Here is a 72,089-nt window from a genome sequence, read left to right as displayed (position 1 = left end):
CGTCACTGCCTCCAGGTAATGTTCTTAGTAAACTGCGATGGTATCATGAATAAGGGATTTGTGACTATGAAGTTAATTATGGCAGTCTTCCCAAATGCGTATTACTTAAATATTGTAACTGTATATGTGGAGACAAATGGTCCAGCTAGAAGGGACCAAACGCTTAGATTAGAATCTGGTCAGTTTGTTTATAGTTTTTGGTTCAGGGATCAAAGGACCTCTTTATAGGCTGTTTAGTAACAGAGACTACAGGTAGTGGCAGAGACATATACTTCCCCCCCCAAATAACAAGAGGCTAAGGATGGATAACACCAGGGTCAGTCTCCAGAGAAGAGATCTGTTTACATGAAGGTGTGAAATCCCTCACATACACAAGCTTCAAAGCCAGATGAACGGAGTGAGTTAATCAGCCAATGGATAGGTATTAGGAGACCCTGTTACATTCATGCAACTGCACCCAGCATAGGAAGGGTTAAGAATTCCTGAGGGAGGGGGAGAGGGGTGCTTTTGGGATGTAAGTGGGTGTTTGGAGGGAGAGAAGGGAGAGAAGTGACTGAGCGTCAGCGCTGGAAGTTGTGGACTTGCGGGTCCTGTCCATCTGAAGCTAACCTGAGTGGTGTCGTGGTAAGGTTCTGATAACGTGACTAATACTGATGGCCTTTATGTATATATTGTATATAGACTGTAATTGCTGATTTTACATGTATAACCCGTGTGTAAAATAAAGGTAATACTTTTGTACCTTTGCTATTGTGTATTCCTGTGCGATCTTTGGAACTCGGAGTGACCCTGGGGGCTCTGCGTGAGGCATAAGTCGCGCTGCGCTGCTGCAAGATCCCGGGATCCTCACACTACCCATGTGCATGTAATGAAGGTTATATAACTAGCATGTAGGATCTAATGCTTGTGGCATGTATAGGAGACTTTGGCATTAGGCTGCCCGGCTGACGATGTACATAAAGTAATGATTCCACCAGTAAGTTACATTGGCATAAGTCTTAGATTAAGCCTTGACAAAGCGAAATGCGCATTGGCATATCGCTGTAAACTGTTGTTTAAATACCTGTGTGTGTTCTAAATGTTATATATAAGCTGCGGAGAGGAGGGTGTATAGCGGAGGCATAGGCGCATGTGGAGAGAAGCGTGATAGACATGCCGGCACACGCAGCAACTGAAGGGAGCAGATCCCGAGGCTGCGAGTGCACAGAAATAAGGAGACCTGAAACAGGCTCCGGTACTCATATGCGCATATACGCACCGCTACCCCACTTCATACTGCAGCCCACATCTGTGTTTATATGTGTTATATGCGGCATGCTGCAGCGTGTAGACTGGTATATTTAACCATAATTAATCATTGAACTGTTCCTCTCATATATTCGGGATATGCTCAGACGGCATACTAATCAAGGTCTGAGCTGTCCTAGTATAGAAACCTGTATAGAACTGGGGCACATAAAGGTGTAATTCAAGCTTTATTACAGTGTGTACTATTTACCACAACATTACCAAAGACCCTTTGTGAATAAATATATACCAATACACAATAGCCTGGACTGTACAAAATACTCAGAGAGTACATGATTAAATCCAGACTCAAGCTTCTGTATTTCGATACAAAAATTGTGACCTCAGGCAGGATTCTAAATACTTTTTTGCAACAGTATGAGTAAAAACAGAAGATTGCAACAGTAGCTCATCAAGCCATACCAGCTGTAAAAAGAAGTGATTAACACAGTGGTTCCCGAACTGTGCGCCGTGGCTCCCTGTGGTGCCTCGGGACACTTGCAGGGGTGCCTCGGGTAGGTCGTCCATGACCAATTCAAATTATTTATGATCAATTATTTCTGGACAAAACCAGTGCTGGTGGCTGGCAATCATAAAATGTGTACAATCAGAACCATATCCTGCCCTTTACCACATAACTGAACCTAAGAAGCACATATAAATACAATCTACTTAATTTTATATATATTTTTTGGGGCCTAGGGGTGCCGTGGAAAAATTCTGATACTCTAGGGTGCCGTGATTAGAAAAAGATTGGGAACCCCTGGATTAACACATTAAAACATGGTGGTCTCAATACGGTTTATTACAAAAGACACACATTGGCTCAATACCACTGGTTCCTATCAAAAAGGCACCAGAATGAACAACAGTTTACAGATTTTAATCTTCTAATTTTCCTTTCTATTCTTTATTCATTACTTTGTTTTTAAATATTTCGCCATCGATATCCCTGGCACAGGGACCCTACACATCAGGTCATATACAATTAATACAATTGACCAAGATGAGCAACAAATGATGGTCTTTTTACCTTTTAATTGTCCACTCATTTTATATTATCTTTTGTTATTTTTAAGTCCTGTGGGACTATGTGGATGAGGAGTGCATCCTAGCTAAACTGATTTCTGTTTTTTCTTCTTTTGTAATCTAAAAATCTAAATCGGTTGAGAGCACCCTCGAACAGAGAGGATTAGTATATATAAAAATTCCCTCTGCTTGGAACCCATTTTTCCATCCACTACTGATTATACTTTCAGTATCACATATGGTGCGGGTCAAATCCTTCTCTGTACATTTAGAACTCATTGCATGTTGTAAATTCTGCTCCAGCCAATCAGCTCCTAACAGCCATGTGGTTTAAAAAGGACAGTTGAGAAATGATTGGCTTGAGCACCATTTAGCATAAACAGCAAGCTTTAAATAGCCAAAAAAGAAGGTGTGGCCATGTCATGCTTAAGGTGTCACACTCCCAAGGGGAGAACCTAGTGTTTTAGAAGTGGTGTGCAACCCCACCCTTATTGGTCTTGTTAGGACTCTGGAGGGTACCACCATCCCTGACCCCTAACTTCTGTTGCCTCTACCTGCGGTCGGTGGATACGAGCGGTGCTAAGCTTCACCTCTAACAGCCGCGTTTGAAGGAGCTGGTTATGTCGGCTCCAACCCACGATGCCGCCAGGCCTTGCGTGGGACAACGTGTCCACCGTGGCGGAGAGAGCAAAAGAGGGAAGCTAACTAACGAGACAAACAGGATGGGGTACCCCCAGAGTCTACCAAAATACGGGGAATATTCCCCATAGGTGCAACAATGCACTAAGGTGATTCCATCAGTAAGTTACATTGGCACAGTCATCTGGCGCCCCCCCCCCCTACATTGCACTAAGGTGGTAAATAAGTAAAACAACTCCAGACTACTGCACAGGGAAGGAATGACCCCTAGAAGGCAAACCTGACCCTCAGTGCGAGCTGCTGCAACAATGCAGAGATGGTACCATACAATATAATAATAAAATAAGCAGCTGCAGGGAGAAGCCCCTGACTTATCTGGAATGATGGTAATACTGCAGACACATCTGAGGAAACTGCAGCAAAGGCAGACAGGACTGCTGACTGTGACTGGGAACACAGACACCGTAGTACAAGCCAGGCTTGGGGCTCAGGACCCTTGATAGGAGTGCTTGCTGGAGTACACAGGACTATGACAGGATTCAAACAAGGCTCACACAAAGCTAGAGAGAACTCCACTAGGAACTATAAATGGCAGGGTAGTCCTGGGCAGAATGCCTTATGAAGGGCTCAGGTGATCAACACACCTTTGACAGATCCAACCCAACTCCCAGGCTGGGATAACCAGGTCAGACTTGTGCATTAATTAGTGTACAATGGTGAATTGATCCTTCAACCAGCGCACATAGAATAATAAGGAAATTACTTCCCTTTTCTCTTTCCCCTGAAGCACTTCTTAGTTTTCACAATGATGCTGACAATTCACTCCTCAGCAATCAAGATAGATGGCGCATAAAAAATGAAAGTGGGGAAATATCATCGCATAACATGTATCTAATCCACACTCAATATACTAAAACACAAGAAAACATTAAAACATCTTTCCAAAATGATGTAAACAAGCACACAATAAAGTGACAATGTGCATAGGTTCAAGGAAGGGTCGTTACCAGATGGTATTGAACTGTCAGAATATGAAACAGTTCAAAACAGGCATGAAGCAAATATGGATCCCGGGTCACATACAGCATACAGCTCTGTTGGTACGATAACTGTCCTTCCCGGTCCGTCTGCACACCGTCCTCACCGACGCGTTTCGGATCCCAACTGGATCCTTTTTCAAGGTGTATATGTGTGCCTCTCCATCCCCACTATTTAAACCCTATATGCCAGAGGGATTAGGACTAGGGGTTTTCAAAGCCTGTATTAACATCAAAGGAGAGAAAGAGGTGGAAACTGTATCTATTAATGGTATGGATCATAAAATCCAGGAGTTCATTACATGTAATGTGAAAAATTTAATTTATGCCATCGGTTGTACCTGCAATATGTACTACATCGGGAGAACATCACGTCCACTTAAAACTCGCTTGGCAGAGCATACAAGAAATATTGAGAAGGGAGTGGAAACACATTCTCTATCTCTCCATTTCAAAATGCACCATGCGAGTTCAATTAAGCATATTAAATCATTTGTAGGACTTAAATTCATAGAGGTTAATAATCGCAGGCGGGAATTTAGCACTCAGTTAGCAAAAACTGAGATGCAGATGATTTATAATTTTAATACATTAAAACCGAATGGCATAAATGCTGATTTTGAACTCAAGTGGTTTTTATGATTTTTTTTATTGGTATGTTTTTATTCCTGTTGTGTTATATATGGTAGGAAAAGGAAAAAGTACTCTCTTTTTCTGGGTGCACTGCTTTTGAAAAAAGTTTTAAAACTTAGCTTTTAATTTATTAAACAATTTTATAAGAATAAAATGGACACACGTTGATACTAACATAACATACAAAAAACATTGAACATATATTAGAAGTGTGTAACACTATGCCTCACAATCTATCCAGTAAGCATTCTGCGCTGGGAGACTAAACAGGGTTCTGTCCAACAGATTAAGGACAGCAGTTGTACCTTTCCTTTCACCCTAACACACTGAGACCCTATAGGACTCGCTCACCTGTAGGTGCAAAGCTCCGATTTCGCCTCAGGAAGCAGCGGTCCTGGAATCAGAGGGTATTTCTTTCACTGCTTTATCACTATAAACTTTACTGCATCTGTTTAGAAACTGACCCATGAGTAAATGATAGCAAGTCCTAGTGAGTAATATTAGAGGAATATTCGAATCCCTCCACACGAGCCTGCAGTACCATATGTAACATTTTGTTCATGATGAACTATTACAGAAATTTGGTTTAGTGGTGCGAATTTAAAGAGCACCCTATTTCATATGAAAGTTACCCTGGCACATGGTATATTTATACTGTCACCTATTTGAAATGCTTGTCTACTGAATATTCAAGTAATCCTGTCACACTGTATCTCCATACTGTCACTTATTTGCAATGTCTATAACAGTTGCACAAATTTGATTGGACAGTTTCCTATCCTGTCCCTTTGAATGTGATAATAATAATCTTACAGTATCTTTGTGAAAAGTCAAACTGAGCAGTTATCTGCCAGACGGTCTTTATTTGCAACATAAAGATACAATGTTCATTTCTTGACTTTATATCACCAGGTAATATAGAACTGTTGGAGAGTGATACACAGTGTTATCTAAGGCAGGGAATCTATTAGACAGTATTTACAATCACTGGTCAAATGCCGTTTTGAACAGTAATAAACAGCATCTATTTTCTATAGAGTGAGATACCAGATAGTGTCAGCAGATTTTCTTATTGTGACAACTTCAATATTTCGCAGCGTTCTGCTTATAGGGTTTTTGTAAATATCCATCAAATTATTTGTGCCATTTCTCTGTTACAGAAGCATTCAGTGTGCACATTGAATTTTTGTACACACTATACAACTTATTGACACAGAATGCTTACTGGATAGATTGTGAGGCATAGTGTTACACACTTCTAATATATGTTCAATGTTTTTGTATGTTATGTTAGTATCAACGTGTGTCCATTTTATTCTTATAAAATTGTGTAATAAATTAAAAGCTAAGTTTTAAAACTTTTTTCAAAAGCAGTGCCCCCAGCAAAAGAGAGTACTTTTTCCTTTTCCTACCTATATGTTCATCTACTCTCAGGGGAGCACCTCCACCTGCCATTGAAGTATAAACACCGAGGCACCCCATCACAATATTGTGGATTCAGAATCATTTGCAAATATTTAATAATTTTGATTCGTGTTTTTTGCTTGTGCACCGGCATTTCCCAAAAATCCCCCTTCCCTCAAAAATAATGTGTTATATATGGTATTGACATTTGATTTATTTATCTATCAGCACATCTCAGTTGGACTTTGATATATATGTATGGACTGAAATGGACCACTATGGGCAAAATCGGGACAGTGAGGGCAAAAAGAAAATGTCTCTTTCTCCCGATCATGTGACCGGGAACCCAGGTAAAGTGAAGTGAAGGAGCTGCGAGACCGGAAGTACGGGTGACGCGGGTACACCCGGAAGTCCCCCACATACACCCAGCAGCATCCATCATGGACGCGACTACAAGGAGGATTTAATACAAGCTGGGGAGTGCTTATATCATAGCCGCGTCACCGGAAATGACGCGGAACAGGAAACGGACTTACACCCAATATGTTGACTTCAAGTACACCCGGAAGTAGGGTGCTGTTTTTTCGCGGGACTACGCAGCGCGCTGATTGGCGCATATAGGGTTTAAATAGTGGGAATGGAGAGGCACACATATATACACCTTGAAAAAGGATCCAGTTGGGATCCGAAACGCGTCGGTAAGGACAGTTATCGTACCAACAGAGCTGTATGTGACCCGGGATCCATATTTGCTTCATGCCTGTTTTGAACTGTTTCATATTCTGGCAGTTCATTACCATCTAGTAACCACCCTTCCTTGAACCTATGCACAGTGTCACTTTATTGTGTGCTTGTTTACATCATTTTGGAAAGATGTTTTTAAAAATTATGTTTTCTTGTGTTCGAGTATGTTGATTGTGGATTAAATACAAATACATGTTATGCGATGATATTTCCCCACTTTCATTTTTTATGCACCATCTATCTTGATTGCTGAGGAGTGAATTGTCAGCATCATTGTGAAAACTAAGAAGTGCTTTAGGGGAAAGAGAAAAGGGAAGTAATTTCCTTATTATTCTATGAGCGCTGGTTGAAGGATCAATTCACCATTGTACACTATTGTTTATTGTTTGGGGCCTAGAAGAAAACCCCTAGAATTAGCCCTACCTAGCAGCTCATATTTGTGCACTGTGGTGAATACTATACTATTTGTGCATTAATTAGTTCACAGGAGACTGGGCTGTAATGGCACAGACTCACCACTGGAGGCCACCAGAGAGTCAACTACCAAACAGACAAACAACACAGAACTGACATGACAGAACTGAGCCATTAATTAATGGCTCCTAACAGGTCTTTACTAAAATAACCCCATAAAAGCAGCATACACCAGAGGGGACAATTTAATTGCTTGGCGCCCATTGCCCCAATTCAAATGTTTCAGGTGATGGGTGCGCACACATCTTTTCAGCTCGCTACCCCCACGGATAGCGAGCTAAAGACAAAATGAGACTTTTCTTGTCGCGCTGATCAGTTTGGTCGGATTTAGGGGCTTTGCGCGCCTAAACCCGACCTTAATGGGCGTCATTGCCATGATCACTTACACCCTTGGGTTATCGCCCCGTGATCTTGCCTCTCTCATTGGCAAATTCTATAGACCTCAACAGGCCAACGCTGAGATTCACATGTTGACAGACAATGCTTAAGTTGACAGGCAAAGGGTTGACACCCTAAATCGACATGACAATGGTCGACATGAATTTTTCATGATTTTTTAAATTTGGGGGGATTTTTTAGGCTTTATCGTTTACGGTGACTTCGCTCGGTAACCGAAACGGTAGAGCGAGGCGTCCGTTCCGAAGCGTGGCGAGCAAAGCCAGTCATGCGAGGCTACGCGCTACACTAATTGGGGGTCATCTGCTCAGGGATCCGCATAGACACCAAAAGAACACTCATGTTGACCTTTTTCTTGTGTCAACCTTTACAGTCGACCTGTTGGCTGTCTACTTAGACCTTGTCTGTGAGCTAATCCACCCCCTGTTGACTGGAACTGGCCTGTGTGGAAAGGGTTAATCATTACAAGGCACACCGAGGCGTTTGTGTGCTGGGTGTGACCGCGGCGGCTCAGAGGAATTAGTTTCACTTTCACGTTGATGCCGTTTCCTGTATGATCGCACGGAATGAGTGTGACCGTGTTCTGCAATAGTGCTAACACCCAGGGTTCCATGGTAACCAGAGCAAACGCAGATCCCATAATACCGTATGCAGTCGGCGGGTAGCCAATGTCTAGGTCAACACCTAAAAAAGGTTGACATACCTTCGGTTGACAGAAGCTTATGGTCGACATAGGCAATGTCTACAGTCAAAAGGTCGAGATGAGTTTTTAATTTTTTTTTTTATAATTTACATGTGACATTGCCTATGTCAACCCTTTTTCGGTGTCGACCTAGTCACTGCGACCATTAGTGGTCATTGTCGATCATCTGTGCCGTAACCCTATAATATACCTTGCTGTCGACGTAGGTATGTCATGGACTGAAAAGCCAACTGGGAGACTGTCATTACATGAAAGCACACATGGAGGGGTGTACTTACCTGACCCCGGAAGGCAGGGGTGGCCAAACCGGTCCTCGAGATCTACCAACGGTCCACGTTTTCCTGATCACCTAGCTGGTGCACAGCTGTAGTCATTACTAACTGTCACATTTTAAAACCTGCTGCATTCATTCCTACTATAGATCCACAGGTTGCCTGGAAAACATGCACTGTTGGTAGATCTTGAGGACAGGTTTGGCCACCCCTGCCGTAAGGGTTCCCTCCATCGTGATGCTGGCGTCGGTATTCTGAACCCCGTCATACCTACCTCCGATCAGCCATGTTTCCCAGTATTTACAAATTATGTTTTTTTTTTTAAATAATCCAGCATATTTTTGACCACCTGATGGGTAATAAATATCCCGATAACAACTGACACTTAACCCACCTTTACCTGAGATCCCCAACTACGATTAAAGGGATGTGTCCATCTGGAAGTGGCGCTTTGTATCGGATGCAATATATTACTCCCTGACCCACATGAAACTACAGGGATGTGCATCGGCCACTGTTCACGTTTTGGGTTCTAATAGGTTTTGCCAAAACACCCCCTCAGGTTTTTGGGTTCTGATATTTTTTTTTTTTTAAAAGCATAAAAACTGCTAAAATCACATAATTTGGGTTGGTTTTTTTTGCTCCTACGATATTATTAACCTCAATAACACTCATTTCCAGGCTATTCTGAACACCTCACACCTCACAATATTGTTTTTAGGCCAAAAGGTTTCACCAAGGTAGCTGGATAACTATGATAAGCCACACAAGTGTGCGGCACAAACACTGGACTGATAATGCACACTTAGCATCACCCCTGGACTGATACGGCACACTTAGCATCACCCCTGGACTGATACGGCACACTTAGCATCACCCCTGGACTGATACGGCACACTTAGCATCACCCCTGGACTGATACGGCACACTTAGCATCACCCCTGGACTGATACGGCACACTTAGCATCACCCCTGGACTGATACGGCACACTTAGCATCACCCCTGGACTGATACGGCACACTTAGCATCACCCCTGGACTGATACGGCACACTTAGCATCACCCCTGGACTGATACGGCACACTTAGCATCACCCCTGGACTGATATGGCACACTTAGCATCACCGCAGGACTGACATAGCACACTTAGCATCACCCCTGGACTGATATACACACTTAGCATCACCCCTGGACTGATATACACACTTAGCATCACCCCTGGACTGATATACACACTTAGCATCACCCCTGGACTGATATACACACTTAGCATCACCCCTGGACTGATACGGCACACTTAGCATCACCCCTGGACTGATACGGCACACTTAGCATCACCCCTGGACTGATACGGCACACTTAGCATCACCCCTGGACTGATACGGCACACTTAGCATCACCCCTGGACTGATACGGCACACTTAGCATCACCCCTGGACTGATACGGCACACTTAGCATCACCCCTGGACTGATACGGCACACTTAGCATCACCCCTGGACTGATATGGCACACTTAGCATCACCGCAGGACTGACATAGCACACTTAGCATCACCCCTGGACTGATACAGCACACTTAGCATCACCCCTGGACTAATACGGCACACAGCATCACCCCTGGACTGATACGGCACACTTAGCATCACCCCTGGACTAATACGGCACACCTAGCATCACCCCTGGATTAATACGGCACACTTAGCATCACCCCTGGACTGATATAGCACACTTAGCATCACCCCTGGACTGATACAGCACACTTAGCATCACCCCTGGACTAATACGGCACACTTAGCATCACCCCTGGACTGACATAGCACACTTAGCATCACCCCTGGACTGATACGGCACACAGCATCACCCCTGGACTGATATAGCACACTTAGCATCACCCCTGGACTGATACGGCACACAGCATCACCCCTGGACTGATACAGCACACTTAGCATCACCCCTGGACTGATACAGCACACTTACCATCACCGCTGGACTGATATGGCACACTTAGCATCACCCCTGGACTGATATGGCACACTTAGCATCACCGCAGGACTGACATAGCACACTTAGCATCACCCCTGGACTGATACAGCACACTTAGCATCACCCCTGGACTAATACGGCACACAGCATCACCCCTGGACTGATACGGCACACTTAGCATCACCCCTGGACTAATACGGCACACCTAGCATCACCCCTGGATTAATACGGCACACTTAGCATCACCCCTGGACTGATATAGCACACTTAGCATCACCCCTGGACTGATACAGCACACTTAGCATCACCCCTGGACTAATACGGCACACTTAGCATCACCCCTGGACTGACATAGCACACTTAGCATCACCCCTGGACTGATACGGCACACAGCATCACCCCTGGACTGATATAGCACACTTAGCATCACCCCTGGACTGATACGGCACACAGCATCACCCCTGGACTGATACAGCACACTTAGCATCACCCCTGGACTGATAAGGCACATTTAGCATCACCGCTGGACTGATATGGCACACTTAGCATCACCCCTGGACTAATACGGCACACTTAGCATCACCCCTGGACTGACATAGCACACTTAGCATCACCCCTGGACTGATACAGCACACTTAGCATCACCCCTGGACTAATACGGCACACAGCATCACCCCTGGACTGATACGGCACACTTAGCATCACCCCTGGACTAATACGGCACACCTAGCATCACCCCTGGATTAATACGGCACACTTAGCATCACCCCTGGACTGATATAGCACACTTAGCATCACCCCTGGACTGATATAGCACACTTAGCATCACCCCTGGACTGATACAGCACACTTAGCATCACCCCTGGACTGATATAGCACACTTAGCATCACCCCTGGACTGATACGGCACACAGCATCACCCCTGGACTGATACAGCACACTTAGCATCACCCCTGGACTGATAAGGCACATTTAGCATCACCCCTGGATTAATACGGCACACTTAGCATCACCCCTGGACTGATATAGCACACTTAGCATCACCCCTGGACTGATACAGCACACTTAGCATCACCCCTGGACTGATATAGCACACTTAGCATCACCACTGGACTGATACGGCACACAGCATCACCCCTGGACTGATACAGCACACTTAGCATCACCGCTGGACTGATATAGCACACTTAGCATCACCCCTGGACTGATATGGCACACTTAGCATCACCCCTGGACTAATACGGCACACTTAGCATCACCCCTGGACTGACATAGCACACTTAGCATCACCCCTGGACTGATACAGCACACTTAGCATCACCCCTGGACTAATACGGCACACAGCATCACCCCTGGACTGATACGGCACACTTAGCATCACCCCTGGACTAATACGGCACACCTAGCATCACCCCTGGATTAATACGGCACACTTAGCATCACCCCTGGACTGATATAGCACACTTAGCATCACCCCTGGACTGATACAGCACACTTAGCATCACCCCTGGACTAATACGGCACACTTAGCATCACCCCTGGACTGACATAGCACACTTAGCATCACCCCTGGACTGATACGGCACACAGCATCACCCCTGGACTGATATAGCACACTTAGCATCACCCCTGGACTGATACGGCACACAGCATCACCCCTGGACTGATACAGCACACTTAGCATCACCCCTGGACTGATAAGGCACATTTAGCATCACCGCTGGACTGATATGGCACACTTAGCATCACCCCTGGACTAATACGGCACACTTAGCATCACCCCTGGACTGACATAGCACACTTAGCATCACCCCTGGACTGATACAGCACACTTAGCATCACCCCTGGACTAATACGGCACACAGCATCACCCCTGGACTGATACGGCACACTTAGCATCACCCCTGGACTAATACGGCACACCTAGCATCACCCCTGGATTAATACGGCACACTTAGCATCACCCCTGGACTGATATAGCACACTTAGCATCACCCCTGGACTGATATAGCACACTTAGCATCACCCCTGGACTGATACAGCACACTTAGCATCACCCCTGGACTGATATAGCACACTTAGCATCACCCCTGGACTGATACGGCACACAGCATCACCCCTGGACTGATACAGCACACTTAGCATCACCCCTGGACTGATAAGGCACATTTAGCATCACCCCTGGATTAATACGGCACACTTAGCATCACCCCTGGACTGATATAGCACACTTAGCATCACCCCTGGACTGATACAGCACACTTAGCATCACCCCTGGACTGATATAGCACACTTAGCATCACCCCTGGACTGATACGGCACACAGCATCACCCCTGGACTGATACAGCACACTTAGCATCACCGCTGGACTGATATAGCACACTTAGCATCACCCCTGGACTGATATGGCACACTTAGCATCACCCCTGGACTAATACGGCACACTTAGCATCACCCCTGGACTGACATAGCACACTTAGCATCACCCCTGGACTGATACAGCACACTTAGCATCACCCCTGGACTAATACGGCACACAGCATCACCCCTGGACTGATACGGCACACTTAGCATCACCCCTGGACTAATACGGCACACCTAGCATCACCCCTGGATTAATACGGCACACTTAGCATCACCCCTGGACTGATATAGCACACTTAGCATCACCCCTGGACTGATACAGCACACTTGGCATCACCCCTGGACTGATATAGCACACTTAGCATCACCCCTGGACTGATATGGCACACAGCATCACCCCTGGACTGATACAGCACACTTAGCATCACCCCTGGACTAATACAGCACACCTAGCATCACCCCTGGATTAATACGGCACACAGCATCACCCCTGGACTGATATAGCACACTTAGCATCATCCCTGGACTGATATGGCACACTTAGCATCACCCCATGACTGATATAGCACACTTAGCATCACCCCTGGACTAATACGGCACACCTAGCATCACCCCTGGATTAATACGGCACACAGCATCACCCCTGGACTAATATAGCACACTTAGCATCACCCCTGGACTGATACGGCACACTTAGCATCACCCCTGGACTGATATAGCACACTTAGCATCACCCCTGGACTGATACGGCACACTTAGCATCACCCCTGGACTGATATAGCACACTTAGCATCACCCCTGGACTAATACGGCACACTTAGCATCACCCCTGGACTAATACGGCACACTAAGCATCACCCCTGGACTGATATAGCACACTTAGCATCACCCCTGGACTGATACGGCACACTTAGCATCACCCCTGGACTGATATAGCACACTTAGCATCACCCCTGGACTGATACGGCACACTTAGCATCACCCCTGGACTGATATAGCACACTTAGCATCACCCCTGGACTGATACGGCACACTAAGCATCACCCCTGGACTGATATAGCACACTTAGCATCACCCCTGGACTGATACGGCACACTTAGCATCACCCCTGGACTGATATAGCACACTTAGCATCACCCCTGGACTGATATAGCACACTTAGCATCACCCCTGGACTGATATAGCACACTTAGCATCACCCCTGGACTGATATAGCACACTTAGCATCACCCCTGGACTAATACGGCACACTTAGCATCACCCCTGGACTGATATAGCACACTTAGCATCACCCCTGGACTGATACAGCACACTTAGCATCACCCCTGGACTAATACGGCACACAGCATCACCCCTGGACTGATACGGCACACTTAGCATCACCCCTAGACTAATACGGCACACCTAGCATCACCCCTGGATTAATACGGCACACTTAGCATCACCCCTGGACTGATATAGCACACTTAGCATCACCCCTGGACTGATACAGCACACTTAGCATCACCCCTGGACTGATATAGCACACTTAGCATCACCCCTGGACTGATACGGCACACTTAGCATCACCCCTGGACTGATATGGCACACAGCATCACCCCTGGACTGATACAGCACACTTAGCATCACCCCTGGACTAATACGGCACACCTAGCATCACCCATGGATTAACACGGCACACAGCATCACCCCTGGACTGATATAGCACACTTAGCATCATCCCTGGACTGATACGGCACACTTAGCATCACCCCATGACTGATATAGCACACTTAGCATCACCCCTGGACTAATACGGCACACCTAGCATCACCCCTGGATTAATACGGCACACAGCATCACCCCTGGACTGATATAGCACACTTAGCATCACCCCTGGACTGATACGGCACACTTAGCATCACCCCTGGACTGATATAGCACACTTAGCATCACCCCTGGACTGATACGGCACACTTAGCATCACCCCTGGACTGATATAGCACACTTAGCATCACCCCTGGACTAATACGGCACACTTAGCATCACCCCTGGACTAATACGGCACACTAAGCATCACCCCTGGACTGATATAGCACACTTAGCATCACCCCTGGACTGATACGGCACACTTAGCATCACCCCTGGACTAATACGGCACACTAAGCATCACCCCTGGATTAATATACAGGGGTGCAAGTGTGGCGGTACGGGGTGGTACGGCATACAGCTAAAACATTGCGGTCATCTATTAGACCTCACTTAGGTCGACAGTCACTAGGTCGACCACATTGGGTCGACATGGGCCAAGGTCGACAGGGTTATAGGTCGACATGGGTCAAGGTCTGACTGATCCGTGCAGGCTTCTGCCAAATACGACAGGAAAATAAAGTGTATTTTCCTGCCGTATATTCGTGGCAGTTTCACACCAATTAGCAGCCGTATTTTCAATACGGCCGCTTAGTAAATCAGGAACCATCATTCTTTTGAATGGTGATTCCTGTCGTATTCTATCGATGGTGTAGACATCATTAAGAATACGAAAATACGTTTTCTTGGCATAGTAAATGGCAAAAATACGTATACACCAAAAAAATTGTATTTTCATATTAAAATACGATTTTTTTTCCACAAATTTTTTTTTTTTTAAATTTCCTATTACTATAAATGTGTTTCTCATGTAGTACCGTATAGTCCACCAATGCTCTCCAGCCCTCAAAATCCGGGGCTGTTTTTGCCATCCTTGTTCTGCTATCATTTCTTTTGATAACGCACATATATTGATAATAAGTGCGCTATCATCCCAATTCGTTGTTCCAACCTTAATTATGTTTAGCAGACAACATTTAGGCGTAAGGATAGTCTCATTTATGCCCAGGTTCACTAAAGTCGATTTAACCTTCTCCCAAAATCCTTGTACAGCTTGACACTTCCATAACAAATGGTAAAACGAGCCGGGTACAATATTGCATTTTGGACATTTGTCCGATGTTTTCCCTCCAAATTTCATCAATTTGATCTATGCAGTATATATAGTTGTATCTGTTGTACTCTGATGGAATTTGTACTTTTATAAACTGATGAGACTGCATTATTCCATTCTCCTATGTCTATAGGCCCCAGATCATTTTTCACCCGCAGTAAATGGTTAAAATAATTTGACACCTTTTTAACTGTATTGCCCTCTGTCAACATCCTTTTCACTGGTGATATTGCGATTTCTGGGGATTTCCCCTTAAATTGTACATGCAATGCCTTTCCCAGGTGTACAGATCGAAAAAGTAAGATGACGGTATGGAGTGTTCCTCCTGTAGCTGACTAAAGGATTTTAACTCTTTATCTACATACAATTGACTCATTAACGTAATGTTATATGGACCCCACACCTTAGCTACCTGAAGATCTTTTAATTCCTTTAAATTGTTAGGGTCACATAGTGGTTGATCCACTTCCATTGCTTGGAACTTCATAATTTTGTTAGCTTCTTTCCACATTTTTACTGCTTGCGTGACCAAGGGAGGATCTCGTTTACATATTTGCCCCTTTATTAACCGTTTTAAGGGTATAGTATCATCCCCGTTTTGTGTTATCATTTCCTTTATCCCTTCATTATCCACTGCGCCATCTATCCACCCCACCAGTGAGCCCCGAAAGATAGCACATTTTAAGGTCTGGTAGAGACTTTCCCCCGTCTTCCCTTTTTCTCATTAGTGTCTGTAACTTGATTCTAGGGCGAGCATTATTCCAAATGAAGGATGAGAACATGCTATTTATGTTGCACGCCACCGCCCAGGCTGCAATACACCCGGACGGACGGCGGATGCGGCACAGAGTGACGTGGCCGGGGACGTTGCCAGGCAGCATCCCAAGCCTCACTCTGACACGGAGCGTCGGGACCTTGCCAGGCAACGTCCCCGAGCTTCCGCCCGGCGGCCGCAGACGCGCCGTCAGGCGGCGCGAAGATCAAATAAATAGCCGGCGTCTGCTGGGCACAGACGCCGGTTATAGCTTAGCTTCTCATAGCTCTCAGCTTTCTGCCCAGCTTGTGGTTAGCACGCTTCTCCGGTCCCCGGGGCTTCCCAGTCCTCGGTCCTTGTGTCCTGCTTCAGCCAGGGTCCTGCTTCAGCCAGTGTCCTGCTTCAGCCTGAGCCTGCGCTTGGCCCATACTCTCCATCTACTTGTGGGTCACGTAAGTGCTCCAGTGGAGCCTTGGTCTTTATCTCTGTATCCAGTGGCCCGCCGTGGCCGTGCCCCTCCCTGGGCTCTTTATTCTCTGTACTTCCATATCCAGTGGCCCGCCGTGGCCTCGCCCCTCCATGGGCTCATTATTATCATCACCAAGTAATTCTATCACTCTTTATCTCTGTTTTTTTTCCCTTTAGTCATCTGTAGTATCTTTCAGGCAGGGAGTGTCCCCTTTCGTTATCCGTGCTTTGGGGAGTCGCCGTCCCTGTGGCGTATCCTGCTGGGGACTCCTCTTCTGGTCCACTTGTGTCTGCGACTTGGTCGCATCCCGGTTTGGCCAGGTGCCGGCAGTCAGGGGTCAACTCTCAGCTAGGCCCTGTAGTTAGTGGTCCTCTTGGGTACCCTGTGGCGATCGTCTACCCCTTGTCTATTCCTAAGACCTAGCTGCATCGGGGTCGGAGCAGGCCTAACTCGCTCCTTCGGACGCGGCGGCCACAAGTGAAGCCTAGCTCTGCAGGGGTTTACCATCTGCCTCAGGGACTCAACAGAGTTAGTGTAGCATCCGCTGTGGCCGTCCTAACCGGCGGTTCCGGCTACGGGCTCACGCCTGACTTCCTGCCTTCATCAGCCAGCAGTCACTCCCTGAGCCCCAGTGGGCATCGTAACAATTTATTTTCCTAAAAAAAGAGTCTACAATAAGGCACGGTGATTGTTGCAGCACGTACAGAAATTTCGGTAGAATTATCATTTTTAAGAGGTTTACTCTACCAATTGTAGTTAATGGTAGTTTACCCCACTGTTTTATTTTTGCACTCAAGTATGTTATTAACGGCTCCAAATTAGATTTTACATATTCTTTAGGATCCCGGGAGATCCATATACCCAGGTATTTAAAAATTTCAACATACTTAAGGGGTATATCTATCGGCAGATCTACCATAGTTCCAACTTTAACTGGGAGGATACTTAATTTCCCCCAGTTCACCCTGAATCCAGAGTAATCACCAAATTTCTCTATTTCTTTCAGAACCACCGGAACCGATCCAGCGCCGTCAGCCAGGTATATTAAAAGGTAATCGGCATATAATGCCACCACATCTGTCCTTGTACCTTTTCTAAGGCCATTTATTCCTGGATGACTACGCAGGATGCAGGCCACTGGCTCGATCTCTAACGGCAACAGACTAGAGGACAGGGGGCACCCCTGTCTCGTCCCTCTAAATAGAGAGAAGGGTTGAGAGGTGTCTCCATTTATTGCCATTCTGGCATATGGGGCAGAATATAGAAATTGCACCCACTTAATAAATCCAGGACCTATTCCAAATGATCTCATTACTGCCCAGAGGTAGTGCCACTCGACAGCGTCAAACGCTTTTACCGCATCGAGTGACATCACCTCCGGACATGGGTCCTCTCCTCGCGGTATTTGAAAATGCATATGTAATTTGCATAGATTTAATGAGGTGAGTTCTATATTTATGATATCACGATTTTCAGAGATTATTTCCCCTGTTGTGTCTGTAATCTTAGTAATAATAGTGGAAGGGCTATCTGCTTGTGCGATATATGCCAGGAGGCTTCCAGATTTATCTGAGCTTGCATATACAATGAAGGAGTTATGCCGTATCATTCTGATGTTTTCTTCCTTTACGCACTCCAACCAATCCCTCCGCGCTGTTCCATTCGTTTTTTTTTGTCCTCTGTGCTGTTCCCTACATACGCTCTTTCTAGCTCTTCACATTTTTTTTCTAAATTTGTTACTTTGCTCCTGCTTTTCTTTTTTATGTTACTAACCTCCTTCTTCAATACTCCTCTTAAATATGCTTTAAAAGCATCCCAGACTGTATTCGTAGGTGCCGATCCCCCATTTATTAACCAAAATTCCTCCCATTTTTCTTTCAACCCCTCTGCGTCTTCTATTTTCTTTATCCACCTAGGGTCAAATTTCCAGAATGAGTTTGCCCTGCCTTTATCGTTGTTTAAATCCAGTATTACTGGGGAATGATCAGATATCCCTCTGGTCTCATATTCTATATTACTAACTCTAGGCATTAGTTTCTTTGATATCAACATCAAATCAATCCTTGAGAAGGAATGGTATGAGGACAAGAAGCATGAGAATTGTTTTTCTGTTGGATTTCTCTCCCTCCATTCATCTACCCATCCCAAATTCTGCACAAAGCAGTCAAATCCACCATTCCCCCTCTTCACCCCGGCCGGTGATCTGCTCCATCTATCCAATTGGATATCCAAAATGTTATTGAAATCACCGGTGCAGATCACCGGCAGGTCCGACGAGTTAGCTATAAATTCGACAGCCTCCTCCAAGACATCGAATGAAAAGGGGGGTGGTATATACAGCACCAATAAATACATCTGTATTGAAGATACAACACATTCCAAAAATACATATCGGCCCAATGCGTCAATTTTTACTTTATTCGTGACAAAAGAAAGAGATTTTTTGATCAGGATAGATACTCCCCTTGATTCTGCAGTAAAGGGGGCATGGTAAGTCTAGCCCACCCATGACTTTTTAACTGATCTTAATTTGTTACCCACCAAATGAGTTTCGACCAGACACGTGATGTCGGCCTTGTATTGTTTCACTGGATTCATGATCAAATCTCTTTATTTTGTCATTTATGCCTCTTATAATATTTTCACCATTCTGGATACTGTTTTATCATTTTCAACCCCTTAAAAAATTTGAGCAGCACTGGCAACAAACACATCACACATATAACACAAAACACCCCCCCTTCCCCCCCTCCCAGCATTCCCCCTCCCTGTATACCAATTCCCCCCGTGGCATACCTATCTCCCTTTCCCTTTACCCTATTCTATTCTTGGGGCTCTAGTCTCAAGACCACCAACGTGTGGTGAGCCCCCTGGTGTTTACTATATTCAATTTTCCGCCTCATTGCCTGCAAGTTGATGCAGCCCTGGAACCCATCTATCTATCCATCTCGCTGCTTCTTTTGGGTTTAGAAAAAATTCCTCTCCCGCCACCACCCTCAACTTGGCCGGATATATCATAGAATACTTATGTCTAGATATTTAGCTCTCTCCTTTCGTATCTCGATGGCGAAGTCCGGGAAGATTGAGATCCTGGCCCCATTATGATCTATTGGGATTTTTAATCGGGCTAACCGAATCAGTGTGTCCTGATCAAAAAAATGTAACATTTTAATTATCATTGTCCGTGGGGGGGCTCCTGGGGGCAGTGATTTAGAAGGTACTCTATGAGCCCTTTCAATAGAGAAGAATTTAGAGAAGGATTCACTTCCGAATTTCTCTGTGATCCAATTTTCCATAAATTTTATAGGATCTGCTGCTTCCTCCCACTCCGGTAGCCCTACATTTCCTTAGTTGATTTTTAGTGCACCCCTGCCTGCGGATCGCATCACATGCCATCTGCAGTGCGATGCGATGCGATTTTTCATTGTATAAGCACCCATGCGATGAGATATGATTGTACTTCATTTTAAAAGCACCCATGCACACCCCCACTATTCACGTCACCCCAAAGCGTGGCGAGCGGACGTGGTTATGCGTCCTCCCAACCTTTTCATACCCCCACTATCCACGTTGGTGTGGAGTTGATTTTATAAGGTGTGGCGAGCCACTGAGCCCGAAGCTTGGCGAGCGGACGCGGAATACATGTAAAGTTATCCGCGCCCCCTCACGGGGCTCGCTGCACTCGCCACAATTTATGACATGAGCTCCACGCTGACGTGGATAGTGGGGGTATGAAAAGGTGGGGAGGACGCCTTCCGTGGGGAGGAAGGTGGGGCTCGCTGCGCTCGCCACGCTTTGGGGTGACGTGGATAGTGGGGGTGTGCTAAATCCCATTGCATCACATAGACATGTACACTGGGGGTGTTCTGCTAAATCGCATCTCACGCAAAATTGCGATTTTGCATGTGATGCGATCGGCGATCAGAGTGCAGTGAAAAAATTAACTAGTGAGATCACATCACATCACAGGGCACAAAAAAACGCGCCATGCGATGCGATTTCACTACTCAGAATAGCCAATTAAGCAAATAGCTTAGTGGGCGCCCTGCAAATACACAAGTACCGACCAAACTTATTATATTTCACATTTAATATAACGTAGGGATTTGGATATAATAACAAATGACACACAACACAAGTATTATTACTGTAATGAACAAAGAGTAAGTAAATGTACAGGGAAATTACACGTATGTAGTATAATTTGTATGCCTGGAACTATAGACGTGCACATGGGGGTGCCTGGTGCGCCCTAATGCCCAGCGCCCGCCACACACACATTCGCCCACTGCAGTAATCACCCCCTTTCTTCCAAAGCGGCAGTCAGGACTTCATTAGGGATGGCCATCGATGATTCAAAATCATTGATAGTTCATGACCAATTTATAATAATTGATGGGAGAGAACCAGATGGTTTCCCTCCAATGATGGCAAAGTATAGCTCCGCCCCACCCCCAGGTTCTGATTGGCACACAGGCCAATCAGTCAAATAAAAGGGATGGCCATCGATAGATAAAACATACCTCCCGATGTTTGAGTTGTCCAAGTCTGGACTTCTGCGGGTGAAATTTGGGGCCTCACTACCATTATCGCTGCTACGGGGCATGCCAGTGACTGTGAGCTGCTGGACTTGCCCCCAGCCCCTCTGTCTCCAAGAATAGATGCTGTGCGCTATGCGTACATCGTCTATTCATCGCTGTTCTGCTCAGCAGAGCAGGGGGTAGCAGGGGGGACTGCAATCTCCCCCACCGCAGGACACTGCCGGGGCGGGATACAGGGCTGTCCCAAAAACCTGTCCAGGATAGGTGGGAGCATAGGCGAATCTAGGGGGTGGTCCGGGGGTGCACGGGATGGGGCTTTCCAACGAGCCCAGCCCCGTATCTCTAGCCCCCTGGGAACCGGAGATACTGTCAGGCAAAGCTGGAATGTTTTCCCTATAGGATAACATGGGACCCGCTAATTCCGACCCCCACCCAGTTCAACGGCTGCCAGTTCCCCCTTCGGCATCAATGAAGCTCGAGGTTGATCTCAGTCGAACCCAAATCTCTGGGCCTTCAATTTGATACCAGGCTGGATCCATATGGGTTAATTGGTTCCAGGGATATTGAGGTTAAACCGTTTTTTTTTTTTCTTTCATTTCTTAAATGTAATTTCATGACTGTTTATGTTCTTTGAGGGCAGATTTCTCTGGAACCAAACAGCCCAGTTTCATGGGACCAAAATCATTCGAAGTCAACGCAAAAGTTCTTCAATATGATACTGGTCTCATGTAAATGGGTCAGTTGGTTCCGAAGATATAGCTGGTTGGTTAAAGGGGGGTAGGGAGAGGGGAGTGGTTGTCTCTCCCCCTAACACCAGAAAATGCAGGGACTAGGCTGGTGTATAAGGGGTCAGCCTGGGAATGTCCCTGCATGATCCTGGGACCATATTCCTGGGTAAATCCCTGCATTTTCTGTTGTGAAAGGGGTATTATTTCAAACAGCCGTGACCTGCAGTGCTCTGAATACAGTCGGGCAGCCCCCTGCTCTCTGCCCAGCTGTCAATGACTGTCACCCCTGCAGCTTCCGCTCCAATTCTTCTCCCCGCTTTCACCTCAGCCCGCCCCCACTTTACTCATGTGGTGCCGGCGCCCAGCATGCTCCCCCGACGTCACGCACAACAACAGCGCGCACAATATTTTACATGTCCACTCGGCTAGAGGGGACACCAGGAGGGGAGTGGGAGCGTGCTCTGCGCTGCGCTCTGCTCCTCTCCCCATAGAAGCAGCTGCCCCGCTCTCCATCTCTCCCTGCAGCGAAGGCTCATATAAAAATTTACAGAAAGTGGCACTTTTGGGGGCATTGCTTAAGGGACGCTACAAGTGGCAGTATGTGGGGGCATTACGCATAATGTATGGCTTAATGTGTAAGGGGCATTAAGGTGTGCAGCATCATGTGTAAGCTGCATTATGTGTGCAGCATCATGTGTAAGGGACATTATGTGTGCAGCATCATGTGTAAGGGACATTATGTGTGCAGCATCATGTGTAATGGGTACTACGGTGCGCGGCATCATGTGTAATGGGTACTATGGTGTGCAGCATCATGTGTAATGGGTACTATGGTGTGCGGCATTATGTGTAATGGGTACTATGGTGCCATCACAAGCAAGAACCCCCTAGCAATGAGCACGTAGGTAAGCAGCACTTATGTGGCAAATATGTAATGGGCATTCTGGTTTATTATATAGTATGTAATGGGCATCATGATGTGTTGCACAATGTGTAATTGGCATTACGGCGTGTGGCTTTATGTGTAATGGGTATTACGGAGTTTGCTAAAATGTGTAATGGGCATTACTGTGTATGGTCTAAAGTGTAATACCACACCCCTTTTTTTGATGCCACGCCTCCTTCCCACGAGGCCACTCCCCCTTTTTGCCGCGCGACTACGCCGCGCAAAGGTCCCCCTCCTGTTATGTCTGGATCTGGGACCACCCATTACCATAATTCTAGATTCGCCTATGGCGGGAATGACAGGGAGCGGGAAAATCGCATCGCATTGCATGCTACTATAACGCAGATTTCAGTACGTTTGCGTATGTAATAAATCTGGGCGCCCTGCTAGGAAACAAGTACCCCCTATCAATCTGTGGATTTTCCGTATGATTCACGCTGGCCAGTTTACTTTCATTTTCTATATACAGCAGATATAGGCAGCTACGTGCCCTCGCTCAGCCTCATTACTCTCCTGTGGTGAGGTTGGGGAGCTGCTGTACCTCTCTCTGCACCCTCTGTATTTCCTCAGCCTCTCTGCAGCTTTCTGAAACGATGGATGACCTGGAAGAGATGCGAGCTCAGATTAATGGCTACACCCCCGGTAATACCCTGCCGCCTGGCGCGGAACATGAATACCGGCGGGTTGCTCTGCAGCTGTTTGGGATGACGGGACATGGGAAGTCTTCGCTTATCAACTCCTGTTTGTGTGTGTTGGCCAATGGGGAATATCGGAACGTGGCTGGCGCTGGGCAAGCGGATGGAGCCATGACTATATCGAGGACGGAACATAAGCTGACAGACGCTCTGGTTATGATTGACAACAGAGGATTCAAAAAGCTGGAGCCAGATGAGATCCTGGAGGCATGTGCCCAGCTCAGTGAGTAACCACACGGCTACGGAAAGGTCCTTACGGTCAGGGCCGGTGCAAGCCGGCTAGACACCCTAGGCAAAGCTGACCACCAACACCACCACTCCCCCCCCAGTTCCACTCCCCGTTCTTCCCCTATGCCGCATGTGTTTAATAAGGGCTGCTGCTGCACATCGTATATCTCCATGCTGTTTTTCCTACCTGTCCCGGGGCAACAGCAGTGTAGAACAACCAACTCCGCTGTGCAGGGTTGACTCCTGTCAGCAGTGGATAGCAGCAGCAGCTTTGTACGTGGAGCCAGCTGTAATTTCTTCATCCCACTTATACCCCTTTTCCACTTGCAGAGCCGGGTCATACCCGGGAATGTGTTCCCGGATGCTTGCCTAGACACTACACGGAATGTACCCTTTCACATTGCACTCAGACCTGGGATCGACCCAGGACAGCCCCATTCACACTGATCCCGGGAAATCCCTGCAAATACACATGCAGGGTATCCTGACAGTCACCATGAGAAATAGTTTATTCAAATCCGGTTGGCAAAAGAGTACTATAGAAATTAAAATGGTACTTGTGTATTATCACGGCTCCCATCTCATCCCATCTCATTGCATACCATAAGGCTTAAGATGGTATGCAATGAGATGAGATGTGCTGCGATGGGACCCGATCTTATACAATTTTAAATTGTATACCATTGTATATGGCATACGATGAGATGAGATTTTAAATTGTATAAGCACACTAATGGGTGCTTTCAAGGTCAATTGGCCCCCCTATAAGATTTTTAATTGTATAAGCACCCTAATGGGTGCTTACAATGTTAAATGCACCCCCACGCCACCCCCACTATGAACGCCAACCCGAAGCGTGGCGAGCTGCGGCGGTACGCGTCCTCCGACCTTTTCATACCCCCACTATCCATGTCGGCGTGGAGTTGACTTTATATAGTGTGGCGAGCGCAGCGAGCCACCGAGCCCGAAGCGTGGCGAGCGGACGCGTAATACATGTAAAGTATTACGCTGCGCTCGCCACACTATGTAAAATCAACTCCACGCCGACATGGATAGTGGGGGTATGAAAAGGTCGGAGGACGCGTACCACCGCAGCTCGCGGGCTCGCCACGCTTCGGGTTGGCGTTGATAGTGGGGGTGGCGTGGGGGTGCATTTAACATTGTAAGCACCCATTACGGTGCTTATACAATTAAAAATCTTATAGGGGGCCAATTGACCTTGAAAGCACCCATTAGTGTGCTTATACCATTTAAAATCTCATCTCATCGTATGCCATCGTATGCCATATACAATGGTATACAATTTTAAATTGTATAAGATCCCATAAGATGGAAATCGTGGGCGCTGTGATAATACACAAGTACCATTAAAATATTATTATTATGTATAAAAGACTTCCAGAAACACTGCACTCATGACTGATCATTTGCCAAAGTTTCACAAAAAAATCTTGCAGCAAAGGACAGGACCAGGTATGTGCATATAGCTAGTTTGTACCACGTCTAGAATAATGAGCAAACTCCAGAGAGAAGATACAGAGTACTATGCTAAAGCACACATAAGACACAGGGAGCTGCTGCCATAGAACTGGGATCAGGAAGTGCCACACTGCTGCATCCAGCGGACATAGGTAAGAATCAGGGTGTCTGTACCTTGTAGGAGCCGGTCTCCTCTGCTGTCAGATGCCGCCGCTGCACAGCCTGTGTGTCACGCAGACCCCGCCGGGAGAACTGGCTGCTGGAATCGATTCTGGGGTAGCGTAAAGTCCCGTGTACCCGATCCCGGTCCCGTAGGGACCATTCACACTGACCGCATCCCGTGTCGATTCCGGGTCCTACCCAGGCCAAGACCTGGGTAGAGATCCCGGAATGCTAAACACGGGATATTCGTCCAAGACCCTTTCACACTGCACTAAATCCCGTGTTGATGCGCGTTCATGTGCAAAAACCCCGGATATTTTTGCAAGTAGAAAAGGGGTATTATAGTACACTGCTCCTCGAAGAGACAGGGGCGCTGCATGGAACAGGGCTTAGGCTGCACCTGTGTTCCAGAAACTGGTTCTTCATTTTTTTTTTTTACATTAAGCAGCCGCCAGCATCATCGGCAGGGTGCAGAGCAGGGCGAGCTTGGAGCTTCCCTGGCTCTGCTGAGCTGCTAGCACCAGTCCGCGGTGAGGGTACTCCTGGGGTAAGGGGTGTTTTAGGGGTAATTAATACATTAAGCAATCGGCAATATGCAGCAAATGGTAATTGTAGCACATGACCTTTAGCTGTCATGGAGGGGGCGGGGAGGTCCACTTAATGCAGCAGACTGCCAGCGCTGCTTACTTTCATTTGTGTCAGTCTCAGACTGTCAGTGCCGGCTGCTGGACTGGACACGTGTGCGGCTGCTTCAACCCTGCTCCTCTATTCTCCTCTTAAGAGGAGGCGCTCAACTAAATGAACTGTACATTCATGGCAGCACGCGATGCCGCCCTCCAGTGGCCGGCGCCCTAGGCAAATGCCTAAGGCTGCCTAGTGGTGGTGCCGGCCCTGCTTACGGCCTCTAATCTCAGTCAGTACACACTATACAATCATTAGGCCGATTTGCCTGGAATTGGAACGTTGGCCTGATTTCTCGTATAATGATCGTTTGGACATTTTGCTGATAAATTGGGAAAATGTTGACCATACGGTAATCCAATCTGCTGGGCAGGGTCGAAAATCTTGGCTTCAATCTCCCAATATCGACCCACATATCTGAATTCCCAATAATCTGACCTTAGTGTAAAAATCGGGCAGTGTGTAAGTAAACCTGAATTTATTTTTAATGAAGTCTAGGCCAATAATCGGCTTGCTTGTCGTGCTGACCCAAAATATTGTACAGCGCGTACTTAGGTTTAGGGAGACGACAAGATCTGGCTTGTGATGTCACTTGCCCTCCCGATGTCACTTACCCTAACTAACTGGGGAAGGAATATACAAAGGTGAGGGATGTGGTGCAGAAAGGGAGCAAGAAATAGAAACTGTTCAAATACGGAGGTTCTGAAACGGTGGGCCCGATTCAAGCACACATTGCGCATCAGCGAGCCATCTGTGCGAACAAAGCAAGTGATGGATAGCCATCGCAGGCTGCTTGCAAGGTGATTGACAGCCAGGGGGTGTTTGTAGGTACTGTGGTGGATACGGAATCGGTACATCTGTCAGAATGAACTTAGGTCTACAGTCATTAGGTCGACCCCACTAGGTCGACTGGCAGGAAGGTCGACCTGATTTAAGGTCGACATGGGCCAAGGTTGACATCACTTAAGGTCGAATTTGCATAAAGGTCGACATGAGGAAGGTCGACTGGTCATAAAGTCGACATGGGTTTTTCACTGTTTTTCGATCCGAATGTCGACACAGTTGACATGGACACAGTTGGCAATGAGAATAGGACCCTCGCTTCGCTCGCAATGCTTCGGGCACGGTGGCTCGCTTCGCTCGCCACAGCTTTAATAACCTCCTCCACACCCTAGTGGATGGTAGGGCATGAAATACCGCCTGTCGGCACATGTCGGCTCAAAAAACAGTGAAAAACCCCATGTCGACCTTATGACCAGTCAATTTTCCTCATCGACCTTTATGCAAATTCGACCGTAAGTCATGTCGACCTTGGCCCATGTCGACCTTAAGTCAGGTCGACCTTCCTGCCAGTCGACCTAGTGGGGTCGACCTAATGACTGTAGACCTAAGTTCATTCTAATAGATGACCACTTCCCGGTGGATACGCCTGTGACGCGCATGGTGTATGGTGTGTATGATATAAAGAAGAATAATTGTCTTCCATCTTGTGCTACAGCGAGACATAACTTTCTTATGCAGGATGGGTTATTAAAGTTCAAACCTACAAGAGGCAAAAGCTGTTAAAACTTGTTTTAACCAACAGTACAGTATGATGCGTGGTCGCAAGATGTTTGCTCGAGGCGACACTAGTTAGTTAATAGTTCGTTACCTATAAGATTGGGGATTTCTACGGGGAATTTGGAATTCATCTTGGACGCAGCAGACGTGCTACGTGAGTCTCGGTATTTCCCCGTGCTGATTGCTGGAATTCCCCAATCAAGGACAAAGCTTCGGGTGATGCTACAATATCCGGTGATGTATTGATGCTTTTAACTGAAAACTCCTACCAATAATCTCTAGACCGTTAGAATTATATTATATGATGTTTTAGCTTGATACTTGTATAATAAACTAAGGAGTATTGGGTTAATTCATGTCTTGGCTCTCTTTAAATTGAGTGCCTGTTCAGTGAAACAGTGAGCGTTGTATGTAGTGATTTAGGGGTTTATTCTAGTTCATTCTTTCTGACAAAATCCTTCTTAGATGGACAAAACCATGTGCACTGCAGGGGGGCAGATGTAACGTGCAGAGAGAATTAGATTTGGGTGAGTAATTTTGTTTCTGTGCAGGGTAAATACTGACTGCTTTATTTTTACACTGCAATATAGATCTCACTTTGAAGTAAAACCCCACTCAAATCTAATTCTCTCTGCACATGTTACATCTGCCCCCCCTGCAGTGCACATGGTTTTGCCCATCTAAGAAGGATTTTGTCAGAAAGAATGAACCAAAAAAAGGCCCTTAGTGTCACAACATTATATTCTGTTGAGGCAAGACAGGTACACACCAAGTGTTGCCTAAAAGCCATGCTGCAATGCAGAGGGGCAGATCCAAGGTGCAAAGAGATTTAAAGTTGGGAGGGTGATCCCTTGATCACTTCTGCATTACAGTGTAATTCCGCAGGAGCTGGGCATGTACTAACTACAGCCACTATTTACCTCCTGAATCAGGCCCAGTGTGCGCAGCTGTGCATGGCGCATGTCTGGCGGAACCTGGCGCCTAAATAAATATACTCCTTCATGTAGAGATACATCATTAACACTTTATTATACGACAGCCACGTTATCTGGCACACGCAGAATAATAGCAAACATCAACCATGTTTGATACCCAAAAAAAAGATAGCGGGAGGTGTCTTAAACCTTGTAAAGAGGGAGGCGGGGCAGTTCCCCATAGCAACCAATCAGCTTGTAGTTATCCTTTATCAATTGCCTTCTATAAAATGATAGCTGGGAAATTATTGGTTGCTACGGGCAACTTCACCAGTCCTCTTTAAAAGCTTTGATACCTCACCCCCTTTTCTTATTGCTGTAGAATACCGCACTGTTTGTTAGTACATCCATATTTTAAGCTAGAAAATCTGATTGTGAAATAGAATAAAATGTGTTTTCTACAAAGTACAAGGGTGGTTCAGTGGATAAGGTAACAAGACCCTCATTGCGAAAATGTATTCAATGTAAATATATACTATATATACTATATATAGATATCTGGTACTTGTGTAGTTACACGGCTCCACCGTGCGCCCGCTCTAGCTTTGAAACTTGGCTGCTTGCCAGACTGCCTTACTTTACTAAGCTACGTTATCAGCGTAGCGCCTGTTTGAAATCTGGCAGCTCGCCAGCTGGCTTACTTCTGTAATCTACGTTATCAGCATAGGCGCCGTGAAACGACACAAGTAACTACCGTACTGTTGGCGGGAACAGCATCTCTGTCCCTGGCAAGCCTAGTCAGCGCCTCTCTGACACTGCCGGCGCCAGCATGATCTCCTGTCTTTGGCGGAGAGGTGATCATGCTGGCGTGGGCGGAGAGGCGCTCTATTTGTATGAGCCGCAGGAGCGTCTCAGACGCTCCAGCAATGATATGCTGAGTAGCTATTGCTGACATGTATGATATGTGTTAATGTCGATATGTTATGACCAAAGAACAATAAGTGAAAAGCGTAGGTTACGTATTATGTTCGTAACCTGCGTACCTCTTATACCTAGCTACGTGCGAACAAAACGTAGCGCAGCGTAGCGTACCTTTATTGTGTGTAATACACCGAAGAACCAATACCTTAATAAGAGATCCCTTCGCAGTACTTTGTCTCTAATCTGCGAATACACCTTTAAGGACAGTGTCCGTAATATACCTTGTCGCTATATGCGAAATAACAGACGAGACCACAGTATAGAAGTAAGGAGATAGAAACTCCATAAATGATGTATTAAAGTCCCTAATGGACAAAAGGGGGTTACAGGAATAGAAAATAACAGGTATAACAAGTAATGCAATAGTCTAACAATAAGTATAATAATCAAGCTCTACTAGGGGAAGAAAAACAGACACAGGATACAATCAGCCAACAATATAATAAAAGAAAGTACAGTGAATGCAACCGTTTACCGTCTCATCAAATATGCGCAGCGCAGTCCGGTCGGAGCTCACTATGTTCAGGTTTGAACTATAGTCCGGTCAATGGTCAGGGAAAGGAAGATGTGCCAAAGTGACCAAGGCCGCCCTGGGTCACCTATCTTATAGGGTCAGAAAGGGGAGGTCAAAGGCCATTCCTATTGGTCAGGGTTCGTATGTCAAGTCCTCTGTGATTGGGGTAAAAATGATGCACCTGGTTTGGATAGGTGCAGGGGAGTGACCTTTGGAGTCCTTTGTCTGTTGGTATTGTCGTCAGGGGTTGTAAATAGCAGTAAGAACCGGTTACAACTAGATTCTTTTGTTATACACTTTTTAACAGAAACAGTCTTGGGAATATGGATTTTGTCCATAACTATCGGACCGTATGAATTGCGAAATATTCGCAATGACCGGAATACTGCGCATAAGAAACGGAACGTAACGGTACTAAACATTATACAGACGGATGTATGCAATGCTAACTAAGCTATGTGTGGTGCTCTAAACCTTTAACTATATTTTATTTAGTGTAAGTATGTTATTATGAATTTATGTGTGATAGTATGGCTGCGCTTCTGGTCCACTTTGTCACACAGACTCGGGTATGGAAACTTTATTTGCGCAACTCTGCGAACCAAAATGGCGGCCATACTATCCTAAAATGGCGTGTGTGCAACTCGACTTTAACAGTCCACCCTTTGACAGCAAATATAAAACTGTCACAGTACAAACATTTTACATAACAATACAGAAATTTATAATCCTAACAGAGAAATTGGGATCCGTGAATTAAACATATAAGGGGAGTAAACCATCTGCTCTTTTGCCGATCCAGGATCATGGATAAATGATGGGCTGCATTTATCGAACAATCTACTCAGGGTGACGAAGGATAATGTACAATTTTTGGGATAAAAATAAAAACAAGGGAGGTTACAACATATACACTTTCACAAATATGTTTTTTTTAAAGGGTGGTGGTTTCGATTCTAGGGTCATATACCAAACCCTGGTCTTCCTCTGCATCTCTCGTTCTTACACTCATGATTTCAGTACGTTTTGTCTTTCCCCGGGTCACCACTTTTAAACATTTGAACAATAACACAAAGACTATGATGGCACCACCGATACAGAGGAGGAGTTTTCCGATGTTAGCTATGATTCCTTGCGCCCATTCTCCTAAACCGGAGAACCAGTGCATTGGATTCAACCAGGAGGTCCATTCACTGACCTTATCACCTATTTCTGCCAGGCTGATATTGTGTTCCCTTCTAAATTCCCATTTAAGCTGAAGAATCTCATCCATCCGATGATCGATGATTTCTTCTGGGTCTTCAGTATTGTTGGTGATGTATGTACAACATTTCACCCCAAACTGTGTAGAGAGGGTGACACAATATCCTCCTGTCATGGCTGTCAGATAGTTCAACACCATCCGATGTTGAACTAGCTCTCTTTTATATGCTTGTAACTCTCTCCCAGTGTATCTAATGGTGTCATCATAAATCTCAGTGATGTTATCTACCAAGCTGGCTAATGCTTGGATATACTTAAAATGTATGACTCCTCTGGCGGTATGGGTGATATCTAATGCAATGAGGAGTTGGATACCGAATGATTCGTGTATCAATTCAGAAGCTAGGGGTTCTTTCTTGATTGTTAAATCCCTTTTATGGATTTGATCATAATTGGTATGAGTGTAAGGAGGAGGTATACCTTTGTGTATGCTTACCATTTCATCATGTGTAAGGGTCATCACTTCAGGTAACAACCTACCTAAATAACAAATTCCCACGTAGTTCATGGAGAGCCATTTGTACGCCCTTCTACCACAAATATAATAAACATCATCAGGGAGAAAATAAGGGACAGAATATTTCATGATCTTGTCACAAACTATCCATAAGAACATTCCCGTCCCGTGCTCCCTGACCTGTTCCTCACAGATTTCTGGTTGTAAGGTCATATTACAATAACCGGCGGATACTCTGCCGGCCATCATTTTACTTTTCTTCACAGTGTAGACATATTTATAGTGTCTCCCACTGGTGCGGATTTTTAACAATAATTCCTTATCAATAGGCTCTCCATCTGGGCACTGGGAGTAAGTTATTGTCTGGTTGTGCCATTTCACTTCCCAAGTACCAATCATTCTGGAACTAGAGATGTTCATACATACCAGGGACTTATCCACTTGGTATGGGTGTAATCTAAGACTAGGGGACCTGGTATACAGGTATCTCTTATCCAGGGGCCTCCCTTTATTTAAGACGCTTATCTCAGAGATATTAAGCGGGTATGGGACTAGGCCTACGCTACTTCTTTTATATAGTACTTGTGAACACACCCAGCATTCTGTTTGGTTTAAGACCTTACCCACTAGTGAGTGGTAATCACTCAAGGGATGTCTGCCCGTAGTTGCCTTACTCATCGACTGACATCGCTGGATGCATTCCTCTTCCATTTTCGGCTGACAATATCTACAGACACAGTACTCACCAGACAATAACTCATCACATAGCCCTTGAACTACAGTACGTTTTCCTCATACCTTTTACCTTCTCCTGTTATGGGTAAAGTATCAAGCTGGTTTAGGGATTCTACTTCACCCATATCTGGGTCCATTATTACACTGTCAGAACTCCGCTCCGATCGCTCTAGAATGTGGCAGCCACCGAGTATCCTTGGATGAAGAAGAGGAAACAGGAAGAAAACAAAGAAATAGATATATAACTGTAAACCTGTTGCTTGGAGTCCTTCCATCATCTCTACCAGGGGACTTTTATTTGCTCTGCTCTTTGACCTTTGCTCGCTCAGGTTGCTTGACCTTGGCTGCCTTTCAGTCTTCCCGGAACAATGCTTCTAGCGATACTTCTTCTCTTTCGCTCTCTGCACACGGGAACTCTGGGTTACTGGCTTTCTTGCAGTGGGACGAATGTATCCAAGTCTCTCTCTCTGCGACTTTAATTGATGTAGTGCTGGTCAACAAAACTTGGTACGGTCCTTCCCAACGGTCTATCAAACAACCTGAGCGTAAAAAATTTCGGATCATAACAAAGTCTCCTGGTTTAAGATTATGACAGTTCTCGATAGGCATATCAGGTGTCAATAAATTCAGCTCCTTTTGTTGTTTCCTTAGCTGTTTGTTTAGCTTTAGGATATACTGTACAGTTAGCTCATTGTTACATTTGAGATCATCCTGTGGGTCTATCATGATGTGTGGCTGCCGACCAAACAATATCTCGAAGGGGGACAAGTTGAGCGGAGCCCTGGGAGTGGTCCTAATGCTATACAGCACAATAGGCAGTGCCTCTGGCCATAACAACCCTGTTTCAGCCATAACTTTACCCAATTTGTTCTTAATAGTACCATTCATTCTCTCAACTTTGGCGCTCTCCTGGGGACGGTATGGAGTATGAAGTTTACTATTAATCCCCAGGAGTTTACACATGATTTGGAAGACCTCTCCTGTGAAATGAGGGCCTCTGTCACTCTCAATGACCTTTGGGATACCATATCTACAGACAAACTCTTGACATATTTTCTTTGCTGTAAAGGTAGCAGTGTTGGAGGCAGCGGGGAAAGCCTCCACCCAGCTGGAAAACATGTCAACACATACTAACACATACTTCAAATTTCTACAGGGTGGTAACTGTATGAAGTCGATTTGTATTACCTGGAAAGGGCCTTCTGTAGGAGGGATGTGGGATGGCTCTGTTGGGATGGCTTTTCCAACGTTCTTCCTCAAACAGGTGAGGCATGACATTGCCACTCTACCTGCTTGAGAAGCGAACCCTGGTGCACACCAGTAGGCCTTTACCAGCTTGCACATACCTTCCTTCCCAAGATGTGTCAGCTCATGGGCCACCTCGGCTAGACTAGGAAGGTATGCCCTGGGGGCCACTGGTTTCCCGTGTCCATCTCTCCAAAGTCCGGTGGACTCTTGGCCACATCCCTTCGACTTCCATACTGCTCTTTCCTGTGGGGAACACAAATTCTGCATGTCTATCAGTTTGGATGTGGATACCATGTTCAGTGTACAGAGGTTTGTAGGATGGGTGAGAATATTTACAGGGCATGCGGCCCTTTTCGCTGCCTCATCAGCGCGGCTGTTACCAAGGGACACCGGGTCCTTCTCTGATGTGTGAGCTTTGCACTTGATAACAGCCACTCTGTCTGGAAGCTGGATAGCTCCCAGAAGTCTTCTAATGTATGTCGCATGCGCCACTGGTGTGCCAGCCGCCGTCATGAAATTTCGAAGGCGCCATAGGGCTCCAAAATCATGTACTACTCCGAAAGCATATCTGGAGTCGGTATATATGTTAACTGATTTTTCTTTGGCCAGTTCACATGCTCTGGTCAGTGCCACCAGTTCCGCTACTTGTGCTGAGTGAGGTGGTCCTAAGGGTTCAGCTTCCACAATACCTTCTCCATCTACTACCGCGTAGCCTGTGCACAGCTCTCCCGTCTCCGTTTGTCTATGACAGCTACCATCAGTGAATAAGGTTATGTCTACCTCACTTAATGGGCTGTCGCTTATGTCAGGACGTGCTGTAAAGGTCTGATTCAGGTAGGTCATGCAATCATGTTTGTCCTCACCTTCACTAAACTCTGCCTTACCATATTCAGCAACATTCCCATCACCCTCCACCCTTTGTGCCTTGGAGGGCACATGAGGAAGGAATGTGGCTGGGTTTAGTGTGTTGCATCTTTTGATGGTAATATTTACTGGGGCCATCAGCGCCAGTTCCCACTTGGTGAACCGTGCCGAGGACACATGACGTGTTTGGGCAGAATTTAGGAGGGCAGAGACAGCATGGGGAGCATGAACAGTTAAATCGTGTCCCAACACCACGTCCTCACTCTTGCTTACTAATTGTGCTATCGCAGCTACGCTTCGTAAGCAAGTTGGGAGTGAGCGTGCTACTGTGTCCAGCTGGCCACTGTAGTACGCTACTGGTCGATTGGCATCACCATGCTTTTGAACAAGTACTCCTGCCGAACACCCAGCTGATTCAGTTCCGTACAGTTCAAAGGGTTTCCCATAATCTGGCATTCCCAGTGCTGGGGCCTTTGTTAGGCTCACCTTTAGTTCCTTGAAAGCCAGCTCAGATTCCTCAGTATGAGAGACCCGGTCTGGCTTAGTTGAGGAGACCATCTCTTGTAGTGGTAATGCCAGAATAGAGAATCCTGGGATCCAATTGCGACAGTATCCACACATGCCTAGGAACGTACGGATCTGGTGCTGGGTCTGTGGCAGTACCATGTTTTGAATCGCTTGGATTCGGTCGTCGGTGAGCCTTGGGTAAGGCAGTGGCCCAGATACTTAACCCTGGTCTGGCATAATTGTAGCTTATCCTTTGATACTTTATGTCCTGTCTCTGAGAGATGCATCAGCAGCTGTCTAGTGTCATCTACTGATGACTCCAGTGACTCAGAACACAACAATAAGTCATCGACATATTGTATTAGTATCGAACCACTCATGGGTTGAAAGGATTGTAAACAATCATGCAAGGCCTGGGAGAAGATGCTGGGGCTGTCTATGAATCCCTGGGGGAGTCGTGTCCAGGTTTACTGTACTCCTCTGTAGGTAAAGGCGAACAGATACTGGCTGTCAGGGTGTAAAGGGACAAAGAAAAACGCAGAACACAAATCAATGACTGTGAAATGAGTACAGTGAGGTGGTATTTGCATCAGGATGACAGCTGGGTTTGGCACTACGGGGAATTGGCTCTCAACAACTTTGTTTACCCCTCTTAGATCCTGCACTAGTCTGTAGCCCCTCCCCCCGCTCTTTTTCACAGGAAAGATGGGACTATTGGCCGTGCTGGAAGTTCTAACTAGGATTTCCTGTTGGAGCAATCGTTGGATCACTGGGTATACTCCTAGTTCGACTTCAGGTTTTAAAGGGTATTGCGGTATTTTTGGGGCTATCCTGCCTTCTTTTAAGCGGATTTCTACTGGAGCTACTATTGCCATCAGCCCAGCATCCTGTCCATCTTTAGTCCAAAGGGAACTCGGTATTTGTGCTGTAATTTCAGCTACCCTAGATGGATTCGACTCTATAACAGTGGAATACAACATTAGCCTCTGAGGACTGTCCAGCATATCTTGCACTTCTTGTGTAAGATTTCTAGGAGTGTCCAGAAATACCCCATCGGGGGTGCAATAGATGACACATCCCATTTTACATAGTAAATCTCTGCCCAGGAGGTTAGTCGGGGCCGCTGCAGCCAACAGGAAAGAATGTTTGGTATGCAGAGGCCCGATTGTAACCTCCGCTGGTTTCGTCAGTGGGTAATGTTGTATTTTTCCTGTTACCCCGATTGCTGCTACAGATTGGTCAGTGAAACCCAAGTGAAGAGGAGTGTTGAGAACAGATCTGGCCGCCCCTGTATCAACCAAAAAGGTTTGCCTTACTCCAGCTATATCAACCTTTACCTGAGGTTCCTCTCTAAGGTGTTGTGTTAATCTAACTGGCTGTAGGATACAGGTATGACCTGTTTCCTATTGTCTTACCTGGGTTGCCCTTAGTACAGTGTCAGCCATCAAATGGGGAGGAGGCATGTTGCGTGACCTGTCTGTCTCCTCCCATTGTCTAGGGGTTGGGTATCTCCGTGTCTCACCCAGGTGAGGCTCCCAGTCTCGCCTATGTGTTTTGTAACTCCTGGGGTTTCCTGACCTGCATTGTGCTGAGTAGTGTCCTTCCTTATTGCAATTGTAGCAAATTATTGGCTTTCTACCTGTGTCTCTGGTGTTTCGTTGATATGCAGCTTTATTTGGGACATTTGTAAAAGCTTGGATGCTAACCGCCATTAGTTTTTCGGTTTGCATCTCTCTGTTTTTTTTATATGTTTTTGTCATGGTCTACAGCAGATTCCCGTAGGGCATCTACTGTCATTCCTCGCCAATTTGGGAACGATGTCTGGACCCTGGTCCTCAATTTCTCTCTCAGCCCCTCCACTAACACAGAGACAACCATCTCCCTCAGGTGTGGGTTATCCTTAGGATCGGCGACACCAGTGTGTTTTGATACCGTCATCAAACCCCGGTTGAAATATTCGCTAGCTGCTTCACCATCTTTTTGTTTGATAGTGAATATCTTGCTATATTCCACTGCTGCAGGAAAATATACCCCCAACTGTAGGTTTATTAGGTGTATATTTTCCTGGTTGACCTCATCATTTATTTCCTTGTCGGCTCTCAACCCGCTATCCTGAATAAATTTCAAGATATCGATGTGAGTAGGGAGACAGGCCCTCAACATGATTCTCCAATCCTTGTTGGTGGGTTCATCAGAGTTTCCCAGATCCCTTACAAATTTCTGACATAATGTCAGATCTTTCCTAGGATCAGGGAAATCTGAAATGATGGACCGCAGTTCTAACCGTGTCCATGGATTTAGCATGGTCATCTTTCTGGTAGGTATCACACCCTCTCTGTCTGCCTTACCATAAGGAACCTCCAGCGTGCGTACAGGGTATGTTTGCACCACATCCGCATTACTGGGTCCTGGTGCGGGGTTGTCTGTGTCTGTGTTGTGTAGTGCTTTCTTACCTGGGTCCAAGACTATGCTGTTGGCATCAGCCGTCTCCTCTTCCTGTGCTGGAGCCCCAGCAGCAGGTTTTGCTGGTTCAGCCTTTCCTTCAAGCATGTTAATTGCATGGGAGACGGCCAGTGCCAACAGCTGCTCGTTCTCTTCTCGGGTTTCCTTATAAGGGGATAAGACAGGGTACAAGTTAGCAACGGTTACATTATTACTCATGTCTTGCTTATTAGTTATTAACCCCTTCGGCACATATGGGGGTGTGGGAGCTGTTGCGGTTGCGGTTGCATTCTTATTGTGGCTGATTGTATCTGGTATTGCCAGACATCTGATTCCCCATTGTTCCTGTCCTTCCTTCTGCCACAATTTAAGAATTTCTATGTGTTTCACTCTCTTCTTACGACTGTAGAGTAGACATATTTCATCTTTTACTGCCGATAAGATTTCTGGATCAAAGCTACCAACACTGGGAAATTCTAACTTGCTGCCTTGTGTCATCTTTTTCCATTTCTTTTGGTAAACAACTGCTCGTTCACCGTGCTTACAGCACATTATGAATTTCCCGATGTGAGCACGTGCGCGCGCACCTTGCGTAATACACAATAGACGCTTTACGTTACTGTAAAAGGCCCAGAACTTATCGCCACGTGGCGGAGTCCCTGGCCCTGCAGTAACTAACACTAAAAGTTATAGTTTTGCACAGAGGGGATCCTCTATGTACTATAATAAAACACAGGCCTTTGTCTCCACGTGTGCGAACCTTATCGCACGTGGCACATATACCGTGATGAACAAACAACTCAAGACACTATACCCCGTTAAACTACTTGTGGCAGGCAGAAGTACAGTTTACTAAACACTTAAATATGCTTTAAAACACGTGGCTTAATGTTTCCTTGGATTTCACTTATTGTACTTCGAGTTCAACGCTAGCACCTCTCGAACCCCGCACCGCCGCGGACCTGGCCTATCCAGCAATGGATAATAAATACTTCCACCCTTTTGCTGGTATAGGACAAGCCGCGCGCCCAGTACTGAGCTCTAGAGTGTGAAACGGCCGGACACAGCCCCCAATTGTTAATGTCGATATGTTATGACCAAAGAACAATAAGTGAAAAGCGTAGGTTACGTATTATGTTCGTAACCTGCGTACCTCTTATACCTAGCTACGTGCGAACAAAACGTAGCGCAGTCGTAGCGTACCTTTATTGTGTGTAATACACCGAAGAACCAATACCTTAATAAGAGATCCCTTCGCAGTACTTTGTCTCTAATCTGCGAATACACCTTTAAAGACAGTGTCCGTAATATACCTTGTCGCTATATGCGAAATAACAGACAAGACCACAGTATAGAAGTAAGGAGATAGAAACTCCGTAAATGATGTATTAAAGTCCCTAATGGACAAAAGGGGGTTACAGGAATTGAAAATAACAGGTATAACAAGTAATGCAATAGTCTAACAATAAGTATAATAATCAAGCTCTACTAGGGGAAGAAAAACAGACACAGGATTCAATCAGCCAACAATATAATAAAAGAAAGTACAGTGAATGCAACCGTTTACCGTCTCATCAAATATGCGCAGCGCAGTCCGGTTGGAGCTCACTATGTTCAGGTTTGAACTATAGTCCGGTCAATGGTCAGGGAAAGGAAGATGTGCCGAAGTGACCAAGGCCGCCCTGGGTCACCTATCTTATAGGGTCAGAAAGGGGAGGTCAAAGGCCATTCCTATTGGTCAGGGTTCGTATGTCAAGTCCTCTGTGATTGGGGTAAAAATGATGCACCTGGTTTGGATAGGTGCAGGGGAGTGACCTTTGGAGTCCTTTGTCTGTTGGTATCGTCGTCAGGGGTTGTAAATAGCAGTAAGAACCGGTTACAACTAGATTCTTTTGTTATACACTTTTTAACAGAAACAGTCTTGGGAATATGGATTTTGTCCATAACTATCGGACCGTATGAATTGCGAAATATTCGCAATGACCGGAATACTGCGCATAAGAAACGGAATGTAACGGTACTAAACATGATACAGACGGATGTATGCAATGCTAACTAAGCTATGTGTGGTGCTCTAAACCTTTAACTATATTTTATTTAGTGTAAGTATGTTATTATGAATTTATGTGTAATAGTATGGCTGCGCTTCTGGTCCACTTTGTCACACAGACCCGGGTATGGAAACTTTATTTGTGCAACTCTGCGAACCAAAATGGCGGCCATACTATCCTAAAATGGCGTGTGTGCAACTCGACTTTAACATATGGCAGGTGTGACTGTGTTCCTGAAACACCCCCACTACTTACGCCAGCCAGAAGTGTGGCGAGGGGACACGGTACACATCCTACCGACCTTCTCATATCCCCTATCCACGTCAGCGTGGAGCTGATTTTATATAGTGTCCGAGCCCGAAGTGTGGTTAGGGGACTTGGATCACATGTAAGGTAATCTGTGTGCGCTTGCCATGCTTCGGGCTCGCCACACTATATAACATCAACTCCACGCCGACATGGATAGTGGGGGTATGAAAAGGTCATGAGGACATGTAACGCATCCCCTCGCGGGGCTCGCTGCGATAGCCACGCTTCAGACTGGCGTGGATAGTGGGGGTGTGGTGGGGTGTTCCAGGAACACAGTCACACCTGCCATATCATACATGTCAGCAATAGCTACTCAGATGCAGGAGCGTATCAGCTCGAACAAATGGTTGCGCCTCTCCGCCCACGCCAGCATGATCACCTCTCTGCCAAAGACAGGAGATCATGCTAGTGCCGGCAGTGTCAGAGAGGCGCTCACTAGGCTTGCCAGGGACAGAGATGCTGTTCCTGCCAACAGTACGGTAGTTACTTGTGTCGTTTCACGGCGTAGATTACAGAAGTAAGCCAGCTGGCAAGTTGCCAGCTTTCAAACAGGCGCTACGCTGATAACGTAGCTTAGTAAAGTAAGGCAGTCTGGCAAGCTGCCAATATTCAAAGGTAGAGCGGGCGCGCGGTGGAGCCGTGTAACTACACAAGTACCAGATATATTTACACAAACATATACGTCAGTGGCATAACTTTTTTTTTTTAATAAAGTCTTTTAATTAGACAAAAAGATGATCACAGAGCAATACAGCACAACACAAGTAATGAGATAAAGGGTTGACGTATAGATATAGACTTAACAAAGAGTCATTTATAATACATAAACCAAGTCTTATTATACGTCTAGAAACAAAAGAGTGCAATACAAATTTATTATTTTGTATTGCACTCTCTTATCGTGTCTGCGCTCTGTTAATACAGTAGAACTTAAAATATTTAGATTTTTGAATTTTAATTGAGATAAAGTGAATGAAAGAGAAAGAGAAAAAAGAAAGCAGGTGTAGCATATGATATTAGATAACCCACATGGGCCCTTATTCTGATCGGTGCGGCCAGAGCCGGTTATGCGGCCAGGACCGTGCGTGCGAAACCCCGCCTTCCATACGGATCGCCAACTCCGTCCGTATGAGGTAAGAAGCTGTCCGAACGGACCGCACGTGTATTTTACACGGAATACGCCTCCTCCATCTAAGGGAACCTCCCCCATCATTCGATGGTCGCAGACCATCGAATGCAGGACCGAGTGCTCCACCAGCTCCCGCAACCTCAGACCACACGGACATTTCTCCGTGCAAAAGCAGGGATCTGGGCGGGCAGCTGACATCCAGCGATGTCATATGTCCGCCCCCTACACGTGCGTCACGACTGCATTACCATACGTACGCCCAGCGTTTTCATGGGAACTCCCATGAAACGCGGGGCGTATGCATATGGTAATGAGCCCAAATAGCCCTTCACGCCCCTCTCCACCCCCTATTCGGAGTGTTCACATATCATGCGGAATTTGGCCGTACGCCCCGCTCGCACATGCGCAGAGACGCCTCTGCACATGCGCAGACACAAAACATCGGCGGCCCGAACGCACGAGGATATTTCCGCACCGATCAGAATAAGGGCCATTGTGAGAAACATCAGCATAGCGTTGGGCACCTAGAGGTATATATGTCAAACAGGGTAGAGAGAAAGGAACATGGAAATAGTGGAGTAACTTTAAAGGTGCATACACTGGGGCGATTATAGCAAATATCGCTGGAACTATGGTCGCTGAGCGACCATATTGCCTGTGATGGGAGTGTGCACTGGCGATATATCGCCAGGTGCGCGCTCCCGTTTTCTGCCCTTAGTGATCACTGGTCGCAGGAGCTTGCTCCTGCGACCAGCTGATTTCCACTGCCGGGCTCTCCACAGGGCTTTAGAGACATTGGATGCACTGGTCACTGGGCTCCAGCTGTCAAAGGGGCCCCAAGAAAGGGGGCTGCTGAACTAAGACAGATCTATCTCCACTCATTTCATAGGGATTTACTGCAGTTATTGCTGACTCATGAACCTCCTTTGTAGCCCTCTTGAGCTAAAGAGTCTCTGAATGTGAGATAACAGATCATATACTGTATAGTGAGCTACTGCTGTATAGGAGAGCAGAAGTTGTTTTAAGGAAATTCACTTATTATTATAATAAAATTTTTAGGGTTCTCTCAAAGCATGGATATAGATCCAATTGTAAGAGATAATGTACCAATCAATGGACTTATTAATTTATTTATTTACAGTGTCTTATATAGCACAGCACATTCCGTTGCTCTTTACAACTGATGACAACACTGAAAGAACAAACTGGGTAAAACAGACAGACTTGGAGGTAGGAGGGCCCTGCTGCATAGGATGGGAGCAGCCCGATGAAAAGTCCTGTAATAGTGAATGGGAGCTAGTCATTTTCTGTTATTTCTCAAACACAGCCTGTAACATATAAGGCAAAAGCTGATTGGCTGGTACTGAATCTGTCATATTTTTATCTCTCTATCTAAACCGATCATTTGATGAAGCACCGGTAGTGCTGTTGACAACACCGAACAATATTGTTCATTGTTTACCATTCATTATCAATATTGTACAGTATGGCAGATATGAGGCGCAGTATAATGGCGGTGAGGGAAAGCAGTGGTCTACCTGCTCTGGCCTGGCAGAAAATTACAATGAAATAGAAAATGTTACACAGGTGAGAGGTCTCATTACCTGATTTATTGAACCCCACAGACTGTATTACTGAGAGACAATCTGCAGTCATGCGGAACATTAGCCGTAGTTGTGTCACCATAGTTACTCTGCGCAGATGTTTCCCATCAGGACGACGCGCGCCCCTCAGAGGGCTCCTCACCATGTGCTGCTCTCGCCCTCAGGGTCCTTGCGGAACATTGGAGAAGTGAGCTGGGAAAATAATCTGACTAAGACCTTGCAGCAGATCCCGGAGAAGTACTCGCAGCTCCCTGCTGATGTCATTGTGCCAGTGTTCATCTACAGGTACCAACTAGTACTAACATGCGTGCAATTTGCACAACACCTGGGACCTCTTACATTAGTACATTGGTCATCTATCTACAGTCAGAGGGTGAGATATCAAGTCTTGGAGAGAGAGAGAGAGAGAGAGAGAGAGAATTTAGAATTTGCCCAAAGGGGCCAATCATCTTCTGTCATAGACTATTCTAAATAAATAATAGAAGCTGATGTCATTGGGCAACTTCTTCAGTTTATCTCCCTCTAAAGCTTAATGCAACCAAGGGGCATAAGTTTAAATTTTGCACCCCCCCCAGCTGACAACATTTTTTTAAGTTTTTTTTATACCTACATGCTCATTTCCAGGGGTTACATGCTTACTGCCCATAGTTACATGCTGTTTGCCAGGAGTTTCTTTATATTTGCCTACCCTCCTGAAAATTGGGTCCATCTCCCAGCCCTGCAGAAAGGTGGGCTAGTCCTGCCAACGGCTGATGTCTCACACAACCCCCCCCCCCCCCCCCCCAAACATCACCTCCCAAAAAAGGGTCATGGCTTTGTGGGATGTCCGCGATCGCGATGCCAAGCTGCATTTGTCCCGCTGTGAGGGAATCGCCAGCACTGTATGAGCTGCTGGCCGGGGCCCAGCCCCTCTGCCTCCTGTGAACAGACGCTGTCAGCCATGGGACACTAAAGGCCCCGGGCAGGACACAGGACCGCCCCCCAAAAAAGGGGACAGTCTCCCCACGAAAAATCAGGACAATTGGGAGGTATGTACCGGATACCACCTCATTGGAATTGTAAAGATATGGTGCCGTAGGTATTCTGTGGAAGATCGATGTATATATGTTCCTATGTGTGACCACAGTTCTTCCATATTGTACCTCCCAACACTTTTTGGTTGCAGATATGGGACCCCTACCATGCTCCAAAACATGGGCGTGGGTTAGTCTTCTGCAGGCCACTGCCCATTGGCCCACTTGTGGGACAGTCTGTGATTAGTGGTCATACTGAAATTGGGATGCCATGTAAGCAGTAGTATATTTGGTGGGGAGCGTAACATGTTTTGCACCCTCTGTGTTTCAGTGCCGAACAATTGTGGAACGCCAGCGATAGAGACCCTATGGAAAGACTGATCACCAATGCCTTCAAGATAACAGGTGCGTATTTGCCCTCAGTGATTAGCTCCAGGTGCTGGGGTTATTCAGGCCTGCTGGGTGGACAAGCAGCGTCATTAGAGGGTCTTCGCAGCTGTCGGACAGATAAGGATCCTTGACACCCCTTTGCCCTAGTGCCTCAGCTACAGCAGCTGTGCCATCCGAGGCTCTGCCTTATTCCCTGCTGGCGCTATGGTTGGATTCTTCTCTGTCTATCTCCACCACCAATTGGTTACATAAGGAGCCAGCATGGCCAATCACTGTTCAGGGTTTGGTTTTCCAGCCTAGAACAGCTGAATGTCACTCCCTTTCACATGTTGTTTGGGCAGTCATGCTCCCGCAGACACATTCTTTTGATATGTTGCCGCTGGTCACGACAGTTCCTGACCTTGGGCATATCACTGGCCCTGGGCATAGTACTACTGACCCTGGGCATAGTACTACTGACCCTGGGCATAGTACTGACCCTGGGCATATCACTGGCCCTGGAGATAGTACTGACCTTGGGCATAGTACTGACCCTGGGCATATCACTGAGCCTGGGCATATCACTGAGCCTGGGCATATCACTGAGCCTGGGCATATCACTGACCAGGGCATATCACTGAGCCTGGGCATATCACTGAGCCTGGGCATTCACTGGCCCTGGGCATAGTACTGACCCTGGGCATATCACTGGCCCTGGGCATAGTACTGACCTTGGGCATAGTACTGACCCTGGGCATATCACTGGCCCTGGGCATAGTACTGACCCTGGGCATATCACTGAGCCTGGGCATAGTACTGACCCTGGGCATATCACTGGCCCTGGGCATAGTACTGACCCGGGGCATTCCTTGAGCCTGGGCATAGTAATGAGCCTGGGCATATCACTGACCTTGGGCATATCACTGGCCCTAGGATAGTACTGACGTTGGGCATATCACTGACCCTGGGCATTCACTGAGCCTGGGCATAGTACTGAGCCTGGGCATCAGAGCCAGATTAAGGTCTAAATGGGCCTGGAGCTGAAAATGATCAAGGGCCTATTATGTACAATAATAGGGGTTGTGGTCAGCACCTAATAATGTGGGGGGCGTGACCAGTGTTCTGTTTGGGTGGTCTGCTCATGGGTGTGTCTCTATTTGTGTAAATGCTTTCAGCTAATTATATATGCCTGGAAAAGGCAGGGGCTGGCATAGGAAAAATGCACGGAGATATATTGGCGGGTGCCCTCCAAAGGTGCTGTCAGCGCAGGGGTCTTTTGTGTTCAAGCTGTGACCGTAGTGGACCAGTGGAGGGCGCTGGGTAGCAAAATGCAGAAGGCTTGATACAGGACATACACAGGAGGATCAGGGCACAGCGAACCAGAGGGTTGGCGGAGACAGGAACAGGGGTGCGGAGTCTAACCTGCCAGCGGTATTCACCAGGGAGCCCCGCAAGGAGCTTTGGACTTAGCTGCGTCTGACAGGCAGGTCGCGGCCCCCTGCCCTGGTCCTCTGGATGCAAGCTGGGGCGAGAATACTTGAGCTCAGGAAGGAGCTTTGAGAGCTCAGCGAGGAGGACGCAATCTGGGAATTGCAGGAGATGTCGACCAATGGTGTCGACCGTGGTGCCGACAGCTGGTGAGAGACTCAGGGGATATGCTGGAGCAATAGGACGGAGATGGTAAGTCACTATGATACACAGCAGGGGGATGTCAACCCTGGAGTCGACGGAGCATGTCGGCAGTTCAGGACAAGATGGTAAATGTCACTGATGGCTTAGAAGCCAATGATGATACTCAGCGGGGCACCGGCTACTCGACTGCAGAGGTGGAATGGCAGGAGTCTTCTGGAGATGGACAGAACCAGGTAAGTATCGCAGGTGCAGGTGACGCTGGAACAAGACACAGGGGAGCCTGGAGATCTCGGAGTCTTGGGAACTTTCTCTGACACAGGAGAACACTGGGAACAGTGTTAATGGTGATTAAACTATGACCAGAGATACAATAAGTGGAAAGCGCCGGTTACGTAATGTGTCCGTAACCTGCTTACCCTTTATACCTAGCTACGTGCGAACAAAACGTAGCGCAGCGTAGCGTACCTTTTTAATTGTATGTTATACACTTAAGAACCAATACCTTGATAAGAGATCCCTTCGCAGGACTTTGTCTCTAATTCTGCGAATATACTTTAAAGGACAGAGTCCGCAATGTACCTTATCGCTATTATGCGAATAACCAGACACGACCACTGAATAGAAGTAAGGAGGTTAGAACTCCATATAAAAGGTTGTATTAAAGTCCCTAATGGACAAAAGGGGGTTACAGAAATAAGAATAAACAGGTATAACAAGTGATACAATATACTAACAATGAATACTAACAATCTCTGCTAAGGGGAAAGAATACAATAATACAAGACACAACCAGCCAACAATACTTTAAGAATAAATACCGTGAAAATGCAACCGTTTACCGTGGTCATCTAGTATGCGAAGCGCAGTCCGGTCAGAGCTCACTATCGTTCAGGAATGAGCGATAGTCCGGTAGGAAGGTCCAGGGAAGGTAGTTGTGCCGAAGAGACCCTGGCTGCTCTGGGTCGCCTATCTTATAGGGTCAGAAGGGGGAGGTCAAAGGCCATTCTCATTGGCCAGAGATCATATGTCCGGTCCACAGTGATTGGGGGTTAGACGTTGTACCTGGTCTGACCAGGTGCAGGGGAGTGAACTTTAAGAGTCCTTTGTTTGGTGGTTTCGGCGTCAGCAAGGATAAGAACCGGTTTGAGCTAGTTTCCTTTGTTAACTACTTATAACAGAAACTGTCTCTGGAATATGGATTATATCCTTAACTATCGGACAGTGTACATTGCGAAATATTCGCAATGACCGGAATACTTTGCATGATGAGCTGAGCGGAACGGTACTAAACACGATACAGACAGCTGTGTGCAAGGCTAACTAAGCTATGTGTGGCGTTCTAAACCTTTTAACTATATTTCCTTTCGTGTAAGTGTGTTATTATGAATTTATGTGTGATAGTATGTCTACTCTTCTGGTCCACATTGTCACACATACTCGGGTATGGAAACTTTATTTGCGCAACTCTGCGAACCAAAATGGCGGCCATACTATCACAAAATGGCGTGTGTGTACCTAGACTTCCACAGTCCACCCTTTAACAGTAAATATAAAACTGTTACATTACAAAACATTTCACACGACAATACAGAAATTCATAATCCAAACAAAGAAATTGGGATCCATGAAATAAACATATAAGGGGAGTAAACCATCTGCTCTCGGCCGATCCAGGATCATGGATAAACGATGGGCCGCATTTATCGAACAATCTACTCAGGGTCACGAAGGATAATGTACAATTTTTGGGATAAAAATAAAAACAGGGGTGGTTACAACATATACACGTTCTTCAGATATGGCATCCTTTGGTAGGTATTGTTTGTGACAACAGACTCTTGAACTCTTTGTTGTCTCTCTTTTTGATATGCTTTTAAGTATGATGGTATTAAACATCCGGTCCTGGGTAAGGTGTCAAGTTTATAGATTCTACCTTAACCTAAGCTGGGACGGGTAACACACTCTCAGAACTCTGTATCGTCCGTCCAATGCCTGGCAGCAGGGCGGCGGCGGTATCCTTGATTTGGAAGATGAGAACGGATAGTGGGGGGGGAAAGACAAGAATAGGACCCACAACAGTAGAGAAAACTGAGAAAGGAAAAATTTTGTTAGTGATCCTTTCAACCTGTTACCAGTGGGATGTGTCACAGTCCCTTTTGTAGCTTGTACAGGTTGCTTGACCTTAGCTGCTCTCCAGTCCTCCCGAAATGGTGCCTCTTAGCGATTTCTTTCTTTCGCCCTCGAGTGTAGGGACCTTCCGGTTTTCAGTTCTTTCGGCAGTAGGACGAACGTACCCGAATCTCTCTCTGCGACTTTGTTATTGAGGTAGTGCTGGTCAACAAGATTTGGGGTGGTTTTTTCCAAAGGTCTATCAAGCAACCTGTATATGGCAAAGCAGGGGAAACAACAACAACATCTCCTGGTTCATGGTTATGACAGTTCACAACAGGTGTCAACAAAGTCCTTTTGCTGCAGTTTTCCAGGTGTGGATACATCACTTGCATTTGTGGTCTAGGATCTCCTTGTGGGATTTCCATAACCTGTGGCTGCCCGCCAAGCAATGTTTCGATGGGGACCAATGAGGTGGAGTTCTGAGAGTGATTCTACTACTATAAAAAGAGATTATGGGGTGTACCATCAGTCCCTAAAGGTTCACACATGACTTAAACCTTTTATATATATATTTGCATACTCAAGGGTGCTTCTGGGCTGCCATATCTATACACACAAACGTCAACACCTACATATATATATACATAAAAAACTAATAATAAATAAATAACTATAATGATTCTAGAGTGGACTGTGCAAAGCCAATTTTTGTATTACCTGCAGAGGATCCTGCTGGAGGAGGGATGTGGAGATGGCTCTGTGGGAACAGCCGTTGCAGTTTCTTTCCTCCAGACAAGTAAGGCATGATTCTGTCGTCTTACCTGTCTGTGGCCACACCAGTAATTTCGGACTAATTTTTCCACATACCTTCCCTGTCAAGACAAGTCAGGCCATGGGCTATCTCTGTCCTGACAGTTTGGCATGTTCTCAGAGTCACTGGTTTTCCTTGTCCATCTTTCTATTCCTGTCCACATCCCTTCGGCTTCCAGACTGCTTCTCCTGCAGGGGACACAAATCTTGTATTACTATGTGAATATACTGACATTTATAGGGGGAACACAAACATTATCCGCAGAGCGCATGGCTCACCCAGCTGCCTTGCCAGCATGTTCATTATCAAGTGACACTGAATCCTCATTGAGGATGTGGTTTTTACACTTGATAACAGCCACTCTGTCCGGCAGCTGTGTGACTGTCAGAAATCTTTTAAACTTACAACGCTTGCGCCACTGGAGTGCCAGCTACTGAAACAGAACATCTGAGGCGCCATAGGGCCTACGATCTTCTGTATTACCCCAACAAACATACTTGGAGTCGGCATGAATATTGGCTGTTTTTCTCTCAGCCCGCAGTACTACTAATGAGACTGCTGTTGCTGAGTGAGACGTCCAATGGGTTCAGCCTCTACTATGCCTTTTCCATCTATTACGGTATAGCCAGTGTACAATTTTCCCTCTCTGTGTTGTGGAAAGAACGAGAAAAAAAACAAAAAATGAATTACCTCTTCCAATGGGTTGTTACCACCCTTTGGGGGCATGCTGCAAAGGTCTGATTCAAACATGTCATGCAATCATATTCATCTCGGCTCCCACTAAATTCCACTATTCCAGCAACCTCAGCACCACTCCACCCTTTGTGCCTTAGTGGGCACACCTGGTAAGAGTGTTGCTGGGTTTACAATATTACCCATTTTTCATGGTAACATCAATGCAAGTTCCCATTTAGTGAACTTGGCTGATGAATATTTTTCACATGTTTTGGCAGAATTTTAGGAGTGTCCAGACTATATGAGGAGCATAAACAGTTAAAACACACCCCAACACCACATTCTCCGTTTTGTTTACCAGTAGTGCTATGGCAACTACACTGTGTAGACAAATATGAAGTGCTTAAGTAATAGGGTTTTAATTGTACACTGCAGTACGACATTGGTCAGGCTGGCATCACCAGGTTTCTTACGTCACTATATCTGTCGCCCCCTCAGCAGGTCTAATACTCTAAATCACATGGTCTCTTGTGTCAGTTTTACCCATGGCAAAAAGCTGTAATCAGGCCTGTTTCTCCTTCTTTATTGTCCACATCTGTCTGTGAAGACATGGGTATTGTGATTGCACCTATTTATATGTAAATGCGTTTTACAACCCTTTTCATTCTTTGTAGAAGGGAAATGCTTTGTGTATTACTTGGACTGCTTTTCACAAGATGGTGGCTGTGGTTGCCCTGGGTAACATTAGGAGTAATGCTTACAGTTATTGGGACTTTGTTCAAAATTTACTGAAAAATATCTATATTGTGACTACTCGCTTTACAGGGTACCGCATATTCACAATGGTATTTCTCTGCTGGGGGTGCGACAGATTCTTCGAACTGTTTTTCTATGATTTGTGGGTTTCTGGAACAGAAGGGTAGGGGAAGGAGAAAAAATTGGAAAAAGAGAGAGAGATAAACTCAAAAAAAAATAGAAGATATTAATGACAGTAATGTGTACATTTATTTTCAACAGAAACATTTTTCTTTTATTTTGAGGACGCCAGGATTTAGCACTATGGGGGAATTGGCTCTCAACTATTTGGTTCTTACCCTTTTTAACTCCTGTTCTGCTTCTTAAGTCCTCCCTTTCTTTCTGTTTCCCAGTGTGGTTGTGACTATGGGCTGTGTCTAGGGGTATTTAGCTAAAAGTTCTCTTTTGGGAACCTTGTTATTTCACTGGGTATTTTCCCAGCTCAACCTCAGGTTTCGAATGGTGAAGCTGTACTTTGGGGCGCTATACTTTCTGTTTTTAACAGGGTTTCTATTGAAGCTATGGTTGCCATTGATCCTGTGTCCTTCCCATCTTTAGTTCAAAGGGAACTCGGTATTTGTGCTGTAGTTTTTAGCTACCTTAGATGGATTTGACTCTATAACAGTGGAATACAACATTAGCCTCTGAGGACTGTCCAGCATATCTTGCACTTCTTGTGTAAGATTTCTGGGAGTGTCTAGGAATACCCCATCGGGAGTGCAATAGATGACACATCCCATTTTACATAGTAAATCTCTACCCAGGAGGTTAGTCGGGCCACCGCAGCCAACAGAAAAGGGTGTTTGGTATGCAGAGGCCCGCTTGTAACATCTGCTGGTTTCGTCAGTGGGTAATGCTGTATTTTTCCTGTTACCCCAATTGCTGCTACTAATTGCTTGACACAACCTAGACCAGGAGGGAATGTTGTTAACGGGTTAGGTACAAAAAAAACTTTATATTTAAACTATTCCACTTACCCATATCTGAGGCTCCTCCCTCAGATATTGTCTTATGTTACCTGGATGTGGGGTGTATGTGTGTCCTACTCCTTGTTTGCATATATGTGTCATGCTTAGGGCGGCGTTGGCTACTAGGTGGGGCTATGGCTATGTGTTGAGACCTACCTGTCTTCTCCCATTGTGTCTCTCAGTTACTTACATATGTGTTATGTTTTCTATGGTTATTTACCCTGCAATGTTTGGCTATGTGTCCATTGTTTCCACATTTGAAACATACTATTTGGTTTTGTCTTTCTGTCATAAATTGTTTGTCCAGATCAACAGCAGATTTCTTTAAAGTGCGTACTGACATCTGTCTGCAGTTGGGGTGAATGGTTTCTATGTTGGTTCTCAGATTTTTCCTAGGACCTTGTATCAGCACAGAGACAATCCCTCCCTTAAGATGTATGTTGTCCCTGGGGCTGTGGATACCAGAGTGTTTTGGCAACGCCTGTAAAGCACGGTTGAAATATCCGCTGGTGGACTCACCATCTTTCTGTGTGATGGTGAACCCTAGGGTATTTTCAACTGTCCCTGGGAAATATACACCCAATTGTATATTTATTAGGCGTATATTTTCCTGGTTGCCCTGTTCAGTTAAGATCTTATCGCCCTCCACACCACTGTCCCGAATGAACTTCTGGACATCTATATGTGAAGGGAGGCAAGCTCTCAACATGTATCGCCAATCCTTATTGGTGGGCTCATCTGAATTTCCTCGCTCCCTTACAAATTTCTGACACTTTGCCAGATCTTTGCTGGGATCAGGGAAATTTTTGATGATTGAATGACGTTCCAATCGTGTCCATGTATTGTGTACGTCACTATCCTTTACAGGCATTACCTCATCCTCGTCTCCCCGTCCACAAGGAGGTTCCACTGTGTGCAGAGGGTGGATCTGTATTCCCCCTGCACCATTGGACAACATCCCAGGAGCAACTATCTCTGTGCTGTGTTGTGTGTACTTACCTGTGTCTAATACTATGCTGTTGACATCAGCCGTCTCCTCCTCCTGTGCTGGGACCCCAGCAGTGGGTTGCGCCTTTCCCTCAAGCATGTTAAGGGCATGGGAGACGGCCAGTGCCAACAGCTGCTCGTTCTCCTCTCGGGTTTCCTTATAAGGGGGTAAGACAGGGTACAAATTAGTAACAGATACCTTCTTACTTATGTCTTTCTTATAAGTCATTAACCCCTTCGGCACATATGGGGGTGGGGGAGTTGATTCTATTGCGGCAACGGTTGCATTTTTATTGTGGCTGATTGTGTCCGATATTGCCAGACCTTTGATTCCCCATTGTTCCTGTCCTTCCTTCTGCCACAATTTAAGAATATCTATATGCTTCACTCTCTCCTTACGGCTGGAGAGTAGGCATATTTCATCTTTTACTGCCGATAAGATTTCTGGATCGAAGCTACCAACACTGGGAAATTCTAACTTGCTGCCTTGTGTCATTTTTCTCCATTTATTTTGGTAAACAACTGCGAGTTCACCGTGCTTCCTGCACATAATAAAAGCAGCCGATCCTCTTGGCCGGCTTGCTTCCTCCCTATCCTGCACGTTATCATAGCGTGACCCGTTATTACCCATAATTACAGGAATAAACGTTCACAGCTTAATAGATAATCGGTGGGTTATTTCTTATCTGAGAGCTCCCCAACCACTCACTTCTCCACACAGCGACACTTCAACGCAATCAAGCGAAGAGCCCACAATGCGAGGTATGATACTCAATCACCAAGCTCTCAACTAGCAGCGAACTTCTAGCCAACTTGCTTGATGCGGCACAATTTTTCCAGGGTATAACAAACTTGCTTTCCTATACCCCCAAAAATCGGATTTCTAAAGTAGCTAATCGGAAACAAGTGCGTTCCGATATATCTTCTTGTACCCTCCTAGCGGAATCAATTCCACTGAAGGGGCAGTTCCTATGGGCACGTCGTCACGTGAACCCGGTCCTAACTGGACTGTCCTACACTGGACTACACTGCGCTGAGTCGTGTCGTCACACACCCGTTCGCCTCAGTTATGTTTCACACTGGGCGCTAGTTACACCTTGGTCTTATGCTTATTTTTGAAATATTTCTGTACAGAAAATTTTCCCAGGCTGGTAGCTTTTCACTAGATTCTTATGCAGGTATAAATCCCTTATAATAAACTATAGGAATCTATTAAAATAATGCTTGAGTTGCTTGCTTATGAGAAAATGAACAAAAAGAAAAAAACTTATTTTCTTTTATTAATCACCGCTTCATTCGCAGTATATTACTATACTGTTTAAATAAAGCTAGTGGTTTATTACTGTTCACCTCTTAATTCCTATGTGTGCTGCATGTGCAGTACCAATGAACAGCCACGTGTGTACGTGCGTTGTTCACAGGCCGCCGATGAATCGGCCACCCACGTGTTCTATAGTGTATTTGCAAGGTTGCGCTCGGGTTTCGCTATACGCAGTAATTGCGCCTAAATGTGGAATAAATCCCTTAACTGTGTCCGAGAGTTACGTATCAAGATGCGAAATAAATCCCGTACCTAATCCGTAAACCACGTACAAAGATGCGAAACTTTCCCGATGTGGGCACGTGCGCGCGCACCTTGCGTAATACACAATAGACGCTTTACGTTACTGCAAAAGGCCCAGGACTTGTCGCCACATGGCGGAGTCCCTGTTTTTGCGGTAGCTAACAATAAACAATTATAGTTTTGCACAGAGGGGATCCTCTATGTACTATAATAAACACAGATTCCACGTGTGCGAACCTTATCGCACGTGGTACATATACTGTAATGAACAAGCAACTCAAAACACTATACCCCGTTAAACTACTTGTGGCAGGCAGAAGTACAGTTTACTACACACTTAATATATGCTTTTAAACACGTGGCTTTCACTTATTGTGCCCCGGGTTTCAACGCTAGCACTTCCCGAACCCCGCACCGCCGCGGACCCGGCCTATCCAGCAATGGATAATACCTCCACCCTTTTGCTGGTATAGGTCGGGTCGCACGCCTGGTACTGAGTTCTGGAATGTGGAGCGGACGGACGTGCCCCCAATTGTTAATGGTGATTAAACTATGACCAGAGATACAATAAGTGGAAAGCGCCGGTTACGTAATGTGTCCGTAACCTGCTTACCCTTTATACCTAGCTACGTGCGAACAAAACGTAGCGCAGCGTAGCGTACCTTTTTAATTGTATGTTATACACTTAAGAACCAATACCTTGATAAGAGATCCCTTCGCAGGACTTTGTCTCTAATTCTGCGAATATACTTTAAAGGACAGAGTCCGCAATGTACCTTATCGCTATTATGCGAATAACCAGACACGACCACTGAATAGAAGTAAGGAGGTTAGAACTCCATATAAAAGGTTGTATTAAAGTCCCTAATGGACAAAAGGGGGTTACAGAAATAAGAATAAACAGGTATAACAAGTGATACAATATACTAACAATGAATACTAACAATCTCTGCTAAGGGGAAAGAATACAATAATACAAGACACAACCAGCCAACAATACTTTAAGAATAAATACCGTGAAAATGCAACCGTTTACCGTGGTCATCTAGTATGCGAAGCGCAGTCCGGTCAGAGCTCACTATCGTTCAGGAATGAGCGATAGTCCGGTAGGAAGGTCCAGGGAAGGTAGTTGTGCCGAAGAGACCCTGGCTGCTCTGGGTCGCCTATCTTATAGGGTCAGAAGGGGGAGGTCAAAGGCCATTCTCATTGGCCAGAGATCATATGTCCGGTCCACAGTGATTGGGGGTTAGACGTTGTACCTGGTCTGACCAGGTGCAGGGGAGTGAACTTTAAGAGTCCTTTGTTTGGTGGTTTCGGCGTCAGCAAGGATAAGAACCGGTTTGAGCTAGTTTCCTTTGTTAACTACTTATAACAGAAACTGTCTCTGGAATATGGATTATATCCTTAACTATCGGACAGTGTACATTGCGAAATATTCGCAATGACCGGAATACTTTGCATGATGAGCTGAGCGGAACGGTACTAAACACGATACAGACAGCTGTGTGCAAGGCTAACTAAGCTATGTGTGGCGTTCTAAACCTTTTAACTATATTTCCTTTCGTGTAAGTGTGTTATTATGAATTTATGTGTGATAGTATGTCTACTCTTCTGGTCCACATTGTCACACATACTCGGGTATGGAAACTTTATTTGCGCAACTCTGCGAACCAAAATGGCGGCCATACTATCACAAAATGGCGTGTGTGTACCTAGACTTCCACAACAGATAAGCAATTGTTCAAGACAAGGAAGGAAGGCCACAGGCCAGATTTATCCCCCTTGCCTGTCTGTGATTGGCTGCCAGCTGCAGCACCAATCAACACTGGGGAATGGAGCACACGCCTTGACTCAGGTACAGGTGTGCAGGTCAGAGGTTGAGCAGATGGTCAGCGGGGATTGGTCTGGATGGTCAGCTGACTGTGAGTGTCATGGTGGCGCCCATGCTGCTCGGGAGTGGCGTGAACCCGGCAGGGGACAATGCCATCAGCCCGCGGGGACACTGGGGACATCACTCCACATATCGGATGCCATGCGGATGACAGACCTCCCACGCAACGCAGACCATCGAGAGGGTAATGACCGATGTTTCCGATGGTGAGATCTGCAGTTTGTGACAGTACCCCATACTTTTCGGGTGGGCACCGAACACCCTTTTGGCTTGGAAGGATTCTCTTGATGGAATTTCTCTCTCAACCGGGGAGCATGAACATCTTCGGCATTTGTCCAACTTCTCTCCTCAGGACCATACCCCTTCCAGTCAATGAGATACTGAAGGCATCCATAACGGTGGCGGGAGTCCACGATCTTATTTACTTCAAACTCTACTCTTCGCTCAGTTCGGACTTGGGGTAATACCGGAGAGGAGGACTGGAACCGGTTTAAAACAAGAGGGCGCAGCAAGGAAACATGAAACGAGTTGGGAATGCGCAGGGACTTGGGTAGTTTTAATTTATACGCACCGGGTTGATCCTTTGTTTGATGACATATGGACCTATGAATCGGGGCACAAACTTCATCAAGGGTACCCTCAGCTGCAGTTTTCGGGTAGAGAGCCACACTCTGTCACCAGGACGTAATTCTGGCACTGAACGCCTTTTACGATCTGCAAAGAATTTGTAACGGACAGAGGCCCTCTTCAGGTTGAAGTGCACTTTTCTCCAAATTTGTGAAAAGTGTTTTAGGGCTGCGGTAGCTGCTGGGACTTCGGTTGTTGCTAAAGCCTCAAAACTGGGTGGTCTAGGATGTTGGCCATAGACAATGTAGAAGGGAGAGTGACCTGTAGAAGAATGGTACCTGTAGTTGTGGGCAAACTCAGCCCAGGGGAGTAGTTTGCTGGGACTTTGGTTGTTGCTAAAGCCTCAAAACTGGGTGGTCTAGGATGTTGGCCATAGACAATGTAGAAGGGAGAGTGACCTGTAGAAGAATGGTACCTGTAGTTGTGGGCAAACTCAGCCCAGGGGAGTAGTTTGGGCCAATCATCCTGGGAAGACGAGCCATACAGCCTCAGGAAGGTCTCAAGGTCTTGATTGACTCTCTCCGTCTGGCCATTGGACTGTGGGTGATAGGCTGACAAAAACTTCAGTTTTACTTGAAGGGCTGAAGACAGTGCCCTCCAAAAGCGTGCCACAATTTGCACTCCACGATCGGAGACAATTTCCGTAGGCAGGCCATGGCTCTTGAAGATGTGCTGTATGAACAGCTGCGCCAAGCTAGGAGCAGAGGGTAACCCGGAGAGGGGTATGAATGGGACCATCTTCGAAAAATGGTCAACTACCACCCAGACAGTGTTGTATTCTTGGGACTTAGGTAACTCTGTGATAAAGTCCATTGAGATGTGCGTCTATGGAAGCATCGGGATAGACAAGGGACGAAGCTTTCCAGCATGAATTTGACGGGAAGTTTTATGTTGTGCGCATACAGGACATGATGCCACAAACTATTTGACGTCCTTTCTGATCTGGGGCCACCAGTAAGACCGTTGGAGGATCTCGAGAGTACCCTGGACCCCAGGGTGTCCGGAAAATAAGGACTTGTGAGCCCAGGACAGCAGTCTTTGGTGAAGCTCAGGAGGCACAAGGGTTTTGCCAGGAGGGGGCACAGGAGAAATTTGCGTAGGAGCAAATGCGATGAGGTCAATGATGGGATGACTTTCTGGTACTAGTGGATCCTCTTCCATGGAGCGGGATAAGGCGTCAGCCTTCACGTTCTGGGTACCAGGACGATACAGAATTTTTAAAGAAAATCTGGAGAAGAATAAGGACCACCGGGCCTGACGAGGATTCATACACTGGGCAAATTGCAGGTACAGGAGGTTCTTGTGATTTAGTGTATATAGTAACTGGAAACTTGGCTCCTTCCAGGAGATACCTCCATTCCTCGAGTGCCAATTTAATGGCGAGTAACTCCCGATCGCCTATGGAATAATTTCTCTCTGCCGGTAAGAATTTACGTGAGAAGAATCCGCTGGGATGCTGCTTCTCATCCTCGGATGTCTGGGATAACACTGCTCCTACCCCAATATTTGAGGCATCGACCTCTAGGAAAAAAGGTCGTTCCATATCGGGCTGGGATAGGATAGGTGCAGAGATGAAGGACTGCTTCAGCAACTGGAATGCAGATGTAGCCTCCGGGGATCAGACAGACGGGTTGGCTCCCTTGCGGGTGAGGGCAGTGATGGGGGCGATCAGGGTAGAAAAACCTCTGATGAATTTCCGGTAATAGTTGGCGAAGCCGATAAAGCTGTACTGCTTTCAACGTGGTGGGTTGAGACCACCCAGTTATGGCTTCCAACTTCTCGGGATCCATGCTCAGTTGTGACCCGGAAATTATGTATCCTAGGAACGGGACAGAGGAGACCTCGAATGTACATTTGGAGATTTTGCCATAAAGTCGGTTTTGTCTGAGACGGTGGAGCACCTCCTTGACTTGAGAACGATGGGAATGCAGATCTCTGGAGAAGATTAAAATGTCGTCCAAATAAACCACGAGACAGACGTACAGCATATCCCTGAAAATTTCATTGACAAATTGTTGAAAGACTGCTGGGGCATTGCAAAGGCCGAAGGGCATCACTAAATATTCGTAGTGGCCATCTCTCGTATTGAACGCAGTCTTCCACTCGTCTACCTTGCGGATTCGTATCAGGTTGTACGCCCCACGGAGGTCCAGTTTGGTAAAGACAGTGGCGCCTTTCACCCGATCGAATAACTCTGTAATTAATGGGAGCGGATAGCTGTTTTTGATTGTGATGTTATTCAGCCCTCTGTAATCAATACATGGTCGCAGACCACCATCTTTTTTTTTGTTTACAAAAAAGAATCCTGCGCCAGCTGGGGATTTTGAGGGTCTGATGAACCCTTTCTGCAAGTTCTCTTGAATATATGCCGACATGGCTTGAGTCTCGGGGACCGATAATGGGTACGTACGTCCTTTGGGAGGAGTCTTCCCGGGGAGAAGGTCAATTGGACAATCCCACTGACGGTGGGGCGGCAGTGTGTCGGCAGATTGTTCGCAAAACACATCAGCAAAGTCTCTGTAGACCTCAGGGAGACCAGGCAAAGAGGTGGCGGAGGCAGAGCGCACAGGTAACACAGGACTAATGCAGTACTGGTGGCAATGGGGACTCCATTGTTCCAGTTGCAGGAGCGACCAGTTGATGCTAGGGTTATGGAGCCTCAGCCATGGAAGGCCCAGCACAATGTCATAGGACGCCTTGGGAATGACGAGGAATTCGATCAGCTCCTGATGCAATGTAACCACTTTCAGATGAACAGGTCTGGTACGAGAGCGAACTTCACTGCCTGGAATTTTACTGCCATCTACTGCTGTGACAGAGAGGTGAGGATGTAAAGACATCACGGGAATTTGCAACTTGGTGACAAGGTGTTGAGAAATGAAATTCCCTGCTGACCCGGAGTCGACCAGGGCGGAGCTTGATCTAGGTCCAGCAGGGGTCTCCAGAGACACTGGAAGGGTAAAGTCGGTACAGGGAGGAGACTTTGAAACACGACCTAACCTAACTCCTCCGTTACAGGTTAGGCCTTGGAGTTTCCCGACCGCTCGGGACAATCATTGATGAAGTGACTGGGAGCAGCACAGTAGAGGCACAGTTTATTGCGCTGCCGACGGGAAGGTTCCTCAGGAGTCAGGCGTGATCTACCTATTTGCATTGGTTCTTCACTCGCAGGGGACTCTGAACGTACTCGGGGAGTAAACTTGGGAATTAACTTCTTTTGTCTCTCCTGACCCCTTTCTCTGAGGCGGAGATCAATCTTCACACATAATGAGATCAAGTCTTCCAAAGAATCAGGAAGATCGTGGGTTGCCAATTCGTCTTTAATGCGATCTGACACTCCCAACCAGAACGCGGCTGTCAGGGCTTCATTATTCCATTGTAACTCAGATGCCAAAGTCTGGAACTGGATCACATATTGTCCCATGGATCGGGACCCTTGTTTGACCTGTAGTAGATCTGTGGATGCTGAAGCGGAGCGTCCTGGTACATCAAATATACGGCGAAAAGTCTGAATTAATCTGTCATAATCTGACAACAGAGGATCTCTCCCACAGAGGTGATACCCAATTGAGGGCGGAGCCAGTTAGCAAGGAAACAATGTAGGCTATCTTGATTCTGGCGGTAGGAGTTCGAACTGGATCTGACACTGGTTGATAAACCCTCTGCAGTGTTTCGGATCGCCGTCATATTTGCTGGGGACTGGTAGCTGAAGACGAGAAGACAAAGCAGCTGGTGGTGAAATGTTCCCCTGAGCAGTTGACACAGGAGTCGGCAATGACTGCTGCAATGTGTCCAATCGATTGGATACCTCTTGGCGGAACTTTATCTCTCGCTGCTGAGTGGCTTCTTGAGTCTCTATCCGAGCGGTGACATTCTGGATGACCGCTGATCCCACACTGGGGTCTTGAGCCGAGTCCATCGGTCTTGAACAAACTGTCAGCGCAGGGGTCTTTTGTGTTCCCGGCTGTGACCGTGGTGGACCAGTGGAGGGCGCTGGGTAGCAAAATGCAGAAGGCTTGATACAGAACATACACAGGAGGATCAGGGCACAGCGAACCAGAGTGTTGGCGGAGACCAGGAACAGGGGTGCGGAGTCTAACCTGCCAGCGGTATTCACCAGGGAGCCCCGCAAGGAGCTTTGGACTTAGCTGCGTCTGACAGGCAGGTCACGGACCCCTGCCCTGGTCCTCTGGATGCAAGCTGGGGCGAGAATACTTGAGCTTGGGAAGGAGCTTTGAGAGCTCAGCGAGGAGGACGCAATCTGGGAATTGCAGGAGATGTCGACCAATGGTGTCGACCGTGGTGCCGACAGCTGGTGAGAGACTCAGGGGATATGCTGGAGCAATAGGACGGAGATGGTAAGTCACTATAATACACAGCAGGGGGATGTCAACCCTGGAGTCGACGGAGCCTGTCGGCAGTTCAGGACAAGGTGGTAAATGTCACTGATGGCTTGGAAGCCAATGATGGTAATCAGCGGAGCACCGGTTACTCGACTGCAGAGGTGGAATGGCAGGAGTCTTCTGGAGATGGACAGAACCAGGTAAGTATCGCAGGTGCAGGTGACGCTGGAACGAGACACAGGGGAGCCTGGAGATCTCGGAGTCATGGGAGCTTTCTCTGACACAGGAGAACACTGGGAACAGATAAGCAATTGTTCAAGACAAGGAAGGAAGGGCGCAGGACAGATTTATCCCCCTTGCCTGTCTGTGATTGGCTGCCAGCCGCAGCACCAATCAACACTGGGGAATGGAGCACACGCCTTGACTCAGGTACAGGTGTGCAGGTCAGAGGTTGAGCAGATGGTCAGCGGGGATTGGTCTGGATGGTCAGCTGACTGTGAGTGTCATGGCGGCGCCCATGCTGCTCGGGAGTGGCGTGAACCCGGCAGGGGACAATGCCATCGGCCCGCGGGGACACTGGGGACATCACGCCACATATCGGATGCCAATGCGGATGACAGACCTCCCATGCAACACAGACCATCGAGAGGGTCATGACCGATGTTTCCGATGGTGAGATCTGCGGTTTGTGACAGGTGCACCGGCGGGATGCAGATGTGCTAAGATACTTGCGGGGTAGACAATATGTCAGCATCTTTTATGTGGTCACCTAAAGTTACCACACCATATACCCCTTATACAAATCATGCAACACAATAGTAACCCCTTATACTGTACTTGCCTCTTACACATTATGCCACATGGAATGAGCCAAAATTCACACCAATTGAGCCAAAACTCACACTATGGCACACAGATTGAGTCAAAATTCACGTTATGCCACACAGATTAAGGCAAAATTCACATTTTGCCACATGGATTGAGCTAAAATGCACACTATAACAGGCATGTCCAAAAAGTGGCCCTCCTGCTGTTGTGAAACTACACGTCCCAGCATGCCTTGACATAGTTTTAGCATTCCCTAATAGCAAAACTGTGGCAATGCATGGTGGGACTTTTAGTTTCACAATAGCTGGAGGGCCATATTTTGGACATGCCTGGACGATACCAAACAGATTGAGCAATAATGCACAATATACTTCATGAATAGGGACATTGCATGCCAAAGGCGCGCATTAAAAATTTACACCATAATGCCCATTACATGTTAAGCCACACGCCATAATGTCCATTACGTATAATGCCAAACACCATAATGCCTATTAAAAATGATGCTACATAAGTGTTGCTTACCTACATGTTCATTGCCAGGGGTTCCATGTTCATTGCCAGGGGTTCGATGCTCATTGCGAGGGGTTCCATGTTCGTTGCCATGTGGGATTAAATGCTCATTGCCAAGGGGGAATACATGCTCGTGGTAACTGGGGGACAGCCACCGCCAGGCAGAAATGACAGCCATTGACAGCAGGGCCAGATTAAAGCAGGGGCAAAAGGGGTCAGTACCCATGGGCCCCCTCTAGCTAGGGGCCCCCTGTGGTTGGCATGTATTTTTAACAAAAACATTATTATTATTATTATTTTGCTAAAGGTTTTGTGCATGGGTGGGGTAGTGCTGCAGCTTCACCTATCTGACAATGTGACAATAATTAATGGTGCTGAGCATCGGGAGCTGAGGCATACTGATTGCACAAGTGTGCAGTGCATTACTGGGAGTTGGCTAAGCCCCATGATACTTTGCACAAGAGGGCAGAGGCTGAGAGGTTTATGCTGAGGTCTGAGTGGTGGAGCTCATTACATGCTTCTCAGGCCTATGGAGGACAGAAGCAGCAGCCTAGTCATGGGAGGGTTTTTAATCAGAGGCGGCACTGACACTTTGAGATCTCCTACAGTCCTACAGAGTAAGCAGTTACCCATTGACCAAGTTTATACTGTCTTTACCCTGTGTTTTGACAGTATAATATTCTCTCATGCAGTTTGTGGCAGTAATGACAAGTGCAAGGGGGTCCACCTGTCTAAAGCGCCCCGGGTCCCCCGAAGGCTTAATATGATACTGATTGACAGCCGGGCAGAGAGCAGGGGGCTGCCCGGCTGTATTCAGAGCACTGCATGTCCCGGCTATTTGAAATAATACCCCTTTCACACCAGAAAATGCAGGGACATACCAGGGAATATGGTCCCAGGGTCATGCCGGGACATTCTCGGACTGGCCCCTTTTACACCAGCCTAGTCCCTGCATTTTCTGGTGTGAGGGGGAGAGAAAACCACCCCCGCCCCCCTTTAAACAAACAGCTATATCTTTGGAACCAACTGACCCATTTACATGTAGCCTTCAAATGATTTTGGTCCTGTGAAACTGGGCCGTTTGGCTCCAGAGAAATCTGAACAGCCATGAAATTACATTTCAGAAATGAAAAAAAAAAAAAAAATTGGTTTACCCACAATATCTCTAGAACCAATGTACCCATATGGACCAGGTATCAGATTGAAGGCCTAGCGATTTGGGTTAGACTGAGATCAACCTCGAGCTTCTGTGATGCCAGAGTGGGAACTGGACAACATTCCAGGTTTGCCTGGCGGTATCTCTGGTTCCCGGGGGGGCTAGCAACATGGGGCTGGGCTCGTTAGAAAGCCCTGGCCCTCAGCTACAAAATGGGCCTATTTGTAGAGTGGGCCTGGAGCTGTAAGCTCCATTAGGCCCATTGTTAATCCGGCCCTGCTGGGCATATCACTGGCCCTGGGCATAGTACTGCCCTGGGCATATCACTGGCCCTGGGCATATTATTAATGGAGCCTGTACCAAGTCCACTAGTTTGATATAAGGGCTCATGATAGATCTGATCCCAAAAGCACAAAACGACGCCATTTGCTAATTTACTCCAATATATCAAGGCCTAAGCGGTAGCCGTAGAGACACAGAGACCCCCCTCAGGGACCCTCCTCTACTCTCCCCCCCCCCCCCCCCCTTAAAAAAAAGGCTCCTGGGGAGACCATATGAAGTATGGTGCTAGTTTTAGCACTATTATTACGTTACAGTGGCATGGCTAAAGTATAATGCCCATCCGGGTAAAAATATATACATGCCTGTAATGCCCATCTGGGTAACAATATATTCATGCCTGTAATGCCCATCTGGGTAACAATATATTCATGCCTGTAATGCCCATCTGGGTAACAATATATACATGCCTGCAGTCTCGCTGTAAACCATTGACGGCCCGCGCATCTATTGCAACAATTGATGGATACCTGCCCTATCGCCATTGGTAATAAATAACTATCGATGGTAGACAGTCCGATGGCCATCCTACTGCACAGCCACTGACTGTGCTAATGCTCGGATGAGCGAATCAATCTGAATGACCTCCTATGTTGCCATGCAAGGGAGCAAATACATTTATATTGTTTCTCTGTAGGGTAAATCAGTGGGGTAACTAGAAACTTGCACACCCTGCCAAAAAAGTCCCCCATCCCCATTCATTATTCTTTTACCTACATGCTCGTAATCAGGGGTTTCTTGATAGTTGCCAGGGGTTTCATGCTCTTTGCCGTTTCACTCTTGTTGCCAGGTGTTTTTTTGCCTGTTGCCAGGGTTACATGCTCGCTGACAGGGGTTATATATTTAATAATTATTATCAGTTATCAGCACATATATTCCGCAGCGCTTTACAGAGAATATTTGTCCATTCACATCAGTCCCTGCCCCAGTGGCCCTTACAATCTAATATTCCCTACCACATGTACACGCACACACAGACATTCTAGGGTAAATTTTTTGGGAGCCAATTACCCTACCAGTATATTTTTGGATTGTGGGAGGAAACCAGAGTACCCGGAGGAAACCCACGCAAGTACGGGGAGAATATACAAACTCCGTCCAGTGAGGGCCATGGCGGGAATCAAACCCATGACCTCAGTGCTGTGAGGCACTAACCATTACACCGTCAGTACTGCCCTGGGGTTACTTACTTGTTGCTCTGTTCCATGCTCATTGCCAGTGGTTACTTGCTCATTGGCAGGAGTTTAGTGCTCACAATGGGCTAGAGGTCCAATAGGATCTCTAGCTTCTGTCTACTCCAAGGCGGCAGCCATTTTTGGAGGGATGCAATGGAGGCGCTAGTTTCCGGGCTCCTAGCCAAGAAGGGGCACTTTCATGTACAGCAGCACCTGTGTGGTTCCAAGTGTGACTGCTGCTCATCCAACAGAGCTCTGTGACTCACCCGCTGTTGCTACATTATGTAGTTAATCATCTCTGTCCCAGGAGCCCTGCTAACACACGCAATAGGTGACAGGACAACTTCTGCCCTGTACCACTCAGCCTGCGCTGCAGCAAGTAATGGTTCACCCAACACTGCTGCTGGACTGTGAGATGGGACTAACCAGTAAATGCTGACACACACACCAGGCTTAACTACTTTGAGACTCCTCTCTGGGAGAGGCCCAGAGGGGTGACTATCAGCTGCACTTCAGGGAGCGGGGCCTGATCTCGATGTCATCAAGCTAAAATTATGCAATTTGCATCGTTTTAGCCCCACTCCCTCCCCGAAAAGCCAATGAATGCCAAAGCTGGGGAGGGGTCCGGCAGAATGCATACCCTACAACTGTACTGTTTTTAACGGTCTGGACCTAAAAACGCCAGTACCGATTGTACCGGTTTCTGAGGGATTTTGGAAGTTGTAGTTCAGGACAACACGACTGGGAGCGGCCGGCCTGGACTACATCTCCCAGGGTACACGGCGGGGGGATGCGGCAGGCTTGCCTTCCTCCTGCTCAAGGATAGCCTGCGGTTGGGGGACGTCACAGTTTAGCTGTGGGCAGACTACTAGTTCCAGCAGGCTGTGAGCAGCCAATCTGCAGTGACTGGCACAAGCCGCCGCCGGGATCAAGAATGGGTGGCATGACTTCACCAGCAGGGGGCCTAAAGTGCCCTGCCAGATCCCGCACAGCTGACGGGACTTCCAGAAGTATAGGGACATTCCTGCCCAGTGCCTACATCAGGAACCCTCAGGCAGGGACAAACGGTACTTATGTAATATCTGGGCTCCCGTTTTTCTTATGAGACCGCATCCCCTCGCGGGGCTCGCTGCGCTCGCCACGCTTCGGGCACGGTGGCTCGCTGCGCTCGCCACACTATATAAAATCAACTCCATGCGTAGTTGGATAGTAGGGGTATGAAAAAATGGGATGCATTTAACATGGGAGCCCAGATAATACATAAGTACCGGACAAACTTTTAAACAAACTGGATAGTTACCTCACCTCTTTTACCCAGGACCACGCCCCTATCTATGGCCACAACCCCAGTACCGATTTTGGCGTCGGAGATGTTGGAGGGTATGAGAATGTGCAACCCCCACACACATAATATTTGTTTTCACTTTTTTCTTCAAGAGGGGGCACCAAACTCCAGCATGCCTCCGGTCAACTGGGATGAACCTGCTGCCTTTTACATGTAGCTCACACGTTAGACCACTTTATTTTTACGACAATTTAGATTTCAGTTTGAAGGACCCCCCCCCCCAAATCTAACTCTCTCTGCACCTGTTGCATCTGCCCCACCTGCAGTGCGCATGGTTTGGCCCATTTGTGTGCCTTTTACCTTTGTAACACAGTTTAATCAGGCCCCAGGCCCAGAATCCACTTGATTCTCAGAATCTCATTTACTAACAATATATGTTCTGGTTGTGCAGGTTTCCACCCCATTGTGGTGATCACTAGATGTTCCGCGGATCAGAGGGAGCTGGTCTGGAACAAGTTTGGAGAGATCGGTACAATGAGAAGACACTGTCTGGAGAACTACACCGAGAACAGCCACCAACGCTCAGAAGAGAAGGACAGAAATATTTTGGATTTCCTCCACATCTGCATGAATGAGGCTGAGTGGGCACTTCGCAATCGGCTGGGCCAGGATCGTCAGACAACGTTTGTTAGACAGGCTGTAGATCAGGTTCGACAGGAAACAGAGCTGATGACACTAGAGAAAACCAAGGCAGAAAGTGGGACCGGTAGGAAGTGTGTGACTTTCTGATCTCATACATACATAAACAAGATCAAAGAGACCTGATCACTTCTGAGCAAATGTGCAGCATCCAGCAAACAGGCAGACGCCGCCCGCTATAGTGAAATCTCACCTTGTGCATTAATCTGCTCGCTTGGTGAATAGATGTGTGCGGAAAGTGAAGAATTCGCAGCAGAGGGCATATGTCCAAAACCCTTCACCAGATGCTCCCCATCCACTGATATCTCCACTGATCACCAGTCATTGAAGGCTCGTCGTGGCCAGAAACTCGTCAGCTGCGATGGATACAGGTATATCCAGCCTGGAGCCAGGGCCGTCACTAGCAATGTTGGGGCCCGTGACTGACCTTCAGCCCGGGCCCCCAGCGGCACCCTCCCCCCTGCCTCGCACCCAGCCTCCCCCCCAATTACTATTACTTACCAGCAGTGGCGCAGCAGCATCTTCTCCCTCGGGGACTCAGAGCACTCACTGCACAGTGCAGCCTGCAGAGCGCCGAGCCCCTCGGTATCCTTGGCTCGGCACTCTGCAGGCTGCACTGTGTATTGTGCGCGCCTGGCCGCCGCCCGCCGGGTGGGGGGATGGTACTTGTGTATTATCACGGCACCCAGATTTGCTACGTACGCTAACGTAGTGAAATCGCATCGCATTGCATCAGATTATTGTATGTGAATACAATACAAAAATCGTATCCAATATAAAATCGGGTCCGATATCAGATCCGATATATCAGATCCGATTTTACATGGTTTTATGGCATTTAATGTACTGTACAATGAGATGACATACAATGTAATTTATTAACGTGATTTACGCACCCCCCCACTATCCACTCCGAAGCGTGGTGAGCGGCGGCGGAACGCGTCCTCCCGACCTTTTCATACCCCCGCTATCCACGTTGGCGTGGAGTAGATTTTATATAGTGTGGTGAGTGCAGCGAGCCACCGAGCCCCGCGAGGAGACGCATAATACATGTAAGTTAATCCTCATCCCCTCGCGGGGCTTGCTATACTCGCCACACTTCGGGCTTGGTGGCTCGCCACACTATTTAGAATAAACTCCACGCCGACGTGGATAGTGGGGGTATGAAAAGGTCGGGAGGACGCGGGCTGCGCTTGCCACACTTCGGGGTGGCGTGGATAGTGGGGGGGGGGGCGTAAATCACATTAATAAATAACATTGTATGTCATCTCATTGTACAGTACATTAAATGCCATAAAACCATGTAAAATCGGATCCGATATCGGACCCTATTTTATATCGGATACGATTTTTTAAATGTATTCACTGACAGAGAACAGTGAATAAATTACATAGGAAAATCGCATGCCATACAATAATCTGATGCGATTTTCTTACGCAGAATAGCCCACTAAGCTATTTGCTTAGTGGGCGCCGTGCTAATACACAAGTACCGGGGGGGGGGGGGGGGGGATTTGTGTGGGTGCGAGGGGGGTGGTGCCGTGCCACTGTTAGCAGCTGCCCGGGCCCCTCCAGAGGCCGGGGCCCAGGACAGCTGTACCTCTGGCACCCCCCTGTCGGCGGCCCTGCCTGGAGCTGACATCACACACCCTCTCCATAAAATTCTTGGGCACCCCTAGTGTTTTCGCCACCACTCCCAGAGTTTCTTCTGTCACACCTGCGTTTTCCTTAGCACTCCCACTATACAACAGTTACCGCCCTCAGACCCCGGCTTCCTGTCAGTCACCTGGCAACCAGCCAGCAAAGTAAAACAGTAGCAGGATTCCTTCTGTAGAAGGCGCCGCACATGAATATAAGCGGTACACATGCGCAGTGTATCTATAAGCAGCCGCTGTGCAAATTGTCAGGTCTGAATCGGGCCCAATAACACCATATACGACTTTCTTTCCTTCCACCTCCAGACAGAATGGAGATCATGGCTGTTCTGTAGGGGTCGGGGGTTCGCTTACCCCACGCCAGCCCAATGTACAACACACAAGTCACTCAGAAATAGCAGAGACGCTCATAGGGCCTTATTCTGGTTGACTCTTTGGAAATGCGCGTTCGTTCATGACCGAACACAACGCACGGTGGATATTCTAAGAACACACGCCCACAGGTCGTCCGCATCCGTTCGTGGGGACTTTCTAAGAAGAAGGAGTGTCTTCGGACTGCATTCACACGTCCGTGTGCAGTCAGATCTCACAGTCTGCACGGTCTTACTGCATCCGAACGGACGGGAATCTGACCGTACGCACCGAGTTGGTGTATTTGCGCAAACCTCAGTAATCTATTCGGAAGTCATGCTTCATCAACATGACACATTTATCCAATTAGCCAACCTCATAACACAGATTATTTTTAAATGTAATCAATCAATTACTTCCTAATTGACACTTAACCACATTACTTGCACTTAGATTAACCCTTACATCATGCTAGTGTTATTACTTCATTGTTGCCCCTTTACCTGTGTTTTATGTATGCATACTATATATTCATTGCAAGGCAAATGCAATCAATCTAAATTGTCATTAACACATAATAAATGTCACTTAACTACAGTTTAAAACACAGTACGTGTGTGTGTACATCATTATGCATATTGGCTAATGTTATTTTTATTAATAATTATTGAATTTTGTGTCATGCAATGAATTGCTCACTATAATAAAGGTACTGTAGATCGCTGTGCAAACACACACATACACTCCAATACACGTCCCACACCATTTATTCATTACCCTTCACTTTATTACACTGTATGCAAACACACATCTATATACAGTATCTACCTTTTGCAAGTGCCATAAATATATAACACCATTTATACATACTGTTAAATTTTGCAAAAACACACAGACAACTTTTAACTGTCATCAGCTGTTTATTACAATAAAATAAAATGAAATTAAATAGGAAGGTCCGTTAGGTCCTGGACATCCTGTGCCAACATCAGGAGGTGCTGCCTCATCCTGGCAAGAGTCCCTCAGACGCCCTCGTGGACTTGTCTCTGGTAATCTGACGGCTGGTTAAAGGGGGTTCAACATTACTATTGATATTCATGTATACATTTTATATTGTGATACATGAAATATGTCAAAATGACCTACAGCATCAAAAAAGCAGTAGTCTAACTACTATGATGGCACACAGTGGTTTACTGTATTAAATCTGTTACTTATACCAGAAATTTACAATGTATGTTTAAAAAGGACACCTAGACTTGAACCTCTCAAACTTGACAAGCCTTACCAGTCAGCAATGTACTGTAAAGCTACTAACATTATGAGTACTGACCTTTTTTCATAAATATTATATATACACTATGTCAATGCAATGTGGTTAAGTTGTGGCTCTCATTCCCGTCCTTTCCTTAATCCATACTAACCTATTTGTGATGTTGTTGCTGCTGGTGAAGGCGAATAGCATCAAGGTTTTTAAATTTTGAACCAACAGCCTAATGGATACATTATGGCCTTGGTTAATATTGTTGTTTTCTGCCCATACCCAGGATTACAATTGTCTATAGACAAACCATTTTTTAACCATGTCCCCCATACTCAATTTATGGCATAATCCATAGTGTAGTTACAAATACATAACACATACCGCTAATCAAGTACACGAGGCATAATGTATACTTACCACTTTCTTCCACCTCTGCTCCCAATTCTCCACCCTGGTCGGTCGGTGGAGGATAGTTGGGTGCTGCCAGTGGGGTTTCGGTAGGAGGAGGGTCGGTGTGTGGAGAAGGGAGGAGGAAGGAAGAGGTTTGTGAGTGGTTAGGGGATTGGGAGTGGGCCTCTTCAGCACGGGCCTGTGCTGCTCTTTCCCTTGCTGTGTAAATATGATCCAATTGAGGAATGGATGATTGAAAATAAAGGAAAAAAAAAAAAAAAAAATCATTATTCATACACAACTACATATTTTATCCACATGACTGTGTCAATTAGGAAGTATCACACATATAGGTACCATTTAAACCTCATTGACAACCACTTAACCTCATTGAATTAGTTTAGTTATTAATGTGAAAACTAGTGCATACACAGGCGATTATGCGTTTCTTTCTATCTATCCGGCACCTCAAACGCTGGAGGAGTTCTGGCTGGTGCCTACTCAGATCGGACCATTGCCTCTCCAGCTGGGGGACGGTCTTCCGCGCGTGCGGGCGAAGATCCTGCGCCGGGCAGCAACGTACGCCCGGCGCTTGTCACTGTTGGAGACAAAAGGCCCTGCATGGCCCAATCTCCGCTCCATTACGGAAACTAGGGCCAGCAGCTCCGCGGTGGAGAACGGTGCTGCTCTCTGGTAGTAAGCCATCTTAGCTATGGCGCATTAAAAACAATCATGTCCTGGGATTGGTTGGTAAGTGTTATTTGGTATTAACTTTATTGATCATATTTATATGAACAGTGTGTATGCGCCACAAAAATCGGCAAAAGCATTGCATCGCCGAGCAACACATGCCATCGCTTGGCATCGCATAGCTGGCCTTCGCATTACTTACTGTATGCATTTATGATTATGCGTATATTTAGTCAAATACACACATAAACATATGTGCAGCTCTCCAGCCTACACCATTATATTTGACACATTATTGACCTCAGCTGCCTTAATCACCTCTTTCTTCAAATAAATATATTTCTAAAAACATTTAATATTTGCATTAATAAACCCATCACCAACACATAAAAATCTGACAGGGCCCAAAAATTATGAAATTCAAAATACTCACCTAACATGGATCAAAACATCAACTAAAAAAGCGAACAAAATGATAAAGTTAAACATATATGTACAAGGTATACATTTTTCCAACAACATTGTTCACCCAAGACAAGACACTACAAACATTAAACACAGTGCAATTGCATTTTTCCAAAATAGCTTATGGTGCCTATTGTGACCTTGTGAAACCACATTTACAGTATTACACATTTGTCACTTTAGAGGTTTTTATTATGACTAAATAGTGGGTGGTCTTAGCAACATTCAAACATGTACCTGAAGAAACGTGTAACCACAGAGTCCCGCACGTGGTATCCCCTGATGCTTTCCGGGGAGCGGGAT

At 46.4% G+C, this 72,089-nt stretch overlaps 1 protein-coding gene across 1 annotated transcript; it reads left to right on the top strand.

The window, feature by feature from the left end:
* Positions 1–23,895: 23,895 nt before the first annotated feature.
* Positions 23,896–67,524, top strand: LOC146021400 (uncharacterized). The gene is made up of 4 exons (XM_083155186.1): positions 23,896–24,284; positions 43,354–43,474; positions 44,534–44,607; positions 66,724–67,524. The coding sequence occupies exons 1-4, from the start codon at positions 23,960–23,962 to the stop codon at positions 67,059–67,061; spliced, it is 858 nt and encodes a 285-aa protein (XP_083011312.1). The 5' UTR covers positions 23,896–23,959; the 3' UTR covers positions 67,062–67,524.
* The last annotated feature ends 4,565 nt before the right edge of the window (positions 67,525–72,089 follow it).

The sequence above is a fragment of the Crinia signifera genome, chromosome 7 (assembly GCF_055691185.1).
Source record: "Crinia signifera chromosome 7, ASM5569118v1, whole genome shotgun sequence".
NCBI classification, from domain to species: Eukaryota; Metazoa; Chordata; class Amphibia; order Anura; family Myobatrachidae; genus Crinia; species Crinia signifera.
This window is presented reverse-complemented; position numbering and strand designations above follow the sequence as displayed.

Excerpts from the sequence above, each read along its gene's own strand:
- LOC146021400 (XM_083155186.1), top strand. The coding sequence starts at position 23,960 with ATGGATGACCTGGAAGAGATGCGAGCTCAGATTAATGGCTACACCCCC. Across the intron at positions 43,475-44,533 it reads GTGCCAGTGTTCATCTACAG|TGCCGAACAATTGTGGAACG; the intron begins GTACCAACTAGT and ends TCTGTGTTTCAG. Across the intron at positions 44,608-66,723 it reads CAATGCCTTCAAGATAACAG|GTTTCCACCCCATTGTGGTG; the intron begins GTGCGTATTTGC and ends CTGGTTGTGCAG.